This window comes from Lolium perenne, chromosome 5 (genome assembly GCF_019359855.2).
Source record: "Lolium perenne isolate Kyuss_39 chromosome 5, Kyuss_2.0, whole genome shotgun sequence".
Classification (NCBI taxonomy): Eukaryota; Viridiplantae; Streptophyta; class Magnoliopsida; order Poales; family Poaceae; genus Lolium; species Lolium perenne.
In genome coordinates, this window is record NC_067248.2 from 67,644,795 (window position 1) to 67,716,883 (window position 72,089).

The 72,089-nt window shown below is 43.6% G+C and overlaps 1 protein-coding gene across 1 annotated transcript; it reads right to left on the reverse strand.

Moving 5' to 3' along the window:
- Positions 1 to 46,510: 46,510 nt before the first annotated feature.
- LOC127299424 (peroxidase 3) lies at positions 46,511 to 52,493 on the reverse strand. Its single transcript, XM_051329388.2, has 3 exons — positions 51,932 to 52,493; positions 51,648 to 51,813; positions 46,511 to 47,240 (listed from the first exon to the last, which is right to left on the reverse strand). The coding sequence occupies exons 1-3, from the start codon at positions 52,358 to 52,360 to the stop codon at positions 46,801 to 46,803; spliced, it is 1,035 nt and encodes a 344-aa protein (XP_051185348.1). The 5' UTR covers positions 52,361 to 52,493; the 3' UTR covers positions 46,511 to 46,800.
- Positions 52,494 to 72,089: the final 19,596 nt, after the last annotated feature.

Genomic DNA, 72,089 nt, shown 5'->3' on the forward strand with positions numbered 1-72,089 from the left:
TCATTTATTGTTTTTACATGAATTATGCGGGTTATTCAAATGTGCAGGTATTGCTAAGTTAGGAAGAAACTATTCTCTATATCGTTGTCTGGTAAAGCGGCGCATTGGTATAAATTGCTGAAGAATAGGGATTCTCTTGATTGGAAGGATATTATGCCTCTATTTTATTCTAAATTCTATCCTCCAAGTGAAAGTCACAAAGACCGGAACCGCATATATAATTTCTGGCCTCATGATGGAGAGAGTATTGCCCAAGCATGGGGGAGATTGAAGTCTTTAATGCTCAAATGCCCCATTCATGATCTTCCTGGTAATATCATCATTGATAATTTCTATGCAAGACTTTCTTTTCAAGATAAAACCTTGCTGGATACTACTTTTTCTGGGTCATTTACACGCAACGAAGAAGAGTTTAAAAGGGACCTTCTTGATCGGATTCAGGAGAACACTGAAGGATGGGAGAACGACAAAGGTAGAGAGTCAGTTATAAATTATGATTATGAATGCATTGAAACTTTTATGGATACTGATGAATTTCGTAATATGAGTGCTACTTATGGTCTTGATTCTCAAGTCGATGCAAATTTTTATAAAGCTTTTGCCTCTCATTTTGAATTGCCTAGGAAGAATTTTGATAAGTATCATGAACCGTATAAAGATAAAACTGATTCATCTATAAATAAATGTGTTGAAATTAAAACTGTTGATCATATTCTTCCTGAAGCTTATATTGAAAAAACTCCTTTCCCTGTTAAAATGAAGGAGTATTCTGTTATAACTAGTGCGGTTAATAAAAGTGCAAAGAAACCTATAGAACCTGAAGAGCAAATAAAGGTTGAACCTGCTATTGCAATAGTTAAAGATCTTGTGACTGAAAATGTGGAAGATGGTCATATTATTTTCTATGAAGATGCTTCTAATATTGTTTCACGTCCTAATAAGTCTAGGAAAACCAGTGTTCCTATGCTCTCTGTTAGAATTGGTGGTCATTGTTATTATGGTTTATGCGATATTGGTGCAAGTATTAGTGCCATTCCTTATGAGCTTTACACGGAGATCATGCATGAAATTGGTTCTTGTGAACTTGAAGATATTGATGTGGTTATTCGGCTAGCTAATAGAGAAACTATCTCTCATATTGGTATTGTTCGAGATGTGGAAGTTCTATGTGGTAAGATTAAATATCCTGCTGACTTTTTGGTACTTGGTTCTGCTGCTAGTAAGTCTTGTCCTATTATTTTTTGTAGACCTTTTCTAAATACTTGTGGAGCTGTTATAGATTGCAAGAAAGAGAAAATTGTGACTAAATTTGCTGGTGAATCCTATGAGTTTAATTTCTCTAAATTTGCCAAAACTCCTTATAAAGCTTTCAGAGTTTGAGGAAGAAAGGTTATTGGAAATATTGAATAAACACCGAGGAGCTATTGGCTACACTCTTGATGACTTGAAGGGGATTTCTCCCTCTATTTGCCAACACGCCATCAATATGGAAGATGATGCAAAGCCTGTTGTTGAGCATCAGCGTCGTCTAATTCCTATAATGAAGGATGTGGTAAGAAATGAGGTATTAAAACTTCTTGAAGCTGGTATTATATATCCTATTGCCGATAGTAGATGGGTTAGTCATGTGCATTGTGTTCCTAAGAAAGGAGGAATAACTGTTGTACCTAATGATAATGATGAGCTCATCCCTCAAAGAGTAGTTGTAGGGTATAGAATGTGCATTGATTATCAAAAAGTTAATAAAGTTACCAAGAAAGATCATTACCCTTTACCTTTTGTAACACCCCAAATTTCAATAAAAAGAAAGTTAGAGAATTCCAGAAAGCAAATTTTCAAACCAACAAAAACTTTTCTATTTGCATATAGTACCATGCATAGGACTTGTGCATTTGAGTGATATGCCATGATGATTGTTATTACTTGTATTTGATATGCTCTAAAACCCTAATGTGATCATATTAAGATCACCAACCAAATAAACCAAAGAGGAAGAAATTCCATAAAATGCAAAACCCTAAAAACCCTCACATATGCCCTATGGCATTTTTATAAATTTTGACCCTAGACCTAATTGGTCTTCACAATTAGTTGAGTAATGTTATTAAACACTTACTACAACTTTTGGAATCAAAGTTTCACTTTTCAAATGGAATTCAAACACAAATCTAGCTCACATATGATAATGGTCAATTTGGACAATTCTAGTCTGATCACCACTTTGAGCCCTTGCCATTCAATTTTCCCAAACCAACTCTTGCTAACTCTTTGCACCATTTCAAAGTCAACATCAAGGTGAACAATTTTGGTGAAGAGCACCATGCCAAATTCATCTTGGATCATGAGCAAGGCTCATCCAAAGTCACAACTTTTTCACATATGCAACATTCTACACTTAGCCATTTTGGCCAATTCTTGAATTCTAATTTTTCCACCACCACCTCAAAACCTCTCTGGTCATTTATAACTTATATCAACACTCACTTTTCAAAAAGGTTCACCTTTGGAATTATTTCAAATTTGAACAATTTTGCAAATTCAAATTTCGGGCACTATTTGCAACTATTGCAAATAGTGTTTCTACTCAACCTAATCTACCCTAACCTACCACATTATGTTCCCTGGTCCCCTTAAACCTTAAGTGGAGCATAGTGAGGCTAAGAGAGAGAGAGAGCAAGCTAGGGCATGGCCATGCCGGCCATGTCCCCGAGCTCGTCGACCTCCCCTCTCTCCCCTTGCTTCTCTGCCAGGACCACCTCGCCACCGTGGGACAACGCATCTCCTAGCATGCCCTAGCACCGCCATGGTCGAAGGAACGGCGACCACACGCCGGACGACGCGCGCCAGCACACACCCTGGACGCCGCTCACGTCGCACATGCATGCGCGCGGACACGCTCAGTACACGCGCCGCGCCGCCAACCTGCACTCGCCCTGGACCAGCTCTCGACGCGTTGAGCCTCCACTCGCCACCTGGAAGCCGCTAGACAGCAGCTCGACCACGACCCGTGCCCGCCGCCACCGGAGACGAAGAGGAAACCCCGACGCAGACACCGCCAGACACGGAAGCAATGCGAGTGATTCCGACGCTCCCCGACCACGCTGTCGCTGCCAGTAGCACCGCCTGGACCCGTAGAGCATCGCCATAGCCTCGCCTAGCTCGACCAGCCACCGGAGACGCCGCGCCCATGTCGACCACCTCACTGCCCCGCAACCCTCATGCGATTCTATAAATAGGGAGTTCCCTGGACCAAACCAAGCACAGCATCTCACTCCCCACCTCTCACTGCTTCTCCACCACCACTCCACTCACTCGATCGTCGCCGCAGCTGCTCCAATTTGGAGATCGGAGCCGCCAGTACCTGGTGGACGCCGCCGTCGATTGGAGCCACCCCAGGACGAGCCACCGCTACCAGTCGACTCGCCGTCGTCCACAACTTCACCGCGCACCTTGCCAACCCTAGCTGGAGCCACGGTGAGCTCTCCGACCCCCTACCTGAGCCGCCGGTGAACTCCCCTCTCGCCGGCGGGACGATGAACCACAGCCGTTTGATCGCGTTCTAATCCAACGCCTCAGACTCGCCCATACCGCTTCGGCGTTTAACACTCGCTGACAGGCGGGACCCCCTGTCAGGCAGCCCGCGCGGCACTGGACCGTGGCTGGGCTGGTTTGGGCCGCTCAGTTTGAATCTGGCCCAGTAGTTTTTCCCGCCGGCCCTTTTATTTCAAACTGGGTTTAATTAATTCAAATGATTTTGAATACTGCTGCCACTTTGAAATTCAATAGAATTAAATTGGCTAAACCAAATCTGATGAACTTTATATGGTTGGAAAGCTAGAGAAATTATCTAGCCAATGCCACTGGTCCCATGGCCAGATTCTTTGTAGAATTAATGTGATAAAAATAACAAGACAGGGACTTTTTCCTATTCAAATAATTCTTAAAAATCAACCAAAATAGATATTAAGTTAATTCCAACTCTAATAGCTCACATTTGACTTAAACTAATTGTTTATGCAATAAAATGGTGTGGTCACTTTGTATGATCATGCCATAGTTTAATGAATGGATATTATGGCTAGTTTAACTAGTTGATATTGTCCAAAACTATTAAAGTAAATTATGTGGAGTCTTACACTTCATTTAAGCTTGTATCACATGAATTCATGGGATGTTTGGACCCCTGGTTCCAAACTCTCTTATATGAATTACTTGAGATTTAAATCATATGTAGTGTTACTAAAATGGTATGAGGTGATCTACCTCATTTAAATCATTTTCACAAATGATGATGATGTACATTTGACTTAGGTCAATATGAGTTCATACATGATTGTTTGAGAAATTAAATCTTAAGAAGATTTCAATGAGAGGAAATTATTTCTCAAGAACCCTATGGAAACTATCATTTACATATGAAATACAAAGATGTGAATTCTATTTACACCACCCAACCCATGCACCCTAGTTAAGTTATTTGTGTGCATAGAATAGTTTGTGTGTTTATATGTGATGTATGGAATAGCCATTGAATTAGTGAGTAATTATACTCGTATTCAAATTTAGACGGTAGCACCGGAGAGTACGCCGAAGAAGAAGGTTGCTACCAAGAGGAGGAGGAGGAACAGTTTGAGAACTACCAAGGCAAGCTAATATTCTTGCAAAGTGCAAAGCCCCTTGGGGCAAGGCACCATGATTCTTACCTTTTCTTACATAAGCCTATCCCAAGTTTTTACATTACAAGTTTTTACTTGTTTTCTCAATGAGTTACTTTTACAGTTAACTTTGGTCAAAGTACAAGTTGATTACTAGAGTAGTGAGTTAGTCTCTCCAAGCAAAGCAAGATAGCACCCCTCATGAATTAGAGCTAGTGCTAATGAATTAAAACTTGACTACTCTAGATGGGAACAATGTGAGTTTGAAATGAATTTGAAACCTTGGAATGATGATGCATTCCATTGAATGATTTTTGAAGGTGAATGTGAACAAGAGAAGATGGTGATTTTTGATAAACAATGATGTTGGTTTGAATGCGATACCTTTCCAATTATTAAGTACCCCCACAATACCTGATTATGGGTAGGGCTTAACTGGAAGTTTATGCGTCTTAGTATGGGTTCCCTCTGAACACACGTCATAGGGGTTACGCTTGAGGCTGCCTCCGTTGTTGAGAAATGATGCGAAATTGAGGTGAATTGTACGGCCAAGCCCTGTGCAGTTCCCAGGTTGACAGTTGGTCTTCACTGGGAGGCCAAGCTCATGGGGAGAGGTGCTCATACTAGGGTTTGTAAGTGAAAGGTTATGGTTGATGATCCGCGTACTGTGTTACGATGATTCGGGGTAATCCCGACGGATGAAATCAAATGTTGTGGCACAAGTGTGCAACCTCTGTAGAGTGTAAACCTATTCGAATAGCCCCGTCCACGGTTACGGATGGTTGGAAAGGCCATACAGTTTCCGATGTCATATCTTTGAAAATGATGTTGAAAAGGATGATGGTGAAATGACTTGTGGTGAAGTGAATTTAAATCACCACTTGAATGGTGGGAATGACACTAATGTTCCCACTTAAGTTAGTTAGCACTTGAATAATCTTTTCTCAAACTTTGTGAACTAAAACTAGCTTTATGCAAATAAACTAGAGCTTAGCAAACCATACTAGAAATGTCTAGCACTTACATTAGTATTAGTTTGCGAGTACTCAACGTACTCACGGCTTTGTCCCTGGCTATTCAAATGGCCATAGTATGAAGAGGAACAAGGAGATGACCAGCAGGACGCCTAAGACAACTAAGCGCCTTCCGACGTCAAGCGTTGGCCTGTGGACTAGAGAGTCCTTGTATCTTACGCTTCCGCTATGTTGAACTATGAACTTGTGTGTGTTCGTTGATCGATAGATCAACTATTCGTGTAATATGGATCATGTGATTCCAAATTTTTAAGACTTATGGTTTGTAATGAATGATGACTGTGATACTTAACTATTATGCCTCGCAACAACAATATTCCTGGGATTGCGATGTATGACATAATAGGCATCCGGACTTAAAAATCCGGGTGTTGACAAGTTGGTATCAGAGCCATTGTTTGACCTTAGAAGACCTTAGTTAGAATGGGCGTTCTGAAAAACTTAACTTTGAAATCAAATGAAAGAAATTATTTGTGAAAATTTACTACACCCTTGTCTTTGAGACTTTGCCAAAATTTGATGAATCATGTTCTATCTTATTTGAATCAACTTAAAATTTTGCCACACTTTGCACTCTCTAACTTACTCATCCAATTCTCTTTCAGATGGAGCCAAATGAACCCATCAACACCAAGTTTTACCAGCTTGGAAACGGAGGAAGCTTGATCTTCGAGCACGACCTCAACGCCGTCTCTGACTTCCTTGGGCGCCCACACCCCGAGTTTCATGGGGTTCAGCTGGACGACACGCCCGGAGGAGAGTTGCAGTGGGTGATCACTGCCGACTTGAGGGGCAAGATGGAGCCTCCCACCTCGGAGAGGATCCTCTTCTCCTTCCGCGAGAGCAACTGGCTCGACGGACTCGCACGTGGCCTTCAGGAGGCACTTGCGCGCCTCTGTGGACAGAACGTGGTGCGCATCCTCGCATCTCGCTACGCCCACCTTGTGAGGCGTGATGCTGCGGGAGTGCCCATGGAGCTGCAGCCGCACCCGGAGTTGAGGCACCATGCTGAGCACCTGGACTTCATGCTCTACCAAACTCAGAGGGACCTCGACGCCACTCGCGCTTACGCGAACCAGACCCATGCTCACATCACCGAGCAGGGTGAGGCGATCAAGCTACTCAACAACGACCGCAAAAGCCTTCGCCAACAGCGTGCCAAGAAGGACGCTATGATTCGTCGCCTTCGCGCCCGGATCGCGTCACTTGAGGCCACTGTCAAGGCCCAGGAGGATCAGATTCGTCAGCTGGAGGATGACGATGGAGGCATTGACATTCAGGGAGGAGACGCCTTCCTGAGCGACGACAATGACTTTGAGGAGGACGAGAACACCGAGGAGGAGGACTACGAATTCCTGGAGGCAGGACCCGACGACTACGTCCCGATCGATGTCGATGATGAGGAGTAGTTGCACTAGTTCCACTTATAGTAGGTGTGAGTTGTATCCCGTCCGTTGTATCGTAGCATGAGAATGGTTCTTAAAACCATTGGAGTATGTGTGTAGTTTGTACTATGTGTTGCATGAATGAATGAATGTTATGTTTGTCATGAAAAGATTACAAGTTTTTAAATTGTTTTCAAACTTAACCAAAATGAACCATAGAATGTTCCCTCTTATCTCATAATCTTCTACATCTTCGTATGGCCTCCAAATCGCACCAACGACGCGATGCTGCAACTGCTGCAAACCATGCTTGCAGACCGGGAAACCGAAAGAGCCGAACGCCAAGCCAACCTCATCGCCTTGCAGAACATCGCCAACCAAGGCCATGGAAATCATGACCACCCCGGATCCAAGCTCAAGAACTTCCAAAACACCAACCCTCCGGTGTTTAGCAAGACCGAGGAGCCCCTCAATGCCGACGATTGGCTCCAGACTATGGAGAACAATCTGGAGGTAGCCGGAGTGGAAGCCAACGAGAAAGTTTTGTTCGCCACTCACTATCTCGCTGGACCAGCCCGCGCTTGGTGGACAAGCACCCGTGCCATGAACGGAGGTCAGTTCATGACTTGGGAGGATTTCAAACTCAAGTTCAGCAAGTACCATGTACCCCCGGGTCTTATCAAGAAGATGAGGGATGAGTTCCGTGAACTGAAACAAGGTCGCATGACGGTGGTTGAATACCGCGACAAGTTTCTCACATTGTCGAGGTATGCCCCTGATGAGACCGACACCGTTGAGAAGAGGAAGGAGAGATTCCTGAACGGACTGCATGATGAGATGCATATTGTCCTCGTCAACATCCCCTTCGCCGACCTCGAAGCCCTTGTTGACTCCGCCATCCAGATGGAGGGCAAGTTAAACCAAGCCAATGAGAACCGCAAGCGCCGCATGGCGAATCAGAGTGGATCAAGCCACCCCCAGAAGTTTCGCCCTAGCTCAAGCGGAGGTTTCACTCCGAGAAACAACAAACCCCAGATGCAGAACTCTCGCCCCGGTTATCAGAACCGGAGTGGAGGAAACTCCAAGCCAGGAGGCTACAACAACAACTACAACAACAACTACAACTACAACCGCGCTCCACCCCGAGCCCCTAACAACAACAACAACACCAACACCGCCCCCAGAACCGGAAGCAATGCCGTTCCCGTTGCGAACATGCAGGACAAGACCACTATCACTTGTTATGAGTGTGGTGTAGTGGGGCACTACTCCAACGAGTGTCCCAAGCGTCTTGCCAAGCTCGCCGGCAACACCGCTGCACCTGCTCAGCAGCAACGCCGTGTCTCCACCGGCAAGAAGTTCGCCCCCAACAACCCCAACAACCGCAACGGCCGCCTCTACCACATGAACGCCGAAGAAGCCCAGGAAGCACCAGATGTTGTACTGGGTATGTTTTCTGTCAACCACATCCCTGCCAGAGTGTTGTTTGATTCCGGAGCATCTCATTCTTTTGTCACCGAAGACTTTGCATCAACAAGTAAAATTCAACCTCTCAGTTTGAAACATGTTATGATAGTTCAAATCCCCGGATCAACCACCAAAGCCAGAAAATTTTGCAAAAATGTGCCAATCAAAATCCATGAGGTAGATTTCTTTGCAAATCTAATCATACTTGGAACCAAAGGTTTGGAAGTTGTCCTAGGAATGGACTGGATGTCCAAGCACAATGGATTGATAGATTGTGCCAAGAAAGCCATAACCATGACTAGCAGCACCGGTATCGTAGTTGAGCACGTCTCTGAAAAACTACCCAGAAAATTCACCTGCAACCAAAGTGTATCCAAGCCAACTCTAGATCAAATCAGGGTCGTTTGTCGCTACCCTGATGTGTTTCCGGATGATCTACCCGGTATGCCCCCGGATCGGGATATCGAGTTTATCATCGAGTTAATCCCCAGAACTGGACCCATAGCCCAGAGAGCCTACAGCATGAACGCAACCGAGCTTGTGGAGTTGAAGAAGCAAATAGATGATATGCTCGCCAAAGGTTTGATTAGACCGAGTGCATCCCCTTGGAGATCCCCCGTCTTATTTGTAGACAAGAAGGATGGTGCAAATCGTTTATGCACGGACTATCGTAAGCTTAACGATGTCACCATCAAAAACAAATACCCCCTACCCAAGATCGAAGACTTGTTTGACCAACTCACCGGATCCAGAGTTTTCTCCAAGATAGATCTTAGAACTGGATACCACCAACTGAAGATCCGAGCCACCGATATTCCAAAAACTGCCTTTACCACCAGATATGGTTTGTATGAGTACAACGTCATGTCGTTTGGACTGACCAATGCCCCCGCTTATTTCATGAATCTCATGAATAAGTTCTTCATGAACTTTTTGGACAAGTTTGTCGTTGTATTCATCGACGACATCCTCGTCTACTCCAAGTCCGAAGAAGAACATGAACAGCAATTGGAGATTGTCCTAGAGACCCTTAGACAGCACAAGTTATATGCCAAGTTTAGCAAGTGTGAGTTTTGGCTGGAAGAAGTTGGATTCCTGGGACACATCTTGTCCGCAGGAGGAATTGCCGTAGATCCCGCCAAGATCAAAACTGTTATGGAATGGCAAGCCCCAACCACACAAACCGAGGTCCGCGCTTTTCTTGGATTAGCCGGATACTACCACAGATTTGTAGAAGGTTTTTCGAGCATCGCTCGACCAATGACCCAACTGCTGAAAAAGGACAGAAAGTTTGAGTGGACCGACAAATGCGAAGAGAGCTTTCAACAGCTCAAGAGTAGACTGACAACAGCCCCAATCCTGATCATGCCAGATATCGCAAAGCCCTTTGACGTATATTGCGACGCCTCCAAGACTGGACTTGGATGCGTGCTTATGCAAGAAGGCAAGGTTGTATCCTACCTTTCAAGACAACTCAAGCAACATGAACAGAACTACCCAACCCACGACCTCGAACTCGCAGCCGTGGTCTTGGCCTTGAAAGTTTGGCGTCATTACCTCATGGGTAATCGATGCGAGATCTACTCCGACCACAAAAGCCTCAAATACATATTCACCCAGAAAGAGCTAAACATGAGACAACGCCGATGGATCGAACTGATCAAGGATTACGACATGGAGATTCACTACCACCCCGGCAAGGCCAATGTGGTAGCGGATGCCTTGAGTCGACTGCCGTGTCAGTTGAACTCCATGCTCGCAACTGAACAGCCCAGCTTGCATCAAGAGTTTGAACAGTTCAGACTTGAACTTGTTAGTGAAGGATTCCTAGCCAGCATAGAATTACAACCCACCTTGGTTGGTCAGATCAAGGAAGCCCAGAAGGACAACGCTAGCATTGACGGAATCAAGAAACAGATAGCCGCAGGAAAAGCCCCCGGATTCACCATAGACGAAGCCGGAGTTCTTTGGTACAAAGAACGTCTCTGCGTACCATCGGACTCTGACTTGAAACAAGTCATCCTGCAAGAAGCCCATGACACCCTTTATTCAATCCACCCCGGAGGTACCAAGATGTACCAAGACCTAAAGGAACAATTCTGGTGGCACGGAATGAAGAGAGAGATCGGTAGCTATATCGCTAAGTGTGACATCTGTCAGAGAGTCAAGGCAGAACATCAACGACCCGCCGGACTGTTACAACCCCTCCAGATTCCAGAATGTAAATGGGACTCCGTAGGAATGGACTTTATCACCGGACTGCCCAAATCCAGCAAAGGCAATGATTCAATATGGGTAGTTGTCGATAGATTGACCAAAGTCGCCCATTTCATCGCTGTCAAAACCACCTATCAAGGCCCAAAGCTAGCTGAACTTTACATCTCCAGAATAGTCGCCCTGCACGGAACCCCCAAATCGATAGTGTCAGATAGAGGATCACAGTTCACCTCAAGGTTCTGGCAGAAAGTGTATGAAGGACTAGGCACTCGCCTAAATTTCAGCACCGCCTATCACCCTCAGACCGACGGACAAACTGAGAGAGTAAACCAGATACTGGAATACATGCTTAGAGCATGCGTACTGGAATACGGATCCAAGTGGGAAGACTGCCTACCTTACGCAGAATTCTCCTACAACAATAGCTATCAAGCCAGCCTACAGATGGCCCCCTTTGAGCCTTGTACGGAAGGAAGTGCCGTACCCCCCTAAACTGGTCAAAACTCGGAGAGAGCCAAGTTTTTGACCCAGATGTTCTTCATGAAGCCGAAGAGAAAGTTCACAAGATCCGAGAGTACCTCAAAACGGCGCAATCCAGACAGAAGAGCTACGCCGACAAGAGACGTCGGGAGATGACCTTTGAGATCGGAGACTTCGTCTATCTCAAAGTATCCCCCTTGAAAGGAATGCAAAGGTTTCAGCTCAAAGGAAAGCTTGCACCCCGCTATGTCGGACCTTTCAAAGTCCTCAGCCACCGAGGTGAAGTATCTTATCAACTGGAGTTGCCTGAAGAAATGTCGGCGGTGCACGACGTGTTTCACATCTCACTTCTCCGGAAGTGCCTTGAAGTCCTGGAGAAGACCGAAGTGTTCAAGAACATCGATCACCGATCGGTGGATATCAACAAGGATCTGACTTACCGCGAAGTGCCGATTCGCATCCTGGAGGAAGCTTACCGCACCACCCGCACCCGAAGCATCAAGTTTCTGAAGATCCAATGGAGCAATCATACCGAGGATGAAGCCACATGGGAACGCGAAGACTTCATGAAGAAGGAGCACCCAGACCTCTTTAGTACCTAACTTTCTTTTCGATCTCGGGACGAGATCTTTTGTAAGGGGGAAGGGTTTGTAACACCCCAAATTTCAATAAAAAGAAAGTTAGAGAATTCCAGAAAGCAAATTTTCAAACCAACAAAAACTTTTCTATTTGCATATAGTACCATGCATAGGACTTGTGCATTTGAGTGATATGCCATGATGATTGTTATTACTTGTATTTGATATGCTCTAAAACCCTAATGTGATCATATTAAGATCACCAACCAAATAAACCAAAGAGGAAGAAATTCCATAAAATGCAAAACCCTAAAAACCCTCACATATGCCCTATGGCATTTTTATAAATTTTGACCCTAGACCTAATTGGTCTTCACCATTAGTTGAGTAATGTTATTAAACACTTACTAGAACTTTTGGAATCAAAGTTTCACTTTTCAAATGGAATTCAAACACAAATCTAGCTCACATATGATAATGGTCAATTTGGACAATTCTAGTCTGATCACCACTTTGAGCCCTTGCCATTCAATTTTCCCAAACCAACTCTTGCTAACTCTTTGCACCATTTCAAAGTCAACATCAAGGTGAACAATTTTGGTGAAGAGCACCATGCCAAATTCATCTTGGATCATGAGCAAGGCTCATCCAAAGTCACAACTATTTCACATATGCAACATTCTACACTTAGCCATTTTGGCCAATTCTTGAATTCTAATTTTCCACCACCACCTCAAAACCTCTCTGGTCATTTATAACTTATATCAACACTCACTTTTCAAAAAGGTTCACCTTTGGAATTATTTCAAATTTGAACAATTTTGCAAATTCAAATTTTGGGCACTATTTGCAACTATTGCAAATAGTGTTTCTACTCAACCTAATCTACCCTAACCTACCACATTATGTTCCCTGGTCCCCTTAAACCTTAAGTGGAGCATAGTGAGGCTAAGAGAGAGAGAGAGAGAGAGAGCAAGCCAGGGCATGGCCATGCCGGCCATGTCCCCGAGCTCGTCGACCTCCCCTCTCTCCCCTTGCTTCTCTGCCAGGACCACCTCGCCACCGTGCACCAACGCATCTCCTAGCATGCCCTAGCACCGCCATGGTCGAAGGAACGGCGACCACACACCGGACGACGCGCGCCAGCACACACCCTGGACGCCGCTCACGTCGCACATGCATGCGCGCGGACACGCTCAGTACACGCGCCGCGCCGCCAACCTGCACTCGCCCTGGACCAGCTCTCGACGCGTTGAGCCTCCACTCGCCACCTGGAAGCCGCTAGATAGCAGCTCGACCACGACCCGTGCCCGCCGCCACCGGAGACGAAGAGGAAACCCCGACGCGGACACCGCCAGACACGGAAGCAATGCGAGTGATTCCGACGCTCCCCGACCACGCTGTCGCTGCCAGTAGCACCGCCTGGACCCGTAGAGCATCGCCATAGCCTCGCCTAGCTCGACCAGCCACCGGAGACGCCGCGCCCATGTCGACCACCTCACTGCCCCGCAACCCTCATGCGATTCTATAAATAGGGAGTTCCCTGGACCAAACCAAGCACAGCATCTCACTCCCCACCTCTCACTGCTTCTCCACCACCACTCCACTCACTCGATCGTCACCGGAGCTGCTCCAATTTGGAGGTCGGAGCCGCCAGTACCTGGTGGACGCCGCCGTCGATTGGAGCCACCCCAGGATGAGCCACCGCTACCAGTCGACTCGCCGTCGTCCACAACTTCACCGCGCACCTTGCCAACCCTAGCTAGAGCCACGGTGAGCTCTCCGACCCCCTACCTGAGCCGCCGGTGAACTCCCCTCTCGCCGGCGGGACGATGAACCACAGCCGTTTGATCGCGTTCTAATCCAACGCCTCAGACTCGCCCATACCGCTTCGGCGTTTAACACTCGCTGACAGGCGGGACCCCCTGTCAGGCAGCCCGCGCGGCACTGGACCGTGGCTGGGCTGGTTTGGGCCGCTCAGTTTGAATCTGGCCCAGTAGTTTTTCCCGCCGGCCCTTTTATTTCAAGCTGGGTTTAATTAATTCAAATGATTTTGAATACTGCTGCCACTTTGAAATTCAATAGAATTAAATTAGCTAAACCAAATCTGATGAACTTTACATGGTTGGAAAGCTAGAGAAATTATCTAGCCAATGCCACTGGTCCCATGGCCAGATTCTTTGTAGAAGTAATGTGATAAAAATAACAAGATAGGGACTTTTCCCTATTCAAATAATTCTTAAAAATCAACCAAAATAGATATTAAGTTAATTCCAACTCTAATAGCTCACATTTGACTTACACTAATTGTTTATGCAATAAAATGGTGTGGTCACTTTGTATGATCATGCCATAGTTTAATGAATGGATATTATGGCTAGTTTAACTAGTTGATATTGTCCAAAACTATTAAAGTAAATTATGTGGAGTCTTACACTTCATTTAAGCTTGTCTCACATGAATTCATGGGATGTTTGGACCCCTGGTTCCAAACTCTCTTATATGAATTACTTGAGATTTAAATCATATGTAGTGTTACTAAAATGGTATGAGGTGATCTACCTCATTTAAATCATTTTCACAAATGATGATGATGAACATTTGACTTAGGTCAATATGAGTTCATACATGATTGTTTGAGAAATTAAATCTTAAGAAGATTTCAATGAGAGGAAATTATTTCTCAAGAACCCTATGGAAACTATCATTTACATATGAAATACAAAGATGTGAATTCTATTTACACCACCCAACCCATGCACCCTAGTTAAGTTATTTGTGTGCATAGAATAGTTTGTGTGTTTATATGTGATGTATGGAATAGCCATTGAATTAGTGAGTAATTATACTCGTATTCAAATTTAGATGGTAGCACCGGAGAGTACGCCGAAGAAGAAGGTTGCTACCAAGAGGAGGAGGAGGAACAGTTTGAGAACTACCAAGGCAAGCTAATATTCTTGCAAAGTGCAAAGCCCCTTGGGGCAAGACACCATGATTCTTACCTTTTCTTACATAAGCCTATCCCAAGTTTTTACATTACAAGTTTTTACTTGTTTTCTCAATGAGTTACTTTTACAGTTAACTTTGGTCAAAGTACAAGTTGATTACTAGAGTAGTGAGTTAGTCTCTCCAAGCAAAGCAAGATAGCACCCCTCATGAATTAGAGCTAGTGCTAATGAATTAAAACTTGACTACTCTAGATGGGAACAATGTGAGTTTGAAATGAATTTGAAACTTTGGAATGATGATGCATTCCATTGAATGATTTTTGAAGGTGAATGTGAACAAGAGAAGATGGTGATTTTTGATAAACAATGATGTTGGTTTGAATGCGATACCTTTCCAATTATTAAGTACCCCCACAATACCTGATTATGGGTAGGGCTTAACTGGAAGTTTATGCGTCTTAGTATGGGTTCCCTCTGAACACACGTCATAGGGGTTACGCTTGAGGCTGCCTCCGTTGTTGAGAAATGATGTGAAATTGAGGTGGATTGTACGGCCAAGCCCTGTGCAGTTCCCAGGTTGACAGTTGGTCTTCACTGGGAGGCCAAGCTCATGGGGAGAGGTGCTCATACTAGGGTTTGTAAGTGAAAGGTTATGGTTGATGATTCGCGTACTGTGTTACGATGATTCGGGGTAATCCCGACGGATGAAATCAAATGTTGTGGCACAAGTGTGCAACCTCTGCAGAGTGTAAACCTATTCGAATAGCCGCGTCCACGGTTATGGACGGTTGGAAAGGCCATACAGTTTCCGATGTCATATCTTTGAAAATGATGTTGAAAAGGATGATGGTGAAATGACTTGTGGTGAAGTGAATTTAAATCACCACTTGAATGGTGGGAATGACACTAATGTTCCCACTTAAGTTAGTTAGCACTTGAATAAGCTTTTCTCAAACTTTGTGAACTAAAACTAGCTTTATGCAAATAAACTAGAGCTTAGCAAACCATACTAGAAATGTCTAGCACATACATTAGTATTAGTTTGCGAGTACTCAACGTACTCACGGCTTTGTCCCTGGCTATTCAAATGGCCAGAGTATGAAGAGGAACAAGGAGATGACCAGCAGGACGCCTACGACAACTAAGCGCCTTCCGACGTCAAGCGTTGGCCTGTGGACTAGAGAGTCCTTGTATCTTACGCTTCCGCTATGTTGAACTATGAACTTGTGTGTGTTCGTTGATCGATAGATCAACTATTCGTGTAATATGGATCATGTGATTCCAAATTTTTAAGACTTATGGTTTGTAATGAATGATGACTGTGATACTTAACTATTATGCCTCGCAACAACAATATTCCTGGGATTGCGATGTATGACATAATAGGCATCCGGACTTAAAAATCTGGGTGTTGACACCTTTTATTGATCAAATGTTAGAAAGGTTATCTAAAAATACTCATTTTTGCTTTCTTGATGGTTATTCTGGGTTTTCACAAATTGCTGTTAAAACTAAAGATCAAGAGAAAACCACTTTCACCTGTCCCTATGGAACTTATGCTTATAGGTGTATGCCTTTTGGTTTATGTAATGCTCCTGCTACTTTTTAAAGATGCATGTCTGCTATTTTTCATGCTTTTTGTGAGAAGATTGTAGAGGTATTCATGGATGATTTTTCTGTCTATGGGAATTATTTTGATAATTGCTTGCGAAACCTTGATAAAGTTTTGCAGAGATGTGAAGAAACTAACCTTGTTCTTAATTGGGAGAAATGCCACTTTATGGTTAATGAAGGAATTGTATTGGGACATTAAATTTCTGAGAGAGGTATTGAAGTTGACAGAGCTAAAGTTGAAGCAATTGAGAAGATGCCCTATCCAAGGGATGTTAAAGGTATTCGTAGTGTTCTTGGTCATGCTGGGGTTTATAGGAGATTTATTAAAGATTTATCTAAGATTTCAAAGCCTCTTACTAATCTTCTTCAAAAAGATGTACCTTTTGTTTTTGATGATGATTGTAAGGAAGCTTTTGAAACTCTAAAGAAAGCCTTGACAACTGCTCCTGTAGTTGAACCTCCTGATTGGAATTTACCTTTTGAAATTATGTGTGATGCTAGTGATTTTGCTGTAGGTGCTGTCCTTGGATAGCGAATAGATAAAAAATTGAATGTTATTCATTATGCAAGTAAAACTCTTGATGCTGCTCAAAGAAATTATGCTACAACTGAAAAAGAATTGTTAGCTATGGTTTTTGCTTGTGACAAGTTTAGACCTTATATTGTTGATTCAAAAGTTACAATTCATACTGATCATGCTGCAATTAGATACCTTATGGAAAAGAAAGATGCTAGGCCAAGGCTTATTAGATGGGTGCTTCTTTTGCAAGAATTTGATTTACATATTATAGATGGGAAATGCTGATAATCCTGTTGCTGATAATTTATCTAGATTGGAAAATATTGCTTATGATCCTGTTCCTGTTAATGATAGTTTTCCAAATGAACAATTGGTTGTAATAAAGGTGAGCTCGCGAGATAGTCCTTGGTATGCTGATTATGCTAACTTTATTGTTTCCAAGTACTTGCCTCCAACCTTTTCAGCCCAGCAAAGGAGGAAATTATTTTATGACTTGAGGCATTATTTTTGGGATTACCCACACTTATATAAAGAAGGAGTGGATGGTATTATGCGAAGATGTGTTCCCGAATATGAACAACAAGAGATATTGAGTAAGTGTCATGGTAGTGTTTATGGAGGACATCACGCCGGCGATAGAACCGCGCAAAAGGTTCTACAATCGGGTTTCTATTGGCCAACTCTCTTCAAAGATGCAAGAAAGTTTATTTTATCTTGTGATGAATGTAAAAGGGTTGGTAATATCTCCAGACGCAATGAAATGCCTATGAATTATACTCTTGTTATTGAACCATTCGATTGTTGGGGAATTGACTTCATGGGTCCTTTCCCTTCTTCAGAAGGTAACACTCATATACTTGTCGCTGTTGATTATGTTACTAAATGGGTGGAAGCCATACCCACAAAAAGTGCTGATGGTGAGACCTCTTTAAGAATGCTTTTAGATATTATTTTATCTAGATTTGGAGTTCCTAGATATCTTATAACTGATGGAGGTTCTCATTTTATTCATGGTGGTTTCAGAAAAACTCTTGCTAAATATAGTATTAATCATAGGATTGCTTCCGCTTATCATCCTCAAACTAGTGGGCAAGTAGAATTATCAAATAGAGAGATTAAATCTATCTTGCAAAAGACTGTTAATAAATCTAGAAAGAATTGGGCTAGTAAATTGAAGGAAGCACTATGGGCTTATAGAACTGCTTATAAAAATCCTATGGGTATGTCTCCTTATAAAATGGTTTATGGAAAAGCTTATCATTTACCTTTAGAATTAGAGCACAAAGCTTATTGGGCTGTAAGAGAACTAAACAAAGATCCTAAACTTGCCGGTAAGAAAAGATTGCTACAATTGAGTTCTTTAGATGAATGGAGAAGTGAAGCTTATGAAAATGCTAAACTCTTTAAGGAGAAAGTTAAGAAATGTCATGATAGAAGAATTATCAAAAGAGAATTTAATGTTGGGGACAAAGTCCTATTATATCGGTCTCGTCTCAGATTTTTTGCAGGGAAATTGCTCTCAAAATGGGAAGGACCATATGTCATTGTGGAGGTGTATCGTTCAGGGGCAATTAAAATTAGTTCTCTGCAAGGCGATGCCACACAAGTGGTGAATGGACAAAGACTCAAGCATTATATCTCTGGAGATTCTTATAATGAAGATGTTGATGTTATTCGAGTGGTGACTCCAAAAGTTTTTATCAAAGGTCAAATTGACAGTTCTGCAGAGTTCGACTTTGAATAGGTAACAGTACTGGTAATAAAAAGTCCGCGTTTAACTTTTCGAACAATGTTTTTGCTATTTTCGGAAAATATGAAAAATTACGAGATCGAAACAGAGTGGAGGAGACACGCGAGGGCGTGCCCCCATAGGCCGGCGCGGGCCCCAGCCTGGCCGCGCCGCCCTATGAGGATGGCCCCTCGGTGTCCCTCTCCAACTCTGGTTCGGCCTGGTACTTTCCTTCCGTCGTGAAAATTTTTGCTATATAATCTCCCGGACCCCTGGAGGTCCGTATATCGTTTTCTCGTCGTGTTTTGTTTCGAGCTGTCTTCTGCCAGGATCTGTTTGATCTACAGCCACCATGTGTTCGTCGGGAACTCCGAAGGACAGCTTCTTTGAGGACGTCGTCAACCCGTACATGAACGAGCTGAAGATGCAGTCCAAGGAATTGCTGCTCGTAGATGGAGAGTTGCAGATTAAAGATGTCCGGGGTCCTAAAGTAGAAGGAAGCTTGGAAGACAGGATGGAGAAACTAGAACAAGCGGTCTTCAACTAAAAGAAGATGGCTGAGCGTGAAGTGGACATCTTCCACAAGATTGTGTCTGAACTTATTGATGGACACAAGAAGGAGACTGCAAGGCTATGGGACGACATCCTCTCGCTTCACGACACCACCAACAAACTCCAAGCTCAACTCTATGATGTTCAGAATCAAAACTGTGAGTATGAAAACAGGTTTAAACACATAAGCTATGCTGCTAGTTTCAGGATTCCTGAGACCAAGATGTCGTTTGTTGATGGAGAGCCTCTTCCTTGGAAGTCTGATGATGGGAAGAATTCATCACCACCGCCGAAGGAGTAATTCATTATTGGTATTGGCACCCCCTTGGTTTGTTCCAAGCTTGGGGGGAGTGCCGCGGTATCACACTATCACTATCTTTTACCTTTTTACTATCAAGTAGTGTCATATCATGAGTAGGGAAGTTATCATATAAGATGGGTTGCAGTGTGGAAGTATCTCTCTTTTAGTTGGTTATCTATGTATCCCTTGGTGTGAGTTATCGTTATGGAATATTAATGAGAAGTCTTATCATTTACATATTGCACATCTTATTTTAGTTTGCAATCTCTACTATATGATTGATCTTGTTGTTAGTATTGGTATCACTTTGGGAGCATTGAGTAAATCTATTTGGTTTTGGCAAACTTAGCATTGGTCAATAGCAACAATACTTTGAGGTTTAAGTAGAAAAGAGAAATATATGTAGATATGTTGTTTCATTATCTTTCTTTCTTGTTAGCTCTTAGCTTATTATTCTGAAGTTAAAATTGTTTGTGCTTACAAGGAAGATGCATGATTGTTTCTATCACATGTGTATTTGTTTGTTTACCTCAACTCTTATGCTTGCTAATCAACCTTGCTAGCCAAAGACCTGCATTGAGAGGGAATGCTTCTCGTGCATCCAAACCTTAACCCAAACCTATGCCATAAGTGTCCACCATAACTACCTACTATGTGGTATTTTCTGCCATTCTAAGTAAATACTTCATGTGCTACCTTTAAACAATTCAAAATTTATCATCCCTTATTTGTGTCAATTTTTTATAGCTCATGAGGAATTATGTGGTGTTTTATCTTTCAATCTTGTTAGGCAGATTTTCACTAATGGACTAGTGGCACATCCTCTTATCCAATAATTTTGCAAAAAGAGCTGGCAGCAGGGTTCCCAGCCCCCAATTAATTAACTCTCATTAATAATTCTCTTCACATGTTTTGCTCTGATTCATCAGTAAGCAACTTAATTTTGCAAATAGACACTCCTCCATGGTATGAGATTGTTGGAAGGCACCCAAGGATTCGGTTAGCCATGGCTTGTGAAAGCAAAGGTTGGGAGGAGTATCATCAATAAATAAAAACTAAAGTACATGTGTAAACAAAAGAGAAGAGGGATGATCTACCTTGCTGGTAGAGATAACGTCCTTCATGGGAGCCACTCTTTGGAAGTCTGTTTGGCAAGGGGGTTAGAGTACCCACTACCATTCGTTGACAACAACAAACACCTCTCAAAATTTTACTTTTATGCTCTTTATATGATTTCAAAACTGAAAAAGCTCTAGCACATGATTTAATCACTGCTTCCCTCTGTGAAGGGCCTATCCTTTACTTTATGTTGAGTCAGTAAACCTATTTCCCTCTATCTTAAGCAAGCAATTGAGTTGCTGTGATCAAACAATTTATATTGTGATCTACTTAATCATGCCTTTTACTTTTCCTTGTTTAGTACAAGTTTTATCCGAATGAATATAGCTTTGAAGGTTATCAATGATTATGAAGAGATTATTATGATTGAGTATGCAAGTTTTGCCTTATAAGCTTTAATATAAGAGTGCTGCTCGATAGATAAATACAATCCGTTAACTATTCTTTGACCAAGAACAAAGTTTGCCATCACCAATTATGATTTCCTATGCACCTTTACTTGTGATTACCTTCTACTTGTTTCAAGTTGAATTATATGAGGAAGTTGTTCACTAGAATGTCTTGTGTGAATTAACATTATGCTTCTTGTCCGTATTTTATTTATCGACTCTTCACTCCATAAACATGTGGTCTTGTTTACTGAGTTCAGTTTCGCTTGGGGACAAGCGAAGTCTAAGCTTGGGGGGAGTTGATACGTCCATTTTGCATCACTATTTTATATCATAATTTACTGTTATTCATTGATATATTTCATATTTAGAGATGATACTTATGTTATTTCACCTATTTTGCATGTTTCATGATTATTGGAGAATCGCTCACCGGAGTCAGGATTTTGCTGGAAAAAGCACCGTCGGAATGCAATATTTCTGAAGATCAACAATTGACGGAAATTACACCAAAGATCTTATTTTTCCCGAAGATGAAGCCAGCCAAAAGGAGGAGCCAAGGAGGGCCGCCATGGGCCCCCCCATAGGCCAGCGCGGGCCCTACCCTGGCCGCGCCACCTTGTGGGGAGGGGGCCCACAGCCCCTCTCGGCCGCCTCTCATTCGCGTACTTCTTCGCCCCGAAAACCTAAGCTCCGGAGAATAGTTGCGAGGAGTCACAGCTGCCTCTGCGGGGCGGAAAACACCAGAGAGAAAAGAGCTCTCCGGTAGGCTGAAATCTGCCGGGGAAATTCCCTCCCGGAGGGGGAAATCGACGCCATCGTCACCGACATCGAGCTGGACTTCATTGGGATCATCATCACCATCATCTCCACCGCCGTCACCATCATCTCCACCGCTGCACCTCGTCACCGCTGTAACATCTAGGGTTGAATCTTGATTGTTTGATAGGGGAAACTCTCCCGGTATTGATTACTACTTGTTATTGATGCTATTGAGTGAAACCATTGAACCAAGGTTTATGTTCAGATTATTATTCATCATCATATCACCTCTGATCATGTTCCATATGATGTCTCATGAGTATTTCGTTTAGTTCTTGAGGACATGGGTGAAGTCTAAATGTTAGTAGTGAATTATGATTGAATAATATTCAATGGTTTGATATTTAAGTTGTGGTGTTATTCTTCTAGTGGTGTCATGTGAACGTCGACTACATGATACTTCACCTTTATGGGCCTAGGGGAATACATCTTGTATTCGTTTGCTAATTGTGGGGTTGCCGGAGTGACAGCAACCTGAACCCCCGTTGGTATATCGATGCAGGAGGGATAGCAGGATCTCAGAGTTTAAGGCAGTGGTTAGATTTATCTTAATTACTTTCTTGTAGTTGCGGATGCTTGCAAGGGGTATAATCACAAGGATGTATTAGTCCTAGGAAGGGCGGTGCATTAGCATAGGTTCACCCACACAACACTTATCAAAACAATGAAGATTAATCAACTATATGAAGCGAAAGCACTAGACTAAATTCCCGTGTGTCCTCAAGAACGTTTGGTCATTATAAGTAAACAAACCAGCTTGTCCTTTGTGCTAAAAAGGATTGGACCACTCACTGCAATTATTACTCTCACATTTTACTTACTCGTACTTTATTTATCTGCTATATCAAAACCCCATGAATACTTGTCTGTGAGCATTTACAGGGAATCCTTCATCGAAACTGCTTGTCAACACCTTCTGCTCCTCGTTGGGTTCAACACTCTTATTTATCGAAAGTACTACGATACACTCCCTATACTTGTGGGTCATCAAGACTATTTTCTTGCGCCATTGCCGGGGAGTGAAGCGCTATTGGTAAGTGGAATTGGTAAGGGAAACTTTTACTGTTTGTGCTGATTTTATTTCTGCCTGCTGCTATAATTCATTATGGAGAGATCTTCTCTTGAATTTCTATTTGGGAAATCTACTACTACTGCAAAGGTAGTGGATGAGGCGCCAGGTGAGAAAGAGGTTCCATGCAAAATACCTATGAAAATTATTGAACGTGTTGTGGATAACCGCTATGAAGGGGATGGAACTGTCCATCCTGGAGATCATTTATTGTTTTTACATGAATTATGCGGGTTATTCAAATGTGCAGGTATTGCTATGGATGAAGTTAGGAAGAAACTATTCTCTATATCGATGTCTGGTAAAGCGGCGCATTGGTATAAATTGCTGAAGAATAGGATTCTCTTGATTGGAAGGATATTATGCCTCTATTTTATTCTAAATTCTATCCTCCAAGTGAAATTCACAAAGACCGGAACCGCATATATAATTTCTGGCCTCATGATGGAGAGAGTATTGCCCAAGCATGGGGGAGATTGAAGTCTTTAATGCTCAAATGCCCCATTCATGAGCTTCCTGGTAATATCATCATTGATAATTTCTATGCAAGACTTTCTTTTCAAGATAAAACCTTGCTGGATACTACTTTTTCTGGATCATTTACATGCAACGAAGAAGAGTTTAAAAGGGAACTTCTACACGTCGGGGCGCGTCATGTTTGGTGACAGGTGGCGCGGGGAAGCGGCGGGGCATGGCACGTGGAAGCGGCATCTACACGTCGCACGTCGGCGGCGGCGGGGCGAGGCACGTGGAAGCGGCGGCGACACGTGGCACGGGGAAGGGACACGTGTGGCACAGTGGCGGCGGTAGCACGTGGAAGGGGCGGCGACACGTGGCGCGGGAAAGTGGCGGGGCATGGCACGTGGAAGGGATACGTGTGGCACGGCGGAGGCGGTGGCACGTGGAAGGGGCGGCGACACGTGGCGCGAGAAAGTGGCGGGGCATGGCACGTGGAAGGGACACGTGTGGCACGGCGGCGGCGGTGGCTTCAAATTCAAATTCATAAGTTATTTAAATTTATATTAAAATTCATATGTAAATTATACTTTTATTAGATAGAGATTTTTTTCTGAACATTTTGATATATCATAGACCTTTTTTTGATTTGAAATAAGGCGGGAATGAATTTTTTTTGAAAAATTGACCTTTAGACACGGTTTGTGCCTCAAACCGGGACCGAAGGCCAATTTTGCGCACGCAAGGGCAAAATAGAGCAAAAATTGCCATCGGTCCCGGTTTGTGGCACAAACCGGGACCAAAGTGGGGCCTTTGGTCCCGGTTTATGCCACAAACCGAGACCAAAGGGGGCTGCCCTATAACTGTCGCGGCGTCATCTCCGGGGAGATCAATCCCGCGGAGACGAACAGCCCGACGCCGCCAGGCTGCCCAATCGCCGCGTCGTCGCTGCCGCCGCCGCACACGCTCCCACCATCGCGCGCGCCACCGCCGCCGCCGTGCGCCGCATCCGCCACCTTTGCCGCTCGACGCGCGCCGCCCGAGCCTCCAAGCCGGCCGAGCCCGAGACCCGCGCGCCGCCGCTCCCATCGCCGTCCGCGCGCCTCCGACCTCTTCCCCACCGCCGCCGCCCGCGTCAACCGCCGCCTCCACCGCACCTCGCCGTCTGCTGGTCGGCCGGCCACAAATTTAGCTTTTTTTATTTGTTAGATTAATTAGCAATTGTATAGTTCATTAGATTAATTAGTGTATTAGTTAGATTAGTTTGTGTTAGAAAAATAGTCAAGTTAGTGTTAGTGTTAGTGTTAGAAAAATAGTTAGTGTTAGTGTAGTGCAAAATAGTTAGAAATTTAAATAGTGAAGTTAGTGTTAGAAAAATAGTGAAGTTAGTTAGTGTTAGTGTTAGAAAAATAGTGAAGTTAGTTAGTGTTAGTGTATTAGTTAGATAGTGTTAGTGTTAGAAAAATAGTGAAGTTAGTTAGTGTTAGTGTTGGTGTAGTACAAAATAGTTAGAAATTTAAATAGTTGTGAAATTTATAAAGTTGTGAAAAATATATATGTAGCAACGATGCCGTGCCAGCCGCTGCGTCGTGGAGGGACCATTCTGGAGCAGATGCAGTCGATGGGGGAGGTCCAGGACTGGGCTCCGCCGGGGTGGCACTGGGAGGTGTTATCTTCCGGGGCGCGCACCTTGGTGCGGAATCCGGGTCCCGTCGTCGACCCGGATATTCTCTGGTCGAGGTCGCGTGGGCCACGGTCGTTTCAGAGGGAGCCGGCCCCGCAGGAGGTGGTAGCTCAGCGCATTATAGAGGAGGACGAGCACGTTCGCCGTTACATGTATGCGTTAGACACCTTTGGTAGGACTGGATGGTCAGTTATGCAGGGATCTCACATTAGCTACGACCCTGTTATTGTTCCGTGGCTTTGGGTGTTCAGCCGGCGCGGTTCAGCACCCGGTCGGCGCCGTTGAGAGGTTCTAGTAGTGATCGGTGTATTAGGGTTCAATAAGATCTATGTATGCATGTAACTGCACTATCTGCTTTCAGCACTACATTTATCGATCCTTAATTAATAACTATATATGTAACTCTATTTTCAATTTTCTGCATTATCCTTAATTTGATCATATGATTGTTCCTATATATAACTTGCAAGTCGTTGTAGAAAGCATGGACGGACACAGAGACGAAGCCCAAGAAAAATTCATGGCTGGCCTCATAGCCAATGGTACTCTGCATGATCGCGACGATGACGTTATTCTAGATGATGGCGGTGACGATGTCACCGCAACTTTTTTGAATGACTCCGGTGAGGGAGCGGAGAATATTGAGCGAAGAGAAGATGGCTACGATGAGGAAGAAGATCCTAATGGCTCCGGTGAGAAAGAAGATCATCATAATAGCTCCGGAACCGTAGTTATCACCCAGATATATAAATTAAGCCCCTGCTGATCGACGGGATGCATTAACTAATTAAATTGTACTTACGATGAATTATTTATTTTTTAGCCCTCCGGATCGAGCACTTCTTCTGTAAAGTCGAAGAAGCGAGGCCCGGCCAAAAAGTTGGACGACGGTGTTAGGCACGACATCACCCATATCGCTAAGGATGGTAAACTGATTGCTCCCGAGAACCATGCAAAGTCATTTATATCTCAATGCGGAGTGCTTGTTAGGGACCACGTCCCGATCGCCGTTCGAGATTGGAACAAGCCGAAGGGACTAGAGCTGTCTGCAGAGGAAGAAGCTCAAGGTCTTTATATTGATGATGTAGCCAAAGACAGCATTCTGACCAAGCTCATGACACATTTCAACATAGTACCTCCAGAGGGGGATGCCGATGAAAAGGCAAAGATCGAGAAGGCAGTCCGTGACTTTGCCAAGAAGAAGATGGCCGAACTATTAAAGAACCACAAGAAAAGATTGCGCGTCCTTATCAAGAAAAACAATACTCCGGACAGTGAGAAGGTAAAAAATCACTGTGACGAATTCGTGAAGTACAGCACGGAGTCAGAAGAATTTAAGAAAAGGTCGGAAACAAATAAGGCAAATGCTGCGTTGAAGAAATATCACCAAGTTATGGGTCCAGGTGGATACAGGGCTCACCGTCCTAAGTGGCAGGCAGCTCAGGCGGAACTGACCAGGAAAGGGATCAGAATAGGGACACACGGTTGGACCGAACGGTCGATTGGAGTGGTTCTACGGGATTGGGGGAAAGTTGGATCCAGAAACAGGGAAGTGTATCTATAAGAAAGTGGTTCTACGGGATTGGGGGAAAGTTGGATCCAGAAACAGGGAAGTGTATCTATAAGAAAGCTCATCTGAAGCAGCCCATTGAAGCCCTGGAACAAGCACATAAGGACATGGAGGAGGGGAGGTTCCAGCCCGAAAGAGAGAACGATGAGCTGACACGCGCCCTTGGGAACAAAGAACACGGCGGACGAACACGGAGCACAGAAGGCTCTGTTCCGTGGAAGTATGGCTTTCCTGCGGAAAGGAAGAGATTTCCTGATAAAAGCCATGAGAGGAGAAAGGCAAGGGAAACAGACCGCATAGCGTCCTTAGAGGATTCTATGATCACCATGAAAGCCCAATTAACCATAGTAACCCAAGTACTTACATCCCAGATGGCTCAGGGGCAGGCTGTAGATCCTGCATTGCTCGATGCTATCGTCCCGCTGCAATCTCAACACCGGAAAAGCAGCGTGGCTTCCACTCAGCAGGTGGATAATGATGATGATGACCAGGTGGTCGAGCCTCCTCGCTACCCCCTCCCCCCCCCCCTCCCGTGGATGATCTCACTGAGAGCCATCCTTGTGAGCTGCATGTTAAAGTTTTCAACCTATCCTTCAAGGCGGCGGTCGGCGTTCTCTTACCTACAAGGACTTACCATTGCCGTCTGGTCCAAGACGACTTTGCTGTTGTGATGGTGGATGAAGTGTTGAGAGATTATGAGAACCGGGAGAAGCCCGTAGAACCACCGTGCAATGGAGGAAGGAGAACATTGTGTTTCCAGGTGAGAAGCCACCAAGCAGGCCACCTCGTCCGCCTCCTCAGCCACCTGCGCAGTCTCCTCCGCGTGATGATTCTCCTATGCGCGATGATGATTCCCTTGTGCATGAGCAGTCTCCTCCGCGTGACAATACTCCGCCGCCTCCTCCTCCTCGTTAGGAGACTCCGCCGCCTCCACCTAAGCAAAAGAGGAAGCTAACCGCGGTACCTCCTACAGCTCCGAAGAGATCATCAACTCCGATGAGGGCACAGACTCCAGAGTTGTTACCACATGAGCAGACTGATGAGCAAAAGGCGTTTCTTGCGCCGAAGAAGACGTTTATTGCACCGCATACAATGAAGCACTTTGCCGAGACGAGAATAAAGAGAGCTGAGCCGAGAAGTAATCATGACCGCTCTCTTGGACAGTCCTATAGAGCGGGCAAAGCAAAAAAAAAAGTCGCCCAGCTTGGACATCAGGACAATCAGTCCATACCCCACTTCATCGTGCAGTCCTATGATGATCCAGAGACGGCATCGACGATCGAACGGGAGGCTAGAGGTCATGGAGCATCAGTTCAGTACGAAGATTATTATCCAATGGCTCAAGTCGTAAACAAGTATAGATACGGATATGATCTCGTCAAACCTGGCGAGCTCGCGCGTCTAGGGACTCAGATGCGAAGGTTCCATGAATGGTACCTGAAAGCCTGTCGAAGAGGTGATCGCTACCTCACAGTGTATCTTAGAGATGAGCATTACTTCTGGGGACGGGAGGAGATAAACCTTGAGTTCGAAGAACTGTTTCAGTTATTCAATCAAGACGCCCTCGACAAAGCTGTCATCAGTTGCTACTGCATGTACGTGATTTATTTATGTAATTAAGTCTGTAGCTCAGCTCATTCATTTGCACTAACAATTATCCTCACTATATTTTTTTGTGTACGCTATATATTAATTATGCAGAATGAAGAAGCTCGAATGCAAAAGAGGCAAGCTCCACGACATGGGGTTCATTGACCCAGACACAGTTCATGAAGTCACGGTTCGACGGTACCCCAAGGACACAGAGGACAACATGCTAAGGTTTTTAGTGAAGCACGCAAACAAATAGGATATATTCTTTCCCTACAACTTCAAGTGAGTGTTATAACATACATTATGCTTGTGCAGCTTCCACTTTATTCTCGTAATCATTGAGCTATGCTTGTGCAGATTCCACTTTATTCTCCTAATCATTGATCTTCACAAAGGAGTCGTAAATATCATGGACTCGAAACGTAAAGAACATGCGGAATGGGCGGACATGGCTGCCATCCTCCATAGGTAATTTCAATCAATTTCGTATTGGCATCTTCGTTTGTTCTAATTCGACAATATCATCAACTAATCAATAACTCATTTACTCTTTTTTTTTTTGCCGGGCAGGGCTTGGAAACGGTTCATCAATACTGTTCCGGGTAAATGGAAACCAGAGCTTACATTTAAAGATTACCATGTAAGTAGTACTATATATATAGCTATGTCCGTGAAACTCTATGATATTTTCTTTCAATACGATGCTTGATTATTAGTTTGATCGAACTATTTTTTCGTAAAGTTTATGAGGCAGGAACCCGGGAATAACTTATGTGGATACTACGTCTGCAACTTCATTCGTGACATGGCCTGTCCCAGGGATGCGGAGGAAGCTATACTCCACACTCCGTTAACAATATTTCACAATTAATCTTAGTACCATCAATTGTATTGAGTTCCATTCATATATATATATATATATATATATATATATATATATATATATATATATATATATATATATATATATATATATATATATTGATCTTATTTTTTAAATATAGATGATACGCCTGCGGGACACTCTCATAACGGAGGATCGCATACGAGCAATTCAAGAGGAAATCGCGGGATTCTTTCTTAACGAGGCCATTGTCCCAACTGGAGAGCACTATCGGGAGGTCGCAGATCTTGAGCAACTTCGTAAAGGCAAATAGATTTAGTAAAGAGATCCGACTTTATATTGTAAATATGCATGCATTACGTGTACTATTGACGATGTATATATATTCATGACGATATTTTGTGGTTTCTTGAATGATATATGCATTTCTGAAACTCTGCCGCGGCAGAGAAACGCCCAGTTTCTCTGCCGCGACAGAAAAACGCTGCTCCACCCTAAACCTGTGCCGCGGCAGAGAAATAGCAATTTTCTGCCGCGGTAGAGAACCTCCAGGCCCGGTTCGTACCACGAACCGGGACCAAAAGGCCCTCCACCTCGAGCGCCCTGGCCGCACCACGTGGCGATGCCTTTGGACCCGGTGTATCTCTGAACCGGGACTAAAGGGGGAACCCTTTAGTCCCGCCTTGTTGGTCCCGGTTTGCAAACCGGGACTGAAGGCCCAAACAAACCGGGCATGTTGCCCCGTTTTCCACTAATGAAGAAAACGGATGGGCGTGTGTTGTCAGATATATGATGGAGAAGAGAGGCTAACAAGAGCCTCCTAAATTTGTAAGAGAAATTCAAATAGTTTACATTTAAAAGAGATCGTTCCCGCCGAAATTGTCGCAATCGAAGTAGCCGCGAACAAAGTACTAGACGCACGATCATATTATAGAACGGTGGTGCAAGATAAACATAAATTAGAAGATGGGATTCGGCGACGCCGACGGCACATCCTAAGTCGGCGTAGGACCGTCGAGCATGACGACCTCGTCGTGCTCTGCCCGGTCTGCCGACGCCGAGGACAACGCTGATGCAGACGCCGATGCCGATGTCGATGCCGCCAACACAGGTTTAGTAGCAGACGCTTTCACCGACGTGCCTGTTGGTGCCGGCTCTGCCTCCGTGGGTGGGGTTGCTGCCGCTGCCTCAGCCGCCACCATTTTGACTTCAATGTCGCCGAGGTTCATGCCTTTGTAAAAGTTGTGCGCCGCCAACGTCCGGGGAGACATTCCAGCTGTCGACGCGGTCAGCAGGGATATGTCCTTCTTGCGTTTCTTGAGCTCCATCTTCTCTTCTTGCCTCTTGAGTAGCGTCGCCCACCTTTCATCGGTCCAGCCTTCCGGCTTCTTCCTCGCTGTCGGCGCCTTACGTGGCTTAGCACAGGGCGCTTCGGCCATTTTGTCACTGCCTCATTGCCCGACGGCTTGGTGGCTGCTTTCTTGGCTATTTTTTTTCCCTGTCGGCGGCACCATGGATGGGAGAGGGTAGCGGCGGCAGGAGGGAGAGAGTGGCGACAGTGGGAGGAAGACCGCGCTCGCACAGCCCCTCCGACCCGGGAACTTGGGGGTTGCGAGGCGCGAATTGGGACGGCCATGATTTTTTTTTTTTTGAAAATGGAGGTCCGGGGGATCTGAACGGTCCGTTTTTACCCTCCAAACCATTGGTGGTCGGATGGGGGTCGGATGGGGGATCTGCTAGAGATCCCTGCATGTCGTTATCCAGGTCGCTTGGCACATGTACTATTGCCTTGACGTTCGCTGCCCGCCAAAGCTTTGAGATTCAACCCGTTTAATCATGAACATATGCTCTCTCTCTCTGAAAGTTCATATCAATATCTCAGGTAAGAATTTTAGCAAGTCCAATACTATTATTGATTGTACGATGGCAGGAATCCCATGAATTTAACCTGAGGTAGCTCTCCATCAGACCCTCAAGGACAGTATTTTCATGGACTCATTTTTTTTGTCCCAACTTTTTGCAGGGTTATATCAATTTGTCTATGATTCAGGAGTTCCAGACAAGTTAAGTTGTTCATTTCATACGTAATATGCCATACCCACTCGATGGTTTTGAGTGAATCTAGCAATCATTAAAAAACATTACTACTTTTTGTGTCACCAGAATGATACAGATACCAAAGTGTGCTACTCATCACCATGCAATTGCATAGGTTCTATATGCACGCTGCATCATAATTTGTTTGAGTATATAATGATCTTGAATGCCAGGTCGGTTGATCTTAGGACGAAGGGTCCTCAAAAGTTGATCGCAGTATTCTTCGCATGTTTCAGAAAGAGATAAAGACGAATCTATATATCTGGGCCTTTTCAAGGTATGAAAACCATATAACATACTTGGTTGAATTTTTCTAAGTAATGGTCAGCTAATATATTTCTTCTAACCTTCATGTTCATTTGTTCCACATCAAATTTATTCTCTGCAAACAAAGCATTGTTCCAAAATTTTATTTCAAGTATTACATTTGATCAACTTACCAAACCACTATATTTTATCAAGTACATCAACTGCAAATATTTTGTTATATTTTATATATGCATTTGTATTGTCACATGATATATGTTCGGATTTTCAGATAACAAATAATTGGATTTCTCAAGTTCCCGTCGCAACGCGTGGGGTATCTTCTAGTTATAAGAATAACCATACCCGCTTCCTAAAGAAATACTTACGGAAACTAAAGGTATCGATGAAAAATAGGATTTTCATGTGATTTCTAAACAAAAATGACCTTCCTTGAAAAAGACAATTTGGTAGAAACAGTCTAATTGTGATTAAGTACCACCAAAATTTGAAAATTAATTAACACATATCCAGCTCGCTCAGACTAGTCAAAGTGCATAGTGTCATATAGAAGTATCATCTGTATGATACTACTATATGTTACTATGTCCATAATGCATGGTATCATATACTAGTAGTATCATAATCTTATTATATTAATTGATTTGTAGAATCTCAATGCAAATATATGTACAAGATTTTTTGACATTAAATTTTCTAGTATTATGTGCTATGATACGGCATCTATGTATGATACTACTATCATCTCTCTCATCTTTAATTACACTACCACATCAGTACTAAGTATCGTATAGTAGTATGATGCATATGATACTTGTGTATGATACTATCTCTATAGTGAGTAGTATCATGAAGTAGTATCATAGTCATAATATATTTATTGTTATTTAGAATCTCAACGTAAATTTGTGCACAAGATTTGTTTGGCATTAGCTTCTCTCGTGATATGCGCTATACTACGGTATCCACATATGTTACTAATATCCTCTCTCTTCCTTAATTAACTGCCACATCAATATTTTTATAAGATCAATGTGCATGATACTAAGATACTAGCACTATGGCTAGACTGATACTCCTATTGTGGGTAGTCTCATAATCTTTGTACTACTTAATTAATACTAATTAATGAACATTAATACTCCCTCCGTCCTAGAGTGTAAGTCATATCCTAAAAACTATTTGTCCCATAACCCCCACCTCTAAGGCATAATTTTAGGGGCTGCATGCACCAATAAAAGAGAGAAAATGAGACACAATCAACTAATACCTAGGGCCAAGATATTCAAAAATTGTGACTTACAAACTAGAACGGATGGAGTATATCGGACTCTTACAATCGAACTCTAACGACAAAATTGCGTTTGTCAAGCAGGAGATAACCAATATGACTGGTAGCGGCCAGCTGCACATAACTATGATCTTGTTCATTGGGTACCTTGCCGTTCGTGCACAATGTAAGTACATGTATACCGCCATTACAATCTTGTGTTCTTACTGGCAATATCTTCGGTACTGCATATCGTAATAAGGATTGCAACAGGTGGTCTGGAGGCACAACAAACGGTGGCCGACGAAGACGGTCATGACAACATAAGTACCAACGCTACCCTGCTCAATTCAACAACAGTAGAAGAGAGCAAGCTTAACCTAAAATTTTGCGTCAGCCATATCGGATGCCATCTCGAAGGAGGGCACAGTGGTACCTGCTACTGCTGCGAGATGCAGGAAGAACGATGTTTCGCAACGCGGGATGAGTGTTGGGACAACTGCCCTTCCTGCAACCCCAAGTGCAAGCCACCGCCACCATCGTAGTTGACGATAATTTTTTCCATTCCCTGCTTGAATGATTATTTGCCGGTAATAAGAGTACTGCATTCGGGTTTGGGTCCAGATTAAAGGATTCAGTTGGTGTCGTGAGTTGTAGTTCAATTTCAGTGACATATTTTACTTTGAGTGTTCAAGAAGTACACTTAACAGATTTTCAGAATAACAATGAGCAGATATTTTTGGTAGTCCGCTGCCAAAACTGAACCAACTGAACCTGAAATAGTTACTTTGAAATCATAGATCGGAAGGTTTCAACAACCCAATTCATAGGTTTTGTTATATTGTGATCCAAATTTCAAGAAGAGGCTAACTTCTGACGAGCGGAGCGAGGCCCGTCGCCGGTAGACTTGGGCCGAGCGAAGCGAGTCTGAAGTTAGCCCACACCGAGGCCCAGCAGGTGCACCTGGGGATGCGGGGGGCGAAGCCCCGCGGTACGGATCGTTGCCACCGTCTATATATTTTCCCCGTAAGCCGCCGCTAGGGTTTTGTCGCATCATTGTACACCCACGGCGTTTGTAAACACCACCGAAATAGTGAAGTTTTGCTGGCTGACGTCCGTGGTTTTTCCCTTGTGTGTTGCAAGGGTTTTCCACGTTAAAATCTCGTGTCCCCTGCAGTGTTTTACTTTTCGTTCTTCGTTTATTGTTCATCTCGAATATAACAAGTGGTATCAGAGCCCGTGTTCTTTGGATCTAGGGTTTACGAGATTTCGTCACTGAAGTTCGATCTACCGCAGCTGGACTACACCACGAGATTTGCTTTGTGGCAAGTGAAGATGAGGGCGATTCTCGCCCAATCTTCAGATCTGGATGAAGCGATCGATGCTTTCGGCGAGAAAGCGAAGGACACCTGGACCGATGCGGAGAAGCGGAAAGACCGTAAGGCTTTATCATTGATTCAACTCCATCTGTCCAATAATATTCTGCAGGAAGTGCTGCAAGAGAAAACCACCGCCGAGTTATGGGTCAAACTAGAGGAGATCTGTTTGTCCAAGGATCTCACGGGCAGATTGCACGTGAAGATGAAGTTGTTCTCGCATAAGTTGCAAGAGGGAGGTTCGGTAATGAATCACCTATCTTCCTGGAAAGAGATTGTTTCTGATTTGCAGTCTATAGAAGTTAAGTATGAGGATGAGGATTTAGGTCTTCTTCTTTTATGCTCGCTGCCTAATTCTTTCAGTAATTTTCGTGACACCATATTATTGAGCCGCGACAAACTTACTCTCGCGAAAGTTTATGATGCTCTCCAACAAAAGGAGAAAATGAAATCTATGGTGCAGGCTGAAAGTTCGTCCTCTAAGGCGGAGGCATTAGAGGTCCGTGGCAGGCCTGAGCAGCGAGATAACTACTACCACAACAACAGAGAAAAGAGCAAGGGCGACAGAGGTCGCTCAAAGTCCAAAGGGCGTGACAAGTTCTGCAGGTATTGTAAGAAATCTAACCACAATATTGATGATTGTTGGAAGCTGCAGAACAAGGAGAAAAGGAACGGAACTTACCAACCGAAAAATAATGATGGTAATGGTAAGGCTGCCGTTGTCACCGGTAAGGGTGAGACTGCTGTTGTTGCTGGTAATGATGGTAGTGATAGTTCTGATGGAGATTGCTTAGCTGTCTTGACTGCATGTGTTTCACGTGATGATGAATGGATTCTTGATACTGCATGTTCGTTTCATATTTGCTGTAACAAAGATTGGTTCAGTTCTTATGAGTCTGTGCAGAGTGGAGATTTTGTGTGTGTGGGGAATGACAACCAGTGCAGCATTGTTGGCATTGGTTTTGTTCAGATCAAGACCCATGATGGGATGACACGCACGTTGACAGGAGTGAAACACATACCCTCCATGGCGAGGAATTTGATCTCTTTGAGTACCCTTGATTGTGACGGGTAGAAGTACAAAGGTGGGAACAAACTTTTGAAGGTATCATCAGGTTCTCTTATTATTATGATTGGTGATATGAATTCTGTGAAATTATATGTCCTTAGAGGTAGCACTTTGCCTGGTATTGCTGCTGCTGTTAGTTCTGATGAATCTAGTAAGACTAACCTTTGGTATAAGCGTCTTGGACATATGAGTGAGCTTGGCATGGCAGAATTGGCAAAGAGAGAGCTAATTGATGGCTGCGATTTAGGTAAGCTTGAGTTCTGTGAGCACTGCATCTTTGGTAAGCATAAAAGAGTAAAATTTAATGCTTCTGTTCATACCACCAAAGGCATTTTAGATTATGTACACGCTGATGTTTGGGGTCCGTCCCGTAGAACTTCTAATGGTGGTGCTAATTACATGCTTACTATTATTGATGATTACTCAAGGAAAGTGTGGCCATATTTCCTGAAACATAAATCTGATGTTTTTAATGCTTTTAAGAAGTGGAAAGTTATGGTAGAAACCCAAACTCAAAAGAAGGTTAAGATACTCCGTACTGACAATGGTATGGAATTTTGTTCAAATGAATTTGATGAGTTTTGCAGCAATGATGGGATGGTAAGACATCATACCATTCCGTACACCCCTCAACAGAATGGCGTGGCTGAACGCATGAACAGGACCATTATTTCGAGGGCTCGCTGCATGTTGTCTAATGCAAAGATACATAGTAGTTTTTGGGCTGAAGCAACCTCCACCGCATGTTATCTCATCAACAGGTCACCTTCTGTTCCACTTGATAAAAAAAACTCCAATTGAGGTATGGTCTGGTTCGCCTGCTGATTATTCAGATTTGAGAGTTTTTGGTTGCACTGCTTACGCTCATGTTGATAATGGAAAGTTGGAGCCAAGCGCTGTTAAGTGCATCTTCCTTGGTTATGGTTCAGGAGTTAAGGCATATAGATTATGGAATCCTGAAACTAAGAAAATTGTGTTGAGCAGGAATGTCGTTTTTAATGAGGCGGTTATGTTTAATGATAGTATGTCTACTGATATTTCTGATGCTATTGATTCTCCTGATATTTCTGCTGATGAGCAGCATGACACGCGTACAGCACGCGACCGTTGGGAACCCCAAGTGGAAGGTGTGATGCGTACAGCAGTAAGTTTTCCTTAGTTAGAAACCAAGGTTTATCGAACCAGTAGGAGTCAAGAAGCACGATGAAGGTTGATGGCGGCGAGATGTAGTGCGGCGCAACACCAGGGATTCCGGCGCCAACGTGAAACCTGCACAACACAAACCAAGTACTTTGCCCCAACGAAACAGTGAGGTTGTCAATCTCACCGGCTTGCTGTAACAAAGGATTAGATGTATAGTGTGGATGATGATTGTTTGCAGAGAACAGTAGAACAACTATTGCAGTAGATTGTATTTCAGATGTAAAGAATTGGACCGGGGTCCACAGTTCACTAGTGCTGTCTCTCCCATAAGATAAATAGCATGTTGGGGCAATTGACAAATAGAGAGGGCATGACCATGCACATACATATTATGATGAGTATTGTGAGATTTAATTGGGCATTACGACAAAGTACATAGACCGCTATCCAGCATGCATCTATGCCTAAAAAGTCCACCTTCAGGTTATCATCCGAACCCCTTCCAGTATTAAGTTGCTAACAACAGACAATTGCATTAAGTATGGTGCGTAATGTAATCAATAACTACATCCTCGGACATAGCATCAATGTTTTATCCCTAGTGGCAACATCACATCCATAATCTTAGGGGTTTCTGTCACTCCCCCAGATTCACGGAGACATGAACCCACTATCGAGCATAAATACTCCCTCTTGGAGTTACTAGCATCAACATGGCTAGAGCCTCTACTAATAACGGAGAGCATGCAAGATCATAAACAACACATAGATATAAATTGATAATCAACATAACATAATATTCTCTATTCATCGGATCCCAACAAACACAACATATAGCATTACAGATAGATGATCTTGATCATGTTCGGCAGCTCACAAGACCCGACAATTAAGCACAATGAGGAGAAGACAACCATCTAGCTACTGCTATGTACCCATAGTCCAGGGGTGAACTACTCACTCATCACTCCGGAGGCGACCATGGCGGTGTAGAGTCCTCCGGGAGATGAATCCCCTCTCCGGCAGGGTGCCGAAGGCGATCTCCTGAATCCCCCGAGATGGGATTGGCGGCGGCGGCGTCTCTGGAAGGTTTTCCGTATCGTGGCTCTCGGTACTGGGGGTTTCGCGACGAAGGCTATTTGTAGGCGGAAGGGCAGGTCAGGGGGCCACACGAGGGGCCCAGGAGACAGGTCGGCGCGGCCAAGACCTGGGCCGCGCCGCCCTATCACCTGGCCACCTCGTGGCCCCACTTCGTTGACTCTCCGGTCTTCTGGAAGCTTCGTGTGAAAATAGGCCCCTGGGCGTTGATTTCGTCCAATTCCGAGAATATTTCCTTACTAGGATTTCTGAAACCAAAAACAGCAGAAAACAGCAACTGGCTCTTCGGCATCTCGTTAATAGGTTAGTGCCGGAAAATGCATAAATATGACATAAAGTATGCATAAAACATGTAGATATCATCAATAATGTGGCATGGAACATAAGAAATTATCGATACGTCGGAGACGTATCAGCATCCCCAAGCTTAGTTTCTGCTCGTCCCGAGCAGGTAAACGATAACAAAGATAATTTCTGGAGTGACATGCCATCATAACCTTGATCATACTATTGTAAGCATATGTAATGAATGCAGCGATCAAAACAATGTAAATGACATGAGTAAACAAATGAATCATATAGCAAAGACTTTTCATGAATAGTACTTCAAGACAAGCATCAATAAGTCTTGCATAAGAGTTAACTCATAAAGCAATAATTCAAAGTAGAGGTATTGAAGCAACATAAAGGAAGATTAAGTTTCAGCGGTTGCTTTCAACTTATAACATGTATATCTCATGGATATTGTCAATGCAAAGTAATATAACAAGTGCAATATGCAAGTATGTAGGAATCAATGCACAGTTCACACAAGTGTTTGCTTCTTGAGGTAGAGAGATAGGTGAACTGACTCAACAATAAAAGTAAAAGAAAGGTCCTTCAAAGAGGAAAGCATCAATTGCTATATTTGTGCTAGAGCTTTGATTTTGAAAACAAGAAACAATTTTGTCAACGGTAGTAATAAAGCATATGTGTTATGTAAATTATATCTTACAAGTTGCAAGCCTCATGCATAGTATACTAATAGTGCCCGCACCTTGTCCTAATTAGCTCGGATTACCGGGATTATCGCAATGCACATGTTTTAACCAAGTGTCACAAAGGGGTACCTCTATGCCGCATGTACAAAGGTCTAAGGAGAAAGCTCGCATTGGATTTCTCGCTATTGATTATTCTCAACTTAGACATCCATACCGGGACAACATAGACAACAGATAATGGACTCCTCTTTAATGCATAAGCAATTAGCAACAATTAATTTTCTCATATGAGATTGAGGATATTTGTCCAAAACTGAAACTTCCACCATGGATCATGGCTTTAGTTAGCGGCCCAATGTTCTTCTCTAACAATATGCATGCTCTAACCATTAGGTGGTAAATCGCCCTTACTTCAGACAAGACGGACATGCATAGCAACTCACATGATATTCAACAAAGAGTAGTTGATGGCGTCCCCAGGAACATGGTTATCGCACAACAAGCAACTTAATAAGAGATAAAGTGCATAAGTACATATTCAATACCACAATAGTTTTTAAGCTATTTGTCCCATGAGCTATATATTGTAAAGGTAGAGTATAGAAATTTTAAAGGTAGCACTCAAGCAATTTACTTTGGAATGGTGGAGAAATACCATGTAGTAGGTAGGTATGGTGGACACAAATGGCATAGTGATTGGCTCAAGTATTTTGGATGCATGAGAAGTATTCCCTCTCGATACAAGGTTTAGGCTAGCAAGGCTATTTGAAACAAACACAAGGATGAAGCGGTGCAGCAAAACTCACATAAAAGACATATTGTAAACATTATAAGACTCTACACCGTCTTCCTTGTTGTTCAAACTCTTTACTAGAAATTATCTAGACTTTAGAGAAACCAAATATGCAAACCAAATTTTAGCATGCTCTATGTATTTCTTCATTAATAGGTGCAAAGTATATGATGCAAGAGCTTAAACATGAGCACAACAATTGCCAAGTATCACATTATCCAAGACATTATAGCAAATTACTACATGTATCATTTTCCAATTCCAACCATTTAACAATTTAACGAAGAAGAAACTTCGCCATGAATATTATGAGTAAAGCCTAAAGACATATTTGTCCATATGCAACAGCGGAGCGTGTCTCTCTCCCACACAATGAATGCTAGGATCCATTTTATTCAAACAAAACAAAAACAAAAACAAACCGACGCTCCAAGCAAAGCACATAAGATGTGATGGAATAAAAATATAGTTTCAGGGGAGGAACCTGATAATGTTATCGATGAAGAAGGGGATGCCTTGGGCATCCCCAAGCTTAGACGCTTGAGTCTTCTTGATATATGCAGGGGTGAACCACCGGGGCATCCCCAAGCTTAGAGCTTTCACTCTCCTTGATCATGTTGTATCATCTCCCTCTCTTGATCCTTGAAAACTTCCTCCACACCAAACTCAAAACAACTCATTAGAGGGTTAGTGCACAATCAAAATATACATGTTCAGAGGTGACATAATCATTCTTAACACTTCTGGACATTGCACAAAGCTACTGAAAGTCAATGGAATCGAAATATCCATCAAACATAGCAAAATAGGCAATGCGAAATAAAAGGCAGAATCTGTCAAAACAGAACAGTTCGTAAAGACGAATTTTATTGAGGCACCAGACTTGCTCAAATGAAAATGCTAAAATTTAGTGAAAGTTGCGTACATATCTGAGGATCACTCACGTAAATTGGCATAATTTTCTGAGTTACCTACAGAGAACTTTGCCCAGATTCGTGACAGCAAAGAAATCTGTTTCTGCGCAGTAATCCAAATCTAGTATGAACCTTACTATCAACGACTTTACTTGGCACAACAATGCACAAAACTAAGATAAGGAGAGGTTGCTACAGTAGTAAACAACTTCCAAGACTCAAAATAAAAATAAAGGTACTGTAGTAAAAACATGGGTTGTCTCCCATAAGCGCTTTTCTTTAACGCCTTTCAGCTAGGCGCAGAAAGTGTATATCAAGTATTATCAAGAGACGAAGTGTCAACATCATAATTTGTTATAATAATAGAATCAAAAGGTAACTTCATTCTCTTTCTAGGGAAGTGTTCCATACCTTTCTTTAGAGGAAATTGATATTTAATATTACCTTCCTTCATATCAATGATAGCACCAACAGTTCGAAGAAAAGGTCTTCCCAATATGATGGGACAAGATGCATTGCATTCAATATCCAAGACAACAAAATCAACGGGGACAAGGTTATTGTTAACGGTAATGCGAACATTATCAACTTTCCCCAAAGGTTTCTTTGTAGAATGATCAGCAAGATTAACATCCAAATAACAATTTTTCAGCGGTGGCAAGTCAAGCATATTATAGATTTTCTTAGGCATAACAGAAATACTTGCACCAAGATCACCTAAAGCATTACAATCAAAATCATTGACCTTCATCTTAATGATGGGCTCCCAACCATCCTCTAGCTTTCTAGGAATAGAAGCTTCGCGTTCTAATTTCTCTTCTCTAGCTTTTATGAGAGCATTTGTAATATGTTTCGTGAAAGCCAAATTTATAGCACTAGCATTAGGACTCTTAGCAAGTTTTTGTAAGAACTTTATAACTTCAGAGATGTGGCAATCATCAAAATCTAAACCTTATAATCTAAAGCAATGGGATCATCATCCCCAATGTTGGAAAAAATTTCAGCAGTTTTATCACAGGCAGTTTCAGCAGTTTTAGCAGTTTCAGGCAGTTTTTCGTGCTTTGCATTAGAAGTGGAAACATTGCTAACACCAATTCTTTTACAATTAATAGTAGGAGGTGCAGCAACATGTGGAGCATTAGCATTACTAGTGGTGGTAATAGTCCAAACTTTAGCTATATTATCTTCTTTTTCATTTTCTTCTCTTTCCCACCTAGCACGCAATTCGGCCATCAATCTTATATTCTCATTAATTCTAACTTGGATGGCATTTGCGGTAGTAACAATTTTATTATTATGATTTTCATGAGGCATAACTTTCGATTTCAAAAGATCAACATCAGCAGCAAGACTATCGACTTTGGAAGCAAGTATATCAATTTTTCCAAGCTTTTCTTCAACAGATTTGTTAAAAGCAGTTTGTGTACTAATAAATTCTTTAAGAATAGCTTCAAGTCCAGGGGGTGTGTTCCTATTATTGTTGTAAGAATTCCCATAAGAATTACCATAGCCGTTGCCATTATTATAAGGATATGGCCTATAGTTGTTACTAGAATTGTTCCGGTAAGCATTGTTGTTGAAATTATTATTTTTAATGAAGTTTACATCAACATGTTCTTCTTGAGCAACCAATGAAGCTAACGGAACATTATTAGGATCAACATTTGTCCTATCATTCACAAGCATAGACATAATAGCATCAATCTTATCACTCAAGGAAGAGGTTTCTTCGACAGAATTTACCTTCTTACCTTGTGGAGCTCTTTCCGTGTGCCATTCAGAGTAATTAATCATCATATTATCAAGAAGCTTTGTTGCTTCACCAAGAGTGATGGACATAAAGGTACCTCCAGCAGCTGAATCCAATAGGTTCCGTGAAGAAAAATTCAGTCCTGCATAAAAGGTTTGGATGATCATCCAAGTAGTCAGTCCATGGGTTGGGCAATTTTTAACCAAAGATTTCATTCTTTCCCATGCTTGTGCAACATGCTCATTATCCAATTGTTTAAAATTCATTATGCTACTCCTCAAAGATATAATTTTAGCAGGGGGATAATATCTACCAATAAAAGCATCCTTGCATTTAGTCCATGAATCAATACTATTCTTAGGCAGAGATAGCAACCAATCTTTAGCTCTTCCTCTTAGTGAGAAAGGGAACAATTTTAATTTTATAATGTCACCATCTACATCTTTATACTTTTGCATTTCACAAAGTTCAACAAAATTATTGAGATGGGCAGCAGCATCATCAGAACTAACACCAGAAAATTGCTCTCGCATAACAAGATTTAGTAAAGCAGGTTTAATTTCAAAGAATTCTGCTGTAGTAGCAGGTGGAGCAATAGGTGTGCATAAGAAATCATTATTATTTGTGGTTGTGAAGTCACACAACTTAGTATTTTCAGGAGTACCCATTTTAGCAGTAGTAAATAAAGCAAACTAGATAAAGTAAATGCAAGTAACTAATTTTTTTGTGTTTTTGATATAGAGTGCAAACAAGATAGCAAGTAAAGTAAAACTAGCAACTAATTTTTTTGTATTTTGATTTAGTGCAGCAAACAAAGTGGTAAATAAAGTAAAGCAAGACAAAAACAAAGTAAAGAGATTGCGATGTGGAGACTCCCCTTGCAGCGTGTCTTGATCTCCCCGGCAACGGCGCCAGAAATTTAGCTTGACACGCGTACAGCACGCGACCGTTGGGAACCCCAAGTGGAAGGTGCGATGCGTACAGCAGTAAGTTTCCCTCAGTTAGAAACCAAGGTTTATCGAACCAGTAGGAGTCAAGAAGCACGTTGAAGGTTGATAGCGGCGAGATGTAGTGCGGCGCAACACCAGGGATTCCGGCGCCAACGTGGAACCTGCACAACACAAACCAAGTACTTTGCCCCAACGAAATAGTGAGGTTGTCAATCTCACCGGCTTGCTGTAACAAAGGATTAGATGTATAGTGTGGATGATGATTGTTTGCAGAGAACAGTAGAACAAGTATTGCAGTAGATTGTATTTCAGATGTAAAGAATTGGACCGGGGTCCACAGTTCACTAGTGGTGTCTCTCCCATAAGATAAATAGCATGTTGGGTGAACAAATTACAGTTGGGCAATTGACAAATAGAGAGGGCATGACCATGCACATACATATTATGATGAGTATTGTGAGATTTAATTGGGCATTACGACAAAGTACATAGACCGCTATCCAGCATGCATCTATGCCTAAAAAGTCCACCTTCAGGTTATCATCCGAACCCCTTCCAGTATTAAGTTGCTAACAACAGACAATTGCATTAAGTATGGTGCGTAATGTAATCAATAACTACATCATCGGACATAGCATCAATGTTTTATCCCTAGTGGCAACAGCACATCCATAATCTTAGGGGTTGCTGTCACTCCCCCAGATTCACGGAGACATGAACCCACTATCGAGCATAAATACTCCCTCTTGGAGTTACTAGCATCAACTTGGCCAGAGCCTCTACTAATAACGGAGAGCATGCAAGATCATAAACAACACATAGATATAAATTGATAATCAACATAACATAGTATTCTCTATTCATCGGATCCCAACAAACACAACATATAGCATTACAGATAGATGATCTTGATCATGTTCGGCAGCTCACAAGACCCGACAATTAAGCACAATGAGGAGATGACAACCATCTAGCTACTGCTATGGACCCATAGTCCAGGGGTGAACTACTCACTCATCACTCCGGAGGCGACCATGGCGGTGTAGAGTCCTCCGGGAGATGAATCCCCTCTCCGGCAGGGTGCCGGAGGCGATCTCCTGAATCCCCCGAGATGGGATTGGCGGCGGCGGTGTCTCTGGAAGGTTTTCCGTATCGTGGCTCTCGGTACTGGGGGTTTCGCGACGAAGGCTATTTGTAGGCGGAAGGGCAGGTCAGGGGGCCACACGAGGGGCCCAGGAGACAGGTCGGCGCGGCCAAGACCTGGGCCGCGCCGCCCTATCACCTGGCCACCTCATGGCCCCACTTCGTTGACTCTCCGGTCTTCTGGAAGCTTCGTGTGAAAATAGGGCCCTGGGCGTTGATTTCGTCCAATTCCGAGAATATTTCCTTACTAGGATTTCTGAAACCAAAAACAGCAGAAAACAGCAACTGGCTCTTCGGCATCTCGTTAATAGGTTAGTGCCGAAAAATGCATAAATATGACATAAAGTATGCATAAAACATGTAGATATCATCAATAATGTGGCATGGAACATAAGAAATTATCGATACGTCGGAGATGTATCAAAGCACAGAATTGGCGTGCAGGTGGAGCACGCAAAGGAGAATGAAAATGTGGTTCCTGAAACCAACAATGATGATAATGATGTTCCACCTTCACCAGCTATTGTTCAGCGACAAGGACGGTCTATTGCTGCTGACCGCCCTAAGAGAAATATTGCACCTCCTACCCGATTAATTCAAGAATGTGATATCATTGATTATGCTTTGAGTTGTGCTGAACAGGTGGGGCATGATATTGAACCAGCTACATATACTGAAGCCATTTCTTCGGTTGATAAAGAGAAGTGGGTAGGTGCGATGCAAGAAGAGATGCAATCGCTTGAGAAGAATGGCACATGGGATGTTGTGCACTTGCCTAAACAAAAGAAGGTTGTCCGCTGCAAGTGGATATTTAAAAGAAAGGAAGGTTTGTCTCCTAATGAGCCTCCACGGTTTAAGGCAAGGTTAGTAGCAAAAGGTTTCAGTCAAATTCCAGGTGTTGATTATAATGATGTATTCTCCCCGGTTGTGAAGCATAGTTCTATTCGTGCTTTCTTTGGTATTGTTGCTATGCATGATCTTGAGCTTGAGCAGCTAGATGTAAAGACTGCTTTTCTGCATGGTGAGTTGGAGGAGGAGATGTATATGGACCAACCTGAATGTTATGTTGTGCCTGGTAAGGAGGATCTTGTTTGCAAATTAAAGAGGTCCCTTTATGGTCTGAAACAGTCACCACGACAGTGGTATAAAAGGTTTGATTCATTTATGCTTACACATGGTTTTGAGAGATCTCAGTATGATAGTTGTGTGTATATCAAGTTTGTTAATGGATCACCTATTTATTTGCTGCTATATGTTGATGATATGTTGATTGCTGCCAAGAGCATGAAAGAGATCACTATTTTAAAGAATCAATTAAGTAGTGAGTTTGAGATGAAGGATCTTGGTCCTGCTAAGAAAATACTAGGCATGGAGATTAAAAGGGACAGAAAGTCTAGTTTGTTGTTTCTTAGTCAGGAAAAGTACATTGAGAAAGTTCTTCATCGTTTTCATATGCATGATGCAAAGTCAGTTCCTACTCCTATTGCTTCTCATTTCAAGTTGTCAGCTTTGCAATGTCCTAGCTCTGAAGATGATATTGAGTACATGTCTCGAGTTCCCTATTCTAGTGTTGTTGGTTCCTTGATGTATGCCATGGTTTGTTCATGTCCTGATCTGTCATATGCTATGAGTTTGGTCAGTCGATACATGGCTAATCCTGGTAAAGAACATTGGAAAGCTGTTCAGTGGATTTTCAGGTACCTTTGCGGCACATCAAAAGCTTGCTTGAGGTTTGGCAGGATTGGTGAGGGGCTCGCCGGCTATGTGGATTCAGATTATGCTGGCGATTTGGATAAGAGAAGGTCCCTCACAGGTTATGTGTTTACTGTTGGTGGATGTGCTGTTAGCTGGAAGGCTACTTTGCAGGATGCTGTTGCACAATCTACTACTGAGGCTGAGTACATGGCTATTGCTGAGGCAGGTAAAGAGGATGTTTGGCTGAAAGGTTTATATGCTGAGCTTTGTGGAGATAATTCTTGCATTAAGTTGTTCAGTGACAGTCAAAGTGCTATTATCTTACTAAAGATCAGATGTTCCATGAGAGGACAAAGCACATTGATATTAAGTACCACGCAATCAGAGATGTGGTTGCAAAAGGTAAAGTGAAGGTATGCAAGATTTGTACTCATGATAATCCTGCTGATATGATGACTAAGCCTGTCTCTGTGTCCAAGTTTGAGCTTTGCTCAAGCTTGGTTGGTATAACTGTTTAGCCCAAGTGGCTATTAGCGCCAGCAAGTGTTTTCTTTGTTGATTCAGGTGATTGTTGAAGTTCATGCTACAAGGAATTTGTCTCAAGGTGGAGTTTGTTATATTGTGATCCAAATTCCAAGAAGAGGCTAACTTCTGACGAGCGGAGCGAGGCCCGTTGCCGGTAGGCTTGGGCCGTTGCCAGCGTCTATATATTTTCCTTGTAAGCCGTCGCTAGGATTTTGTCGCATCATTGTACACCCACGGTGTTTGTAAACACCACCGAAATAGTGAAGTTTTGCTGGATGGCGCCTGTGGTTTTTCCCTTGTGTGTTGCAAGGATTTTCCACGTTAAAATCTCGTGTCCCCTGCAGTGTTTTACTTTTCGTTCTTCGTTTATTGTTCATATTGAATATAACAGGTTTCACATCCCACCAGAATATATTTTAAATACACAAATCACATGGCCGACCTCTGATATCGAGCCTCTCATAATATATTTCGCATCCTTCTGTCCACAACTTTCAAGCAAACAAAATTACACCAAAGCTCATGAATCGATTCTCAACCACAAACGAAGAAAATCTAGTACGGAGTACAATCCATTCCGGGCTTAATTCACTATAACACTCCGGCTTTATGTTCACATCAACAACGTTACGCTAAGAATAAACACAAATCACCTCATTATGATTAATTACAACCAAAACACCACAACATAAGTACCAATTAATTCATGAGTTGATGACCCTACAGTTTCTCCTAATCTCTCCCTGGTCTCCGGTGAGGACACCAACGCGACCCATCTTACGAACGGCGTTCTTGAACTCCTTCAGGAAGTGGCCTTCCTTGGTGAGCCCGTGGATCATGCCGACGGCGCGGCGGTCGGTGAGCAGGGCGGCGTCGGACCTGAACAACCCACGGCCAAGCTTGAGATTGACGTAGTAATGGGAGTCGAACCGGGCCGGGCTGCTGGGGTCCATGGGCACGACGGTAGCGTTGTTAGACGGCGACCTGCACGCCCCGCGCAGCTGCGCGGCATAGGCAGCGTTGAGGGTCGGGTCGGTGGCGGGGGTGACGGCGCCGGTGGCGGGGGTGACGGCGCCGGTGGGGGTGGAGCTGAACAGGCGGCTGCTGAAGAGGTTGCAGTGACCGACGCCGATGGTGTGCGCACCTGCGGATACACATGGTCCCAGTGTATGCGGCATGTGGAGGTTAGAACTACTTTTGTTGGAGGTGAAATTCTATTGCCATATTGCGATATGCTATACTTTATTGTTACTCCTATTATTGTGTACAGACAACTTCTATAATATTCTGAAAAGAAAATTGATTTTCAAGCTAAATTTGAAGAAGTTCTATCTACAGAAAGTGTACAACATGTTAAAGGCACCATGACAAACTGACAACAACAAAATCAATTATAATATGCATGATAAAGTATTAATAGCACTGTTATTTGCAATCCATATTGGTTTTTCCAGCTAGCTACCTCCATATCATATTGTAAGATGTTTTGCATAGGTTAATTACCTATGCAAAACGTCTTATAATATGGACCAGACTACGAGAGGTATTAGAGCATATCCAAACGCGTCCCCCAAAGGCTTTTGGGACGCACCGGATATTTTTTCGTTCCCAGTTGCGCGTCCCAAAGGCCTTTTTCCGCCCGGCGCGGCTCAATACGGTGTCCGGCACCCCGACCCCGTCCCCGGTCCACAGGGCGCGCCGGACACAGCGAGAAGCGAGGCTAGGAGTGGCGGGCCCGACACGTCAGCGACACATGAAAGAAGCGCCGCGGCTTTGCCTTAATAGCGATGGAGGGGCAGGCGAGACATCTCGTCGGCATTGCTTAACCTCCACGCGTCGCCAATGTTCGCATGCCATGGCGCGTTCCCGCTCTTTCTCCCCGCGGCTTCTGGCCTCTTCCCATGCTTTCTTCCCACCTCTTCTCGCGACGCCGGCGTCTATATAAGGCCTCCTCCGTTCAATGGTCGCCACCACAGCCGCCGACATCCCTTTCTCCGCCGCAACCACATGCCTCGCAATGTTAAACCGCGTCGGCGCCGGCCAGTTGCCTCCACCACCCTCTCCACTTCCATCTCCACCACCTCAGGAGTTCAACATCGGCCCGGAAGCTGCGGAGAATGAAACGTAGGAGGAGGCGACGCTAGCGGACACCATAGCGGCATTCGATGTCGCCACGGCTGAAGAGGCCCGCCGGCGCCAGGCGGAGCAGATGGGCAAGCGGTGGCATGCAGAGCGGGAGCGCCTGCACATTGAGCGGGAGCTCCATCAACGTCAGCGGCGGGAGGCGCTGGAGCAGCAGCTGCAGGGGGAGGCGGCGGCAGCGGACGCGGCGGCTTGGGCGGCAGAGGCGGATCCGTTGGCAATAGCTGCGGCGGCGCAAATGGAGGCGGAGGAGGCGGAGGAGGACGACGATGACTTCGACTGGTCCGACTACGACGGGCCGGACCCAGAGGAGGCGGCGGTGCAGCAACTGACGCTCGTTGAGTCGTTCGAGTCGCAGAAGAAGCTGCAGGATGATGCCCATACCTGCGAAGAGGAGTTGATTTGCCGTGCCGTCGAACTCTCCCTCCAGGCGGAGAAGTTGGGGAGGGCAGGCGACGACGCGCTGAACGATCACCGGCGTCTTCTCGCCATGCTCCGTAAGGAGAGGCGGCGCGCGGCGCAGGAGCTGCGGTGGAGGGGAGACGACGACGGGACGGGGCTGTCGGACGCACCGTCGGGCGGCCACTAGGCCATAATCTAACCATTTTCATTTAAACTTGTAAAATATAACCAAATTTGAATGAAAACCTTTATTTTCTTGCATTTTTATTTTTTTGGGATGCGCGTTTGGGGAACACGGCTGGGAGCAATGTTCTCCAAACACGGCACGAAGAAAACGCGTTTCTCCCAAACGCTCGATTTGGCGTGGTTTGGTAGACGTTTTGGGGAACGCGGCTGGAGATGCTCTTAGGAGTTAGGAATATAGTGGAGTATTGGTTTCATTGAAGTGTCCACTCTAGCCAGTCCAAAGAATAATGCATGATTGACTCGAACTCTTGGATGGTCCACTTAATTTGCAGTTGAACCGCTATTTCGAGCAGAGCGCGCTAGCTTACCTAGCTAGCTAGCCAATGCTGGTCAGGTAGTGCTAACGGCCATCAACAGCTCATAGATTGGCACTTGGAACTACACTACACTAGACCAGTCTAGTCTTGTTGGGACTGCACTTCACAAGCACTGTATACCCTAGAGGGAAGAGCCCACAGCACTTAACCAATGATGGGCCAAATTGAATCCAGCCTCTTGAATCACAGTTGATTGGATTTGATATGGACATATGGTGTTGGTTAGGAGTGCTAGTAGTTGGTAGTTTCCGGTAACCACCACTAAGGCATGCACTACTGGCACACGTCGTACTATCTAGTAGGAGTGTTGGAGTACAGCACAAATAGCTGTACCAGCTGCATTAACTCATGCCCATGCATGCCAAAGATCTCAGCTCTTTGGTTGCTGGCAGATACAGATCAAGCATAATTCTTGACGAGGCAGCGGCCACTTAGATTTGGTGCATGCATGGTTGAGCAGGGCCACATGCATATGGATTACCACTCAGTGATGGTCTTTTTGTGGAAAGGGCAAACCTTTGATCGAGTTTGCTTTGGACTTGGCCATATCTAAGTTGTACCTTTATTTGTGACCATCATAAGTATAATTGACATGCAAACATATAATTGTAGGTTGTTTGCATTTTTTTAATCCTCAAAATAGGCTTCTTAAGGAAGTCAGCTGTTTATTCTCTCTTGAAATTGGGCTTGTATTAGATCATGAGATAATGTTTTGATTACAACTGTTAATTGGGGTTAGAACACGAAGTAAATAAAAAACATAAGAGTAGAGAAGAATAAGGACGGTATATTTAATTAACACTCTCCATCACGTCTAACCCCCTACAGATTGTACGTAGATGTGGGATGAATGTAGGCCGCAACTAATTATATAGTAATGCGTTGGCCTGGTTTTTTGGCAACTGGGGCTAGGGGTGTAGGTAGCTTATCAGCAACGAGCGGCCATGAAGGGCCGGTTCGAGTGCTCGGCTAGGTCGATGCACGGACGCAGGCATATGCTTGGATGGTGGTTGCTCCGTCCCTTTCTATCGCTGGCTAGCTATACGCTTGGCTCCGGCCTACTACGAACGTTCCGCAACACGGGTGCATGTGCGTGCAGCGTCTATCGCGGCCTGCATGCTCTACTCACCACGCGTGCCGCCAAACCGACACATCCATGCCGCCCGTCGATCCATATATGATATATGCATCTGCACACTGTGGCCACTTGCTACGTATCTCGTGACCCATGAGCGTAACTAATTAAACATGCCGCTTGCTGATGTACCATATTGATTTCCTCTTATGCTGCTAGTTCGAAAGTTTTGAAAATGAGACTTTTAGGTTTCAAAAAATCCTGAAAAAAGGAAAATCTAGACGTTTTCCAACATGCAAAATTTCAGCTCAAAACACCTTTATATTTTGGGCCACACAAAATGACCAAATCTGTCGATTTTTTAAGGTTTTAAAGTTTGCACCTTTCACTACTCAAGATGTCCATTTTTGTTATTTTTGCACTGCCTAGAATATGAGGTACGTCGAGTTGAGATTTCGCAGTTTTCGGAGTACCTATACAAAGGATTTTTCAGAATTTTTTTGAAACTTTAAAATGGTCTACAAAATGCCACACTCTTGAAGAGGACGATCTTGCGGTCTGAGGTAAATCCATGTAAATTTTATTTCTATGCCAAGATTAGCTTCTGTTTAGTTTATTTAGTTAGTCGTAGCGACCAATACTTGGGAGTACAAAGGTATTTCTGTTATGTATGGGTTGACTAAATTTCAGATGACAGATTTTCTTAAGTTTCGGAGAGAACAATGCAATCGTAGTTTAGACTCCTGTCATAGAGTCACTTTTCAGAAAAAATGCAACTCATTTCGGAAAAGTAAAAGTGGATGGGAGTTGTATGTTTCACTAAACTGTTGTTGCACTTTTCTAGGGTGACTGAATCTCGGAATTAGCAAAACCGATTATATATTGGGTGTGTCTATATCTAAATTGACTGAGAGTTTTTCAAGTCCCAGTCACCTTAAAAAAGCGCAACTGCAGTTTAAAGAAAAGTGCAACTTGGTTCGGTTGCACATTTGTGGCAGAAAAGTGTAATTGCACTTTTTTAACAGAAAAGTGCAACTCAAGCACTTTTTTGTAAGTGACTTAGACTTAAGAAAATCTCAGTTCACTGAGACATAACAAAACCGTTATATATTTTTCAACATGCTTAGGACGGTAGGAATTTTCTGAAATATCAGTACATCTCACTATCTCAGTCAGTATGACGGTCAATTCACAAAAAAAATGTGTCACAGCGTGCATGGGCAGCTTCGATCGGCCGGGAGATTAAGTGCGGACGTGCGTGTATTTTGTTTTCTTTCGGACCGAAAAGACCGCCGTACGTAAATACGTACATGTAGGCGTGTACTACGGCGTGTATTTGTTATTCACGATGTTGACTAGATCACTATACCTGAGAGGATGACGAGGTCCTTGACGTCGAGGCCCTTGCTGGCGAAGGTGGCCTCCAGCGCGGTGAAGTTGTCCGACGGCGAGGGGATGTCCGACAGCGCCTCCGACGCGCGCGACACCACGCCGTCGCGCCGCCCCAGCTGCACGTCCCACAGGTCACGACCGAACTGCATCATGCACGTACGAGCACGGGTGAATCTCCATATTAGCCATGAGTGTGCATGCGTGCAGTGCCTAGTTACTGATGAAGATGCATTCTCTGCGCTGACAGACCGACCGACCGACCTGGACGGAGACGGCGTCCCTGGCGGCGAGCGCCACGATGTCGGCGCAGGAAACGACGCCGGGGCAGACGGCCTCCAGCACGGCCTTGGCGGTGTCGACGACGTCGAAGCCGCCCAACGACCTGTTCGGCGCGGCGTCCTTCTCCGCCGTGTTTCCGTTGCTGCCCCCCGTGGAGTCGATCAGCAGCGACGCGTCGCAGCCCCTCACGAAGCAGTCGTGGAAGAAGAGGCGGAGCAGCCTGGCGGGGAGCGCGGCGGGGTCCTCGGCGACGCGGGCCTGTACGATGTCCCGCACCACAGCCTCCGCCGCCGGGCAGCTGTGCCGGTAGAAGTGCGCCTTCAGCAGCGCCGCCTCCACGACGTCGCCGCCGCCGCCCAGCGCGCCGGCAAGGACGACAAACGCGAGCAACGTTGGCGGCGCTATCGTCATCGGACTGGCTCTGGCGAAGCCGGACTACGTACTAGGTAGGATGGAATGTGACGCGGGTAATGCTCGCGAGAGAGCGATTGATAGCGCGATCGGCAGGTGAGAGTAATGGAAGCCTGCTAGGCTGCTAAGCTTATGCGCGCGGGTGCGGCTGTTTCTGCGTGTGCTTATTAAGGGGCGGCCACAGCGTGCGGCGGCCGGCATCGATGGTTGATCTCGATCAGTGAGGTCCCCAGTAGAACAGTCCTTCTGTTAACCGTCCGATAGTCATCTACCGACGAACAGGTAACGTTTTGTGGTGGCAGACTATTTTTTTGAAACATGTACAAACACAGATGCTCACGACCTATACATGCTCACCCATGAACGCACGCACACTCTATCTCTATGAGCATTTTCGAAAAACTGAGTTCAAAAAACCAGTAGCAGGTCTTGAGATTTACGAAATCAACACAAGCATCTCGTTACACGTAACCGGCTAGCGTCCGGTTGACCGGGAACCATGTTAACTCTGGATCGATTTAGTAAGTTGGATCGTTCGTACTCTACCTTTGTTTTTCATACGCAATTAAAAGCCCGCTAACAAGGAAAATTAAGCCACTACAAGCTCAAATGCTAGTTAAATACGAAAAGTATATATAAATGTTATATAAAAACTCAAAAATACGCGTAATTACCCATATACGTGTAATTGCACATGAAAATTACACGTCTATGTGTAATTGCACATATTGGTGCAATTACATATATATGTGTAATTGCACATATACGTGCAATTGCACAATTACATGTCCATGTGTAATTGCACATATTGGTGCAATTATACATGTAGGTGCAATTACACAGATATTTGCAATTGCAAATAGATATGGAATTACAGTAGAAAGATTACTCCCTCTGGCCCTAAATAATTATCGGAGGTTTAATAAATCTAGATATATTTTAGACTACATTTTTATCCAAACTTGCGATGAATATTTATAGCCATGGTGAGTAAAAGAAAGACAAAACAATTCAGCTTTGTTCTAAATTATGTACATAAATATTAATCACAAGAAGAAACAAGCCTACAAGCCTAGAAAATATGAAAAAGCACGAACCTAAAGACACAAGCATAACAACTAGAGGGGAAGTGGATATTAAAATGATGCATGGCTGATCCACGCGACCAAACTGCATCGTAATTCGATCAACAAGTAAGTAAAAAAAAAACAGATCGATCGAGCTTAACTAAGTTCTCGGCTAACCGGGGCTTAGCAAAAGGGTATACGGAAACGTTGACTCTTATTAAAAAAAGGATTTCTATTTCCGTGCCCCTGGTTCGTTAGTTGTGCTCAGTTTTCCCCAGCCTCTTAACTTTTCCTCAATTTTCTCCTCCCTCTAGTTTGAAACCCCTCGGACGGGAGGGTTGCCGTCAGGTCAGAGGCCTTACCGTTACCGTTAATCTGACGGGTGGGGCTGCACAGAGGGCAGTTCCTCTCTGACCATCTCGTGCTGACGGGTAGCCATCCATTTGTCGCTGACGCGTGGGCCGTTTTATTTCCTGATTGTATACGCGGTGCTGCCAATGACAAATGGGGCCGCTCTATAGGGCTGCCGCAGCCAATGACCAGTGGGGTCGTCTATTTTTCAAGAAAATACATATATAACCGCTCTGTGTGGCTGCCGCAGCCAATGACCAGTGGGGTCATCTATTTTTCAGGAAAAGACATATATTACCGCTCTGTGGGGCTGCCGTAGCCAATGACCAGTGGGGTCTTCTATTTATTTAGAGAAAATCATATATTCCCGCTCTGTGGGGCCTCCGCAGCCAATGACCGCTGGGGTCGTCTATTTATTTAGAGAATATCATATAGAGCCGCTCTGTGGGGCCGCCTCAGCCAATGGCAGGTGACTATTTTCGCAGCTTAATCTAAAGTGAATCTTATACTAAACATGGTGCTTCCCGACGGTGACCTAGCAGTGGCGGCGAGCATAGCCGTTCTGATCATGCCGATATCGGCATCGTTTGGAGGCCGTGGTGCTCGAATCATGGTGGAAATTGCGATATAATTTTTTAAATGCATAATATATAGGAAAATAGCTAGATCTTTAAATCGATGCATATGAAGCTACATATATATTCTTGGTCATAATCCCCTTATCTAAAGGGGATGGATGCATGGCTTCACGTCGTCGTCGCTCTCATCGTCAGTATCTTCGTCGTCCGAGTAGTAGTACTTCCTGCACATTGTTCCGTCGAACACCTTCACTGTGAGCACATCATCGCCTTCATATTTGAAGTGTACGAAGCAGCCGAAATCCACACCGTGCGCGATGGCGAAATTCTCCCAGCCCTTGTCGAGGTACATCCGGCCTTGACCGTCAAATAGGACCTCCACGGTCCAGAGACGAGGACCACAGTCAGCTGCTCGCAGATACACCTTAGCTGGCTCCTGGCCGTCAAGATAGTCCGCAAACTTTTTTGGGAGTGCCTACAAAGAGATCGAGCGCCGATCCGTTTGAAATTAAAGGTTTTTTAGAACATGCCCATAATTAATCACATGCATCATATATGTGGGAACGCGGACGTACCTTCTTGACCAAAGGGTCTTCATAGACGACGATGAAGAACTCCTCTATGATCAATGGCAGTGTTGACGGTGGTGGTGGCAATGATGATGATCCACCACCCCGGCCGCCCCTTCCCCTCCCCTTCCAGTCCGCGTCCGAGACGTGGAAGCCATGGCAATGGATCAAGTGTATGTGAACGAAGAAGAGAGAGGCAGAACCTATTGACACAAGGGATGGCCGTTGTGGGTGTTTATAAGGGAGAGATGACCGTTGTAAGGGTTTACACAATAAATTAAGGAGGAGGTGACCGTTGTGGGGGTTTACACAATAAATTAAGGAGGACATGATCGTTGTGGGGGTAGTCATCTAGGTTTTGTGTTTAGTCAAACTTTTTAAACTTTGACCACATATATAGGAAAAAGTAGTAGCATTTATGACACTAATTTAGTATCCCGAGATTCGTTTTGAAATGTAGTTTCAAATTATACCAAAATCTCATCATATATTTGACTTAGTACAAAAGCTAAAAGTACACTTATTTGTGGACGGAGGGAGTATATCTCAACAAAAAAGTAATGAGGACTATCTTGATAGAAATGAAACTTCGTGATATAGTTTATCATTTTACCGTGAAAAGTAATGCCTAAAAGAAATGGTAATTCATGATAGTTTATCATTTTACCGTAATGGCTACAAGAAATCGGTGATTGTTCATCATTTTTTGCGTGGAAAGTAATGGCTACAAGAAATAGATGATGGTGTATCATTCTTTGCGTGGAAAGTAATGGCTACAACAAATTGGTGATGGTGTATCATTTTTTGCGTGAAAAGTAATGGCTACAACAAATGGGTGATGGTGTATCATTTTTTGCGTGAAAAGTACAAATCGGTGATGGTTTATCATTTTTTGCGTGAAAAATAATGCCTAAAAGAGTTTATAATTTAGCTCGTGAAAAATAATGCAGAAAACCAAACTTTAGCATACTGGGTAACCGCCCTTTAGCATACATACAGGGTGGAAGCTAACCGCCGACATAGAGAGAGAGAGGGTGGTGGCCCCGACCAGAGAGAGATAGGGGTTATCCTGCCCGTTAAATCATACGATCAACGGTCGGCGGGCACGATCCGCGTGACATGGGCTAGACCAATCAGGGCAATGTTGGGCGTCTGTGAGAATTTGTGAAGGAAGAGGGCAAAACTGAGTAGTATCAAGAAACCAAGGGCAAGTGAGTAGTAAACATACTAAGGGATTCAAATATGAGATTTAAAAAATGAAAAATGCATGTTTTGTACAATGAAACCCATCTTGGCCTACCTCAAACTATTTGCAATACAAATATACATGAGTGTGAAAATTATGACCTCATTCAGACAAAGTATGTTTTGGGGAAAGCTGTTTTGGGTAGGGCTTATTGTGGAAAACCATGCACCTTCATAGCTACTAGGTGATTTGAGAAATGGCAATTTGTGGTAAAACTTGATTTATCTATGATTTGAGAAGTGGCAACTTGTGGTAAAGACTCCATGAGTAAGTGCCACTCTTTTTCGAAATTTTTTGCACATTAAATAACTCATTTAACTGGTTAATCCCATTTGTTGACTCTCTGTTGACCAGCCACTTGAGGGTAAAACTGAGTATATTGCACTAGCCAGTATTAGCACCCAAGGGGAAAACTGAGCACACAAAAAATGCTAGTATATGACTCGAGGGTATACCTGAGTATATCTAAATTTCCAGGGTTAGACTCGAGGACGCGTGTTGTGGTGCAGAAGTGGAAGACGTGCCATTGTTGACGCGTGTCGCGGTGCAAACGTGCACTAGTGGACGCGTAGGACGCGGGTCGCATTTAGGACGCGTAAGCCCCTCTCTCCCTCCCTCTGCACACAGTACGTCTCATTCTCGCTCACGCACGAAACCACGCCTCTCACGTCCCATCAACTTCTCCAAATCGAAGGAAAAACCCCAACCGCCGTACGAGCCCTGCCGGCGATGGAGAAGAAGAATGTGCCGGCGGCCATCGCCCCCGAGCCCGTCGCCTCCAAGCCCGTCGCATCCGAGCCCGTCGCTGCCGAGCCCGTCGCCGCCGAGCCCGTCGCCTCCGAGCCCATCGCCTCCAAGCCCGTCGCCGCCGAGCCCGGCGCCTCAGAGCCCATTGCCGCCGAGCCCGTCGCCTCCGAGGGCGGCGCATCCAAGCGCGGCGCCTCCGTGAGCTGGGTGTTGGAGATATACCCAAGAGGCAATAATAAAAGTGGTTATTATATATCTTTATGTTTATGATAAATGTTTATATACCATGCTATAATTGTATTAACCGAAACGTTGATACATGTGTGATATGTAAACAACAAAGAGTCCCTAGTATGCCTCTTAACTAGCTTGTTGATTAATGGATGATTAGTTCCATAATCATGAACATTGGATGTTATTAATAACAAGGTTATATCATTATATGAATGATGTAATGGACACACCCAAATTAAGCGTAGCATAAGATCACGTCATTAAGTTATTTGCTATAAGCTTTCGATACATAGTTACCTAGTCCTTATGACCATGAGATCATGTAAATCACTTATACCGGAAAGGTACTTTGATTACATCAAATGCCACTGCGTAAATGGGTGGTTATAAAGGTGGGATTAAGTATCCGGAAAGTATGAGTTGAAGCATATGGATCAACAGTGGGATTTGTCCATCCCGATGACGGATAGATATACTCTGGGCCCTCTCGATGGAATGTCGTCTAAATGTCTTGCAAGCATATGAATAAGTTCATAAGAGACCACATACCACGGTACGAGTAAAGAGTACTTGTCAGGAGACGAGGTTGAACAAGGTATAGAGTGATACCGATGATCAAACCTCGGACAAGTAAAATATCGCGTGACAAAGGGAATTGGTATCGTATGTGAATGGTTCATTCGATCACTAAAGTCATCGTTGAATATGTGGGAGCCATTATGGATCTCCAGATCCCGCTATTGGTTATTGGTCGGAGAGAGTACTCAACCATGTCCGCATAGTTCGCGAACCGTAGGGTGACACACTTAAGGTTTGATGTTGAAATGGTAGAACTTGAATATGGAATGGAGTTCGAAATTTTGTTCGAAGTCTCGGATGGGATCCCGGACATCACGAGGAGTTTCGGAATGGTCCGGAGAATAAGATTTATGTATAGGAAGTCATTTTATAAGATTTAAAATGATCCGAAAGATTCTACGGAAGGTTCTAGAAGGTTCTAGAAAAGTCCGGAAGGAATCACTAAGGAAGGAGGAGTCCCGGAGGGACTCCACCTCCCCATGGCCGGCCAACCCTAAAGGTGGGGAGTCCAAGGTGGACTCCACCAAGGGGGCCGGCCACCCCCCCCCCACATGGAAGGGGGGAATCCCACCCCAAGTGGGATTCCCACCTTGGGTAGGTTTCCCTACTACATGGAAGGTTTTGGGTTGGGGTCTTATTCGAAGACTTGTAGTCCAACACTTGGGGGTTTCACCTATATAATGAGGGGCCAAGTGGAGGGGGCCGGCCACCACAACACCACCACCTTGGCCGCACCCCAAGGTAGCTGGCCACCCCCTCTCCCCAAACCCTAGCCGCCCCACTCCTCCCCCTCTCCCGCAACGCTTAGCGAAGCTCCGCCGGAGATCTCCATCGCCACCGCCACCACGTCGTCGTGCTGCCGGATTCAAGGAGGAGCTACTACTTCTGCTGCCCACTGGAACGGGGAGGTGGACGTCAACTTCATCAACACCGAACGTGTGACCGAGTACGGAGGTGCTGCCCGATCGTGGCACCATGATCAAGATCTTCTACTCGCTTTTGCAAGCGGCAAGTGATCGTCTACCGCAGCAACAAGAGCCTCATCTTGAAGGCTTTGGAATTCTTCAAGGGTGAGTCTCGATCATCCCCTCGTTGCTACCGTCTTCTAGATTGCATCTTGGCTTGGATTGCGTTCTCGCGGTAGGAAAATTTTTGTTTTCTATGCAACGAATCCCTACAGTGGTATCAGAGCCGTGTATATGCATAGATGGTTGCACGAGTAGAACACAATGGTTTTGTGGGCGTTGATGCTCTTGTTGTCTTTAGTTTGAGTACTTTGCATCTTTGTGGCATAGTGGGATGAAGCGGCTCGGACTAACTTTACATGACCGCGTTCATGAGACTTGTTCCTCGTTCGACATGCAACTTGTATTGCATAAGAGGCTTTGCGGGTGTCTGTCTCTCCTACTATAGTGAAGATTCAATTTACTCTTCTATTGACAACATTAGTATCACCGTTGTGGTTCATGTTCGTAGGTAGATTAGATCTCTCTCGAAAACCCTAAACCACATAAAATATGCAAACCAAATTAGAGACGTCTAACTTGTTTTTGCAGGGTTTGGTGATGTGATATGGCCATAATGTGATGATTAATATGTATGAGATGATCATTATTGTATTGTGGCAACCGGAAGGAGCATTATGGTTGTCTTTAAATTTCATGTTGAGTAGTATTTCAAAGTAGTTGTAATAGTTGCTACATGAGGTGAACAACCATGAAGACGGCGCCATTGACCTTGACGCTACACCGACGATGATGAAGATCATTCCCGAAGATGATGGAGATCATGTCCGTGCTTTGGAGATGAAGATCAAAGGCGCAAAGACAAAAGGGCCATATCATATCACATATGAACTGCATGTGATGTTAATCCTTTTATGCATCTTATTTTGCTTAGATCGCGACGGTGGCATTATAAGATGATCCCTCACTAAAATATCAAGATAATAAAGTGTTCATCCTTAGTAGCACCGTTGCCAAGACTTGTCGTTTCGAAGCATCTCGTGATGATCGGGTGTGATAGAATCAACAAGTGCATACAACGGGTGCAAGCCAGTTTTGCACATGCGGATACTAAGGTGGCCTTGACGAGCCTAGCATGTACAGACATAGTCTCGGAACACGTGATACCGAAAGGTAGAGCATGAATCATATGATTGATATGATGAACACTTTGAGTGTTCGCCATTGATATTACACCTTGTCTCGTGATGATCGGACTTAGGTGTGGTGGATTTGGTTCGTGTGATCACTAAGACAATGCGAGGGATATTGTTTTGAGTGGGAGTTCACCTAGATTTTTAATTATGTTGAATTAAAATTTGAACTCAATTTGTCATAAACTTAGTCTAAACTTTTGCAAATATATGTTGTAGATATGGCGTCCCCAATCAATTTTAACCAGTTCCTAGAGAAAGAAAAGCTTAAGAGCAACGGTAGCAACTTCACCGACTGGTTCCGTCATGTGAGGATCTTCCTCGCTGGCGGAAATCTGCAATATGTGCTTGATGCACCGCTAGGTGACCCTCCTGCAGAAACTGAAACCGATGAAGTAAAGAATGTTTACGAGACTTGGAAAGCTCGGTACTCTCAAGTACAGTGTGCCATCCTGTGCAGTCTGGAAGCCGATCTTCAAAAATGTTTTGAGCACCACGATCCTCATGAGTTGGTCAATGAGCTGAAAGCTATATTTGAGACTCATGCGGCCATGGAATGCTATGAAGCATCGAAACACTTCTTCAGCTGTATGATGGAAGAAGGCAGCTCCGTTAGTGAGCACATGCTCGTTATGACCGGGCATGCGAAGAAACTCAATGACTTGGGAATAGTGATTCCTAACAGACTGGGGATTAATCGTGTCCTTCAATCACTGCCACCAAGTTACAAGAACTTTGTGATGAACTACAATATGCAGAACATGAACAAAGAGTTACCTGAACTCTTTGGCATGCTAAAAGCTGCTGAGATTGAGATCAAGAAAGAGCACCAAGTGTTGATGGTCAACAAGACCACCAGTTTCAAGAAACAGGGCAAGTCTAAGGGAAAATTCAAGAAGGGTGGCAAGAAAGTTGCCACGCCTCCTATGAAACCTAAGAACGGCCCTAAGCCTGATGCTGAGTGCTATTACTGCAAGGAGAAGGGACACTGGAAGCGTAATTGCTCCAAGTATCTGGCTGATCTGAAGAGCGGCCTTGTCAAGAAGAAGAAAGAAGGTATATCTGATATACATGTTATAGATGTTTATCTCACTGGTTCTCGTTCTAGTACCTGGGTATTTGATACTGGTTCGGTTGCTCATATTTGTAACTCGAAACAGGAACTAAAGAATAAACGAAGACTATTGAAAGATGAAGTGACGATGCGCGTTGGAAACGGATCCAAAGTCGATGTGATCGCTGTCGGCACACTTCCTCTACATCTACCTTCGGGATTAGTTTTAAGCCTAAATAATTGTTATTTTGTACCCGCGTTGAGCATGAACATTATATCTGGATCTTGTTTAATGCAAGACGGTTATTCATTCAAGTCTGAGAATAATGGTTGTTCTATTTTTATGAATAATATCTTTTATGGTCGAGCACCTAAAAAGAATGGCTTATTTCTGTTAGATCTCGATAGTAGTGATACGCATATACATAACATTGATGCTAAGCGAATTAAATTGAATGATAATTCTACTTATATGTGGCACTGTCGTCTTGATCATATTGGAGTGAAACGCATGAAGAAACTCCATACCGATGGATTACTTGAATCACTTGACTTTGAGTCACTTGATAGATGCGAAGCATGTCTGATGGGAAAAATGACTAAGACTCCATTTTCTGGTATGATGGAGCGAGCTACTGACTTATTGGAAATCATACATACCGATGTGTGTGGACCAATGAGTGTAGCATCGCGCGGTGGTTATCGTTATATTCTAACCTTCACAGATGATCTGAGTAGATATGGGTATATCTATTCCATGAAACATAAATCCGAAACCTTCGAGAAGTTTAAGGAATTCCAAAGTGAAGTAGAAAATCAATGTAACAAGAAGATTAAATTTCTACGATCTGATCGCGGAGGTGAATATCTGAGTTATGAGTTTGGCATACATTTAAAGAAATGCGGAATACTTTCACAATTGACACCGCCGGGAACACCACAACGAAATGGTGTGTCTGAACATCGTAATCGAACTCTCTTAGATATGGTTCGTTCTATGATGTCTCTTACTGATTTGCCGTTATCATTTTGGAGTTATGCATTAGAAACAGCCGCATTCACTTTAAATAGAGCACCATCAAAATCCGTAGAAACGACACCGTATGAATTATGGTTTAATAAGAAACCTAAGCTGTCGTTCCTTAAAGTTTGGGGTTGCGAAGCCTATGTAAAGAAGTTACAACCGGACAAGCTAGAACCCAAAGCGGAGAAATGCGTCTTCATAGGATACCCTAAGGAAACTATAGGGTACACTTTCTATCACAGATCCGAAGGCAAAATCTTTGTTGCTAAGAACGGAACCTTTCTTGAGAAAGAATTTCTCACTAAAGAAGTGACTGGAAGAAAAGTAGAACTCGATGAGATTGATGAATCTTTATTCGTTGATCAGAGTAGCGCGGTACCGGAAGATGTTCCTGTACCACCTACACCGGCAACAGAGGAAGCTAATGATAATGATCATGAAACTTCGAACGAGGAAACTACTGAACCTCGCAGATCGACAAGGGAACGTGCCACTCCTGATTGGTATGATCCTTGTCTAAATGTCATGATTGTGGACAACAATGATGAGGACCCTGCGACATATGAAGAAGCAATGATGAGCCCAGATTCCAACAAATGGCAAGAAGCCATGAAATCCGAAATGGGATCCATGTATGATAACAAAGTATGGACTTTGGTAGACTTACCTGATAGCCGCAAGGCTGTCGAGAATAAATGGATCTTCAAGAGAAAAATAGATGCTGATGGTAATATTACTGTCTATAAAGCTCGACTTGTCGCAAAGGGTTTCCGACAAATTCAAGGAGTTGACTACGATGAGACTTTCTCACCTGTAGCGAAGCTAAAATCTGTGAGGATTTTGTTAGCAATAGCTGCATTTTTAGATTATGAGATTTGGTAGATGGATGTCAAAACGGCGTTCCTTAATGGAGACATTGAGGAAGAGTTGTATATGGTACAACCCAAAGGTTTTGTCGATCCTAAAAATGCTGACAAAGTATGCAAACTTCAGCGTTCAATCTATGGACTGAAGTGATACGTCTCCGACGTATCGATAATTTCTTATGTTCCATGCCACATTATTGATGTTATCTACATGTTTTATGCACACTTTATGTCATATTCGTGCATTTTCTGGAACTAACCTATTAACAAGATGCCGAAGTGCCAGTTGCTGTTTTCTGCTGTTTTTGGTTTCAGAAATCCTAGTAAGGAAATATTCTCGGAATTGGACGAAATCAAAGCCCAGGGGCCTATTTTTCCATGAAGCTTCCAGAAGTCCGAAGGAGAGACGAAGAGGGGCCACGGAGGGGCCACACTTTAGGGCGGCGTGGCCCCCCCCCCCTTGGCCGCGCCGGCCTGTAGTGTGGGGCCCCCGTGCCGCCTCTTGACCTGCCCTTCCGCCTATAAAAAGTCTCCGTGACGAAACCCCCAGTACCGAGAACCACGATACGGAAAACCTTCCAGAGACGCCGCCAACGCCGATCCCATCTCGGGGGATCCAGGAGATCGCCTCCGGCACCCTGCCGGAGAGGGGAATCATCTCCCGGAGGACTCTACGCCGCCATGGTCGCCTCCGGTGTGATGTGTGAGTAGTCTACCCCTGGACTATGGGTCCATAGCAGTAGCTAGATGGTTGTCTTCTCCCCATTGTGCTATCATTGTCGGATCTTGTGAGCTGCCTAACATGATCAAGATCGTCTATCTGTAATTCTATATGTTGCGTTTGTTGGGATCCGATGAATAGAGAATACTTGTTATGTTGATTATCAAAGTTATGCTATGTGTTGTTTATGATCTTGCATGCTCTCCGTTGCTAGTAGATGCTCTGGCCAAGTAGATGCTTGTAACTCCAAGAGGGAGTACTTATGCTCGATAGTGGGTTCATGCCTGCATTGACACCTGGGACAGTGACAGAAAGTTCTAAGGTTGTGTTGTGCTGTTGCCACTAGGGATAAAACATTAGTGCTATGTTCAAGGATGTAGTCACTAGTTACATTACGCGCCATACTTAATGCAATTGTCTATTGTTAGCAACTTAATACTGGAAGGGGTTCGGATGATAACCTGAAGGTGGACTTTTTAGGCATAGATGCAGTTGGATGACGGTCTATGTACTTTGTCGTAATGCCCAATTAAATCTCACTATACTCATCATGATATGTATGTGCATGGTCATGCTCTCTTTATTTGTCAATTGCCCAACTGTAATTTGTTCACCCAACATGCTGTTTGTCTTATGGGAGAGACACCTCTAGTGAACTGTGGACCCCGGTCCAATTCTCTTTACTGAAATACAATCTACTGCAATACTGTTCTACTGTTTTCTGCAAACAATCATCTTCCACACAATACGGTTAACTCTTTGTTACAGCAAGCCGGTGAGATTGACAACCTCACTGTTTCGTTGGGGCAAAGTACTTTGCTTGTGTTGTGCAGGTTCCACGTTGGCGCCGGAATCCCTGGTGTTGCGCCGCACTACATCCCGCCGCCATCAACCTTCAACGTGCTTCTTGGCTCCTCCTGGTTCGATAAACCTTGGTTTCTTTCTGAGGGAAAACTTGCTGCTGTGCGCATCATACCTTCCTCTTGGGGTTGCCCAACGAACGTGTGAAATACACGCCATCAAGCTCTTTTTCTGGCGCCGTTGCCGGGGAGATCAAGACACGCTGCAAGGGGAGTCTCCACTTCTCAATCTCTTTACTTTGTTTTTGTCTTGCTTAGTTTTATTTACTACTTTGTTTGCTGCACTAAATCAAAATACAAAAAAATTAGTTGCTAGTTTTACTTTACTTGCTATCTTGTTTGCTATATCGAAAACACAAAAAAATTAGTTTACTTGCATTTACTTTATTAATCATGTTTCCTTTTAATTTTACCACAAAAAACATACCGGTAGGACGTGGGTCTATAGTTGGGAGAAATAATATAGAAGAATTTTTCAATCATGTTAGTACAATTGAAAATTTTGAAGATAGACACTTGGTAGACCTTGCACCTACCTATGAAATTGCTGCTGCGCATTTAGTTCGCTTGTTGGAAACTAAATTTGTTAATCTTAATCCTATAATCCAACACATGTTTTTCACACTTGGCAATATGGAAGAAGGGGAAAAGAAAGATTTTGTTTTAGAAACCCTTCTTAGAGAATTTGGTGGTCTAGCAAGAGAAGCTAGAAAGGTGTTTGCTAAATTTAATATGCTTGGTTCCCCTACTAATTTTGTTAGTCTCCTTGAAAAGATGGATATAGATAGAATAAGATTCACTAATAATATTGATGATAGAGGGGAGATCAAAGCACCAATACCATGTAAGCTCCTAGCTATGAATGATGCACTAGAAAATAACTATGCTTGGCTTGTTCCTGAAAATTTGTTTGATGATAGTAGCACGCCTAAGACTAATGAAAAGGGAGATGCTGAAACTTATGCATCTAATATACTATGCCTGGTTGAGAAAAGCCCACACCCCGCTGTAGAAGTACCCCCCTTCGATAATACTTGATACACACTTTCTGCGCCTAGCTGAAAGGCGTTAAAGAAAAGCGCTTATGGGAGACAACCCATGTTTTTACCTACAGTACGTTGTTTTTATTTTGTGTCTTGGAAGTTGTTTACTACTGTAGCAACCTCTCCTTATCTTAGTTTTGTGTTTTGTTGTGCCAAGTTAAGCCGTTGATAGAAAAGTAAGTACTAGATTTGGATTACTGCACAGTTCCAGATTTCTTTGCTGTCACGAATCTGGGTCCACCTCCCTGTAGGTAGCTCAGAAAATTAAGCCAATTTACGTGCATGATCCTCAGATATGTATGCAACTTTCATTCAATTTGAGCATTTTCGTTTGAGCAAGTCTGGTGCCATTTTAAAATTCGTCAATACGAACTGTTCTGTTTTGACAGATTCTGCCTTTTATTTCGCATTGCCTCTTTCGCTATGTTGGATGAATTTCTTTGATCCATTAATGTCCAGTAGCATTATGCAATGTCCAGAAGTGTTAAGAATGATTGTGTCACCTCTGAATATGTCAATTTATAATGTGCACTAACCCTCTAATGAGTTGTTTCGAGTTTGGTGTGGAGGAAGTTTTCAAGGGTCAAGAGAGGAGTATGATGCAACATGATCAAGGAGAGTGAAAGCTCTAAGCTTGGGGATGCACCCGGTGGTTCACCCCTGCATATATTAAGAAGACTCAAGCGTCTAAGCTTGGGGATGCCCAAGGCATCCCCTTCTTCATCGACAACATTATCAGGTTCCTCCCCTGAAACTATATTTTTATTCCATCACATCTTATGTGCTTTTTCTTGGAGCGTCGGTTTGTTTTTGTTTTTTGTTTTGTTTGAATAAAATGGATCCTAGAATTCACTTTATGGGAGAGAGACACGCTCCGCTGTAGCATATGGACAAGTATGTCCTTGGTTTCTACTCATAGTATTCATGGCGAAGTTTCTCCTTCGTTAAATTGTTATATGGTTGGAATTGGAAAATGATACATGTAGTAATTGCTATAAATGTCTTGGGTAATGTGATACTTGGCAATTGTTGTGCTCATGATTAAGCTCTTGCATCATATGCTTTGCACCCATTAATGAAGAAATACATAGAGCATGCTAAAATTTGGTTTGCATATTTGGTTTCTCTAAGGTCTAGATAATTTCTAGTATTGAGTTTGAATAACAAGGAAGACGGTGTAGAGTCTTATAATGTTTTCAATATGTCTTTTATGTGAGTTTTGCTGCACCGGTTCATCCTTGTGTTTGTTTCAAATAAGCCTTGCTAGCCTAAACCTTGTATCGAGAGGGAATACTTCTCATGCATCCAAAATACTTGAGCCAACCACTATGCCATTTGTGTCCACCATACCTACCTATACTACATGGTATTTTCCGCCATTCCAAAGTAAATTGCTTGAGTGCTACCTTTAAAATTCCATCATTCACCTATGCAATATATAGCTCATGGGACAAATAGCTTAAAAACTATTGTGGCATTGAATATGTCATTATGCACTTTATCTCTTATTAAGTTGCTTGTTGTGCGATAACCATGTTTACTGGGGACGCCATCAATTATTCATTTGTTGAATTTCATGTGAGTTGCTATGCATGTTCGTCTTGTCTGAAGTAAGAGAGATCTACCACCATATGGTCAAGCATGCATATGTTAGAGAAGAACATTGGGCCGCTAACCGAAGCCATGTTCCATGGTGGAAGTTTCAGTTTTGGACAACAATCCTCAAATCTCAAATGAGAAAATTATTAATTGTTGTTATATGCTTATGCATAAAAGAGGAGTCCATTATCTGTTGTTTATGTTGTCCCGGTATGGATGTCTAAGTTGAAGAATAATCAATAGCGAGAAATCCAATGCGAGCTTTCTCCTTAGACCTTTGTACAGGCGGCATAGAGGTACCCCTTTGTGACACTTGGTAAAAACAATGCATTGTGATGATCCGGTAGTCCAAGCTAATTAGGACAAGGTGCGGGCACTATTAGTACGCTATGCATGAGGCTTGCAACTTATAAGATATAATTTACATGATGCATATACTTTATTACTACCGTTGACAAAATTGTTTCATGTTTTCAAAATCAAAGCTCTAGCACAAATATAGCAATCGATGCTTTTCCTCTATGGAGGACCATTCTTTTACTTTCAATGTTGAGTCAGTTCACCTATCTCTCTCCACCTCAAGAAGCAAACACTTGTGTGAACTGTGCATTGATTCCTACATACTTGCTTATTGCACTTATTATATTACTCTATGTTGACAATATCCATGAGATATACATGTTACAAGTTGAAAGCAATCGCTGAAACTTAATCTTCTTTTGTGTTGCTTCAATATCTCTACTTTGAATTATTGCTTTATGAGTTAACTCTTATGCAAGACTTATTGATGCTTGTCTTGAAGTGCTATTCATGAAAAGTCTTTGCTATATGATTCACTTGTTTACTCATGTCATATACATTGTTTCGATCGCTGCATTCACTACATATGCTTTACAAATAGTATGATCAAGGTTATGATGGCATGTCACTCCAGAAATTATCTGTGTTATCGTTTTACCTGCTCGGGACGAGCAGAACTAAGCTTGGGGATGCTGATACGTCTCCGACGTATCGATAATTTCTTATGTTCCATGCCACATTATTGATGTTATCTACATGTTTTATGCACACTTTATGTCATATTCGTGCATTTTCTGGAACTAACCTATTAACAAGATGCCGAAGTGCCGATTCTTTGTTTTTACGCTGTTTTTGGTTTCAGAAATCCTAGTAAGGAAATATTCTCGGAATTGGACGAAATCAAAGCCCAGGGGCCTATTTTTCCACGAAGCTTCCAGAAGTCCGAAGGAGAGACGAAGAGGGGCCACGGAGGGGCCACACTATAGGGCGGCGCGGCCCCCCCCCTTGGCCGCGCCGGCCTGTAGTGTGGGGCCCCCGTGCCGCCTCTTGACCTGCCCTTCCGCCTATAAAAAGTCTCCGTGACGAAACCCCCTGCACGAGAACCACGATACGGAAAACCTTCCAGCGACGCCGCCAACGCCGCTCCCATCTCGGGGATCCAGAGATCGCCTCCGGCACCCTGCCGGAGAGGGGAATCATCTCCGGAGGACTCTACGCCGCCATGGTCGCCTCCGGTGTGATGTGTGAGTAGTCTACCCCTGGACTATGGGTCCATAGCAGTAGCTAGATGGTTGTCTTCTCCCCATTGTGCTATCATTGTCGGATCTTGTGAGCTGCCTAACATGATCAAGATCGTCTATCTGTAATTCTATATGTTGCGTTTGTTGGGATCCGATGAATAGAGAATACTTGTTATGTTGATTATCAAAGTTATGCTATGTGTTGTTTATGATCTTGCATGCTCTCCGTTGCTAGTAGATGCTCTGGCCAAGTAGATGCTTGTAACTCCAAGAGGGAGTACTTATGCTCGATAGTGGGTTCATGCCTGCATTGACACCGGGACAGTGTGATGAAAGTTCTAAGGTTGTGTTGTGCTGTTGCCACTAGGGATAAAACATTAGTGCTATGTTCAAGGATGTAGTCACTAGTTACATTACGCGCCATACTTAATGCAATTGTCTGTTGTTAGCAACTTAATACTGGAGGGGGTTCGGATGATAACCTGAAGGTGGACTTTTTAGGCATAGATGCAGTTGGATGACGGTCTATGTACTTTGTCGTAATGCCCAATTAAATCTCACTATACTCATCATGATATGTATGTGCATGGTCATGCTCTCTTTATTTGTCAATTGCCCAACTGTAATTTGTTCACCCAACATGCTGTTTGTCTTATGGGAGAGACACCTCTAGTGAACTGTGGACCCCGGTCCAATTCTCTTTACTGAAATACAATCTACTGCAATACTGTTCTACTGTTTTCTGCAAACAATCATCTTCCACACAATACGGTTAACTCTTTGTTACAGCAAGCCGGTGAGATTGACAACCTCACTGTTTCGTTGGGGCAAAGTACTTTGCTTGTGTTGTGCAGGTTCCACGTTGGCGCCGGAATCCCTGGTGTTGCGCCGCACTACATCCCGCCGCCATCAACCTTCAACGTGCTTCTTGGTTCCTCCTGGTTCGATAAACCTTGGTTTCTTTCTGAGGGAAAACTTGCTGCTGTGCGCATCATACCTTCCTCTTGGGGTTGCCCAACGAACGTGTGAAATACACGCCATCATGAAGCAAGCATCAAGAAGTTGGAACCGACGCTTTGATAAGGTGATCAAAGACTTCGGGTTTATACAGTGTCATGGAGAGGCCTGTATTTACAAGAAAGTGAGTGGGAGCTCTGTAGCATTCCTGATATTATATGTAGATGACATATTATTGATTGGGAATGATATAGAACTATTAAGCAATGTAAAAGGTTATTTGAATAATAGTTTTTCAATGAAAGACCTTGGTGAAGCATCGTATATATTAGGCATCAAGATTTATAGAGATAGATCAAGATGCCTAATAGGGCTATCCCAGAGTACATACCTGGACAAGATTCTAAAGAAGTTTAGAATGGACAAAAGTAAGAAAGGATTTTTACCTATGTTACCAGGCAAGGTCTTGAGTAAGACTCAAGAACCGGCTACGGCAGAAGAAAGAGAAAGGATGAGTAATATCCCCTATGCCTCGGCAGTAGGATCTATCATGTATGCCATGTTATGCACTAGACCGGATATAGCACATGCTGTTAGTTTGACTAGCAGATATCAAAGTGATCCAGGGATGGAACACTGGACAGCGGTCAAGAATATCCTGAAGTACTTGAAAAGAACTAAGGATATGTTTCTTTGTTATGGAGGTGACCAAGAGCTCGTTGTAAGCGGTTACACCGATGCAAGTTGGAACACTAATCCTGATGACTCTAAGTCACAGTCTGGGTACGTGTTTATATTGAATGGTGCTGCAGTAAGCTGGGCAAGCTCGAAGCAGTGCACGGTGGCGAAGTCTTCAACAGAATCATAGTACATAGCGGCTTCAGAGGTTCATCAGAAGCGGTATGGATGAAGAGGTTCATTGTAGAGCTCGGTGTGGTTCCTAGTGCATTGGACCCACTAGTCATCTACTGTGACAACATGGGTGCCATCGCCAATGCACAAGAACCAAGGTCACACAAGAGGCTGAAGCATATCAAGTTGCGTTACCACTCGATTCGCGAGTACATCGAAGATGGAGAAGTAAAGATTTGCAAAGTACACACTGACCTGAATGTAGCAGATCCGTTGACTAAAGCTCTCCCTAGGGCAAAGCATGACCAACACCAGAATGCCATGGGTGTTAGGTACATTACAATGTAATCTAGATTATTGACTCTAGTGCAAGTGGGAGACTGTTGGAGATATGCCCAAGAGGCAATAATAAAAGTGGTTATTACATATCTTTATGTTTATGATAAATGTTTATATACCATGCTATAATTGTATTAACCGAAACATTGATACATGTGTGATATGTAAACAACAGAGAGTCCCTAGTATGCCTCTTAACTAGCTTGTTGATTAATGGATGATTAGTTTCATAATCATGAACATTGGATGTTATTAATAACAAGGTTATATCATTATATGAATGATGTAATGGACACACCCAAATTAAGCGTAGCATAAGATCACGTCATTAAGTTATTTGCTATGAGCTTTCGATACATAGTTACCTAGTCCTTATGACCATGAGATCATGTAAATCACTTATACCGGAAAGGTACTTTGATTACATCAAATGCCACTGCGTAAATGGGTGGTTATAAAGGTGGGATTAAGTATCCGGAAAGTATGAGTTGAAGCATATGGATCAACGGTGGAATTTGTCCATCCCGATGACGGATAGATATACTCTGGGCCCTCTCGGTGGAATGTCGTCTAAATGTCTTGCAAGCATATGAATAAGTTCATAAGAGACCACATACCACGGTACGAGTAAAGAGTACTTGTCAGGAGACGAGGTTGAACAAGGTATAAAGTGATACCGATGATCAAACCTCGGACAAGTAAAATATCGCGTGACAAAGGGAATTGGTATCGTATGTGAATGGTTCATTCGATCACTAAAGTCATCGTTGAATATGTGGGAGCCATTATGGATCTCCAGATCCCGCTATTGGTTATTGGTCGGAGAGAGTACTCAACCATGTCCGCATAGTTCGTGAACCGTAGGGTGACACACTTAAGGTTTGATGTTGAAATGGTAGAACTTGAATATGGAATGGAGTTCGAAGTTTTGTTCGAAGTCTCGGATGGGATCCCGGACATCACGAGGAGTTTCGGAATGGTCCGGAGAATAAGATTTATATATAGGAAGTCATTTTATAAGATTTAAAATGATCCGGAAGATTCTACGGAAGGTTCTAGAAGGTTCTAGAAAAGTCCGGAAGGAATCACTAAGGAAGGAGGAGTCCCGGAGGGACTCCACCTCCCCATGGCCGGCCAACCCTAAAGGGGGGAGTCCAAGGTGGACTCCACCAAGGGGGCCGGCCACCCCCCCACATGGAAGGGGGGAATCCCACCCCAAGTGGGATTCCCACCTTGGGTAGGTTTCCCTACTACATGGAAGGTTGTAACACCCCAAATTTCAAAACAAAGAGAAAATAAATTTCCTTTTTTCAAAAATGAGAACCAACAAAAACTTTTCTTAAA

Bases quoted from the DNA above. Each gene is read 5' to 3' on its own strand.
- LOC127299424 (XM_051329388.2), bottom strand. From the start codon at position 52,360: ATGACGATAGCGCCGCCAACGTTGCTCGCGTTTGTCGTCCTTGCCGGC. The intron at 51,814-51,931 runs GTCGGTCGGTCG...TGCATGATGCAG, and splicing joins GGGACGCCGTCTCCGTCCAG to TTCGGTCGTGACCTGTGGGA. The intron at 47,241-51,647 runs GTATAGTGATCT...GTGTATCCGCAG, and splicing joins GGACCTCGTCATCCTCTCAG to GTGCGCACACCATCGGCGTC.